A 71,474-nucleotide genomic window follows, 5' to 3' on the forward strand; every position below is an offset into this window, starting at 1 on the left:
AACTGTAGTAGGAAACAAGGCAGAATCTACAAAACAGATGTTGTGTCATCAGCCCTCTGTCTGTTGTTGTTGCTAGTTGCGAAGTCGTGTCCGACCCATCGTGATCCCATGGACGTTCCTCCAGGCCTTCCTGTCATCTCCCATCCTCCAGAGTCCATTGAAGCTCATGCCGACTGCTTCAGTGACTCCATCCAGCCACCTCCTTCTCTGTCGTCCCCTTCTTCTTCTTTTGCCCTCCATCGTTCCCAGCATGAGGCTCTTCTCCAGGGAGTCCTTCTTCCTTCTCATTTGGTGGCCAAAGTCTTTGAGCTTCCTCTTCAGGATCTGGCCTTCTAAAGAGCAGCCAGGGTGGATCTCCTCTAGGACTGACCGGTTGGATGGCCTTGCAGTCCAAGGGACTCAATGCAGGAGTCTTCTCCAGCACCAAAGTTCAAAGGCCTCCATTCTTTGGCGCTCAGCCTTCCTTATGGTCCAACCTTCACAGCCATCCATTGCAATGTCAAAAACCTGTTGTATTTTACCCCAACTGCTGTTTTAGAAGACTTTTCAAAGAGAGCCTAATGTTTTGAGCAGAACATTTCAATCCATCGGAGTGGAGGGGACCTTGGAGGTCTTCTAGTCCAGCCCCCCTGCTCAAGCTCGTGCTTTCAGACAAGTGACTGTCCAGTCTAGAAAGAGCCATTTCAAAATGAGATGGGTGGCAAATAATTTTTATCAGTCAATCAATCAATCAATCAATCCATGGTTGGTTTCAAGTTTGAAACCCTTGAGATATTGGAGCACCATCAACGAGTTTGGACAAAACAAATGGGTTTGGTTTCAGCTTTGAAACAAAATTCTCAAAGCTCAGGAGTTTCATTTTTTACCACTGGGAAAAAGTCCATCTTATACAGGTAGGTCTCAACTTACAACTTTGGTGACTGTTCAAAGTTATGACATTGAAAAAAAAAAGAGAGGGGGCCATTTTTTCACAGGACCTTTGCAGAATCCTCATGATCACGGGGTGAAAATTCATCTGCTTAGCAACTGATTCATATTTATGACGGCTGCGGTGTCCTGGGGTCGTGTGCTCCCCTTTTGCCACTTTCCAGCAAGCAGAGTCAACGGCTACTAACTTATCAACTTCAGTGATTCCCTTAACAACGGGGGCAAGAAAGGTCGCAAAATGGGGCAAAATTCACTTAGCAACAGAAATTTTGGGCTCGATTGTAGGTTGCGGACTTAAGTGTAGAATTTGCACACCTTTACTAAGAATCCCCAGCCACCACTACAATTTAGTGTGTCTTTTCCCGGACAAATGGCCAGCTGTGGACGGCTCTTGGCAGAAAGAATTCAGCCTGATGAGTTATGTTTCAGCAACCTCCCTGTTGAATTCTCTGGATTGATGGTGCTTCCTTTCACATGTCCCTCCGGAACCCAAAAAATATCTGCCACAGCCTTCCAAGAGCTACGGCAACATTTCCACCTGCTGGGCGTGGAGAATAATTAGTCAGCTGGCCTAAGATAAAGATCAAATGAAGAGAATACCACATCCTTTTAAGGAAAATAAACAAACATTGAAAACATGAGGTTTAGGGAAATAAACATAAACGGTGTCTTTAGGTTGGAATCTAGTTTGCAAAGGAATGCAAGCAATAGATGAAGGGGTTCTGGCAATCCATTTGAGAAAACTGGGACATAGCAATAGCAATAGGAGTTAGCCTTATATACCACTTCATAGGGCTTTCAGCCCTCTCTAAGCGGTTTACAGAGTCAGCATGTTGCCCCCACAGTCTGGGTCCTCATTTCACCCACCTCGGAAGGATGGAAGGCTGAGTCAACCCTGAGCCGGTGAGATTAGAACCGTTGAACTGCAGTTAACAGTCAGCTGTAGTGGCCTTCAGTACTGCACCCTAACCACTGCGCCACCTCGGACATGGTGGCTCAACGGTTAAAGACACTGAGCTGGTTAGCAATAGCACTTAGACTTATATACCGCTTCATAGTGCTCTTACAGCCCTCTCCAAGCCAGATAAGGTCTGTGACCATAAATCCTCCCTTGAAAGACTTAGCTGGATGCGAATGAGCAGAATTCACAGTCAATTAATAAAAGGGTTTTTTGTCGGGACCAGGAGTTTGTTTCAGGCTCTTGGGAAGCCTCAGTCAAAACATTATTTCAGGAAAAAAAACTCTGTTTTAGAACTTCTCAAGAACTTTGAGACAACAAGACCTTGCTGGCTTACATTGAGGAATAAGCCGATAGCTTTGAGAACTGTGAATACGATAACATTAAAGTAATAACAGTGGTTTGTTCTCGCCTTCTAGCATTGATATGCCTACCTAAAAAAAATGAAAGCTCTGGTTTGTTTTCAAGGCAATCATTCTGACTAAAAGGACATGTTTCTCACTCATCTCCTACAAATAAGATGGGATTTATAGACCAAGGCTTAACACCGGCATTAATCAAAATGAAACTTTTTTTTTTTTTGGGAGTTTGGTCATTATTCAAAACGTTTCTCAAAATCCACGGTGAACATTACTCAACCTGTGGTTCATTATAAGCCTATCTAACTATTGACTGTTCAAGCTGTGCAGATTGTTCGCCTAAAATATATTGTTTTCTTTTCCTTGATGAGTTGACAAGTTTATTAAGAGGTGCCACACTTTATAAATCAAGCCAATCTTCAACATTCATCCAAAGCCGGGTCTCAAGAATGCCTGGAGAAGTTCTTTTTTCCAGAAACCTGGCTCAGGACAGAGATATGTAGACTGGAGGTTTCAACTGAAATGGCCAGGAAGTTTGGAAGAAGGAAAAATACATACATTTTCAAGCCCAACTAGGATGAGATGTTTTTTCATCCAATGAATGAGCAGGGGATTTGAACTGGATGACCACAAGAGTATTTCATATCTTACACTTCTAGAAAACAAATATACAGAGAAGTATAGAATAGAAATAGAATAGAAAATAATAGAACAGAACAGAATAGGAATAGAATAACAGAGTTGGAAGGGACTTTAAAGGTCTTCTAGTCCAACCCCCTGCTTAGGTAGGAAAACCTACACCACTTCAGACAAATGGTTATCCAACATCTTCTTAAAAACCTCCAGTATTGGAGCATTCATAACTTCTGGAGACAACTTGTTCCACTGATTAATTGTTTTGACTGTCAGGAAATTTCTCCTTAGTTCTAGGTTGCTTCTCTCCTTGATTAGTTTCCCTCCATTGCTTCTTGTCCTACCCTCAGGTGCCTTGGAGAATAGTTTGACTCCCTCTTTTTTGTGGCAACCCCTGAGATATTGGAGCACTGCTATCATGTCACACCTAGTCCTTCTTTTCATTAAACTGGACATACCCAGTTCCTGCAACCGTCCTTCATATGTTTTAGCCTCCAGTCCCCTAATCCTCTTTCTTGCTCTTCTCTGCCCCCTTTCTAGAGTCTCCGCATCTTTTCTACATCGTGGCAACCAAAACTGGATGCCGTATTCCACGTGTGGCCTTACCAAGGCATTATAAAGTGGTATTAAAACTCCACGTGATCCTGATTCTAGCTCTTTGTTTATGCAGCCTAGAACTGTGTTGGCTTTTTTGGCAGCTGCTGCACACGGCTGGTTCTGCTGCTGGCAATATGATTGTCAAGAAAAAACCTCACATAATCATAAAGAAAACAACCACGATTTCTGGATATAAAGAATTCTTAGACATTCCAGGGGTTTCTTATCTACTTGACAAAACCTAGGATCAATACTTCAATAGAGTTGAACTGTGGGGGGGTCCCTGGTGCTTGGTGGTTTCCTTGCAGGCGTTTCATGACCCACCTGGGTAACATCATCAGTGCTAGAAGGGAGAGAGGTTTGCTCTCTGTTTATACATGGAGTCTTGCCGTCATCACCTTTGTCTTTGTCCAAAATGTGCTTTTTCAAGAGGCAACTGCATTCCATTTGTTTTTCCTTGAAGACATTTCATTTCTCATCCAAGAAGCTTTTTCAAATTCTGACTGAAATGTGGAGAATGGAAGGATTCATATTCCTTGCGTATAAATCCCCCCATTCTACACCGTTCAATCGGAACTGAAGAAGCTGCTTGGGATGAGAAGCAAAATGTCTTCAAGGAAAAACAAAGGAAGTCCAGGTGCCATTCAAAAAAAGCACCTTTATAACGACCACAACCTGGATGGCCGAGAATCTCCATAGTCATCTTTCTCTTCCTTTTCTACCAATAAAGGGTAATATTTGTAGCTCAGGGTTGGACGGAGGGGTCCTTGGTGCTCTCTGAGCTTGGTGGTTTTCTTGCAGACGTTTCAAGATCCAACTAGGCAACATCATCAGTGCTAGAAGGGAGTGGGCTTTGCAAGGAGGAGGAAGAGGACTACGGGGTCCTTGGTGCTCTCTGAGCTTGATGGTTTTCTTGCAGACATTTCATGGCCCAACTAGGTAACATCATCAGTGCTAGAAGGCAGTGTGGTTTGCGAGGAGGAGGAGGAGGAGTTGGAGGAGTTGGAGGAGGAGGAGGAGGAGGGCTGAAGGGTCCTTGGTGCTCTCTGAACTTGGTGGTTTTCTTGCAGATGTTTCAAGATCCAACTAGGTAACATCATCAGTGCTAGAAGGGAGTGAGGTTTGCAAGGAGGAGGAGGAGGAGGAGTTGGAGGAGGAGGAGGAGGAGGAGGAGGGGGGGGCTGAAGGGTCCTTGGTGCTCTCTGAGCTTGATGGTTTTCTTGCAGACATTTCATGGCCCAACTAGGTAACATCATCAGTGCTAGAAGGCAGTGTGGTTTGCGAGGAGGAGGAGGATGATCAGACTGTGGGGTTCCTTGGTGCTCTCAGAGCTTGGTGGTTTTCTTGCAGACGTTCCATGACCCAAAAGTAAATAACATCATTGCTGGCATGTTTAGCTTTGTGCAACGAAATGTATTGAGCACTGAGCGTTCTTGAACTATCAGGAAGCTTGAAGCTTTCAGGCGGTTCTTCTGGGACAGAGCTTAGCCTCCAACCCTCGGATGAAAGTTTAGGTAAAGAAACCTTGATATTTGAGAAATCAATAAATTAAAGTGCCAGGCATTGTGGGAGGCGTTGACCCTGAAAATGAAAATACCTCTGAAAATTCAGGAAGGATTATGGCTGCCTTTCGAAAGGTCTCTGCAAGTCTCTGGGAACACGGTTCTCGTTGCTTCTGTATCATGGTCCACCCCGTATTTTTATTGTTGTTGCTTTAAAAGGGACCCAGGGAGGCATCGAGTCTGTCCTTAGGCCCTTTGAAGCTCCAAGGGTGTAAATGATGATAATTCATGGGCCTGTTCTCCCCCCACACTTTAAACATTTATATTAGGCCTTGAAATATTTATAAATTTGTCACGGAGAGTATTTATGCTACCTTGCAGTTTGTGCACTTGGGGGGCAGCGGGAATGACGGAGGGGAATTTTGGCGAAACAAAATAAATAATATATTGTGCGTTTACCGCTGGGTGTAAATGTTTTATTAAACCGCACAATTCATCCAGGGATGGACACAGCATGGAAAGGATAAAATTCTAAAAGAGGCAAAGGGGGTAGGAGGAAGCAGAGCTTCTAAGAAGATCTTGGAGCACCAGTGAGGGTTTTTGGATGAGGGGGGTTGCTAAGGAATGTGAGAGAAAAATTGGGTCTAGCAGTTCGAAAGCAAGTAAGAAATGCAAGTAGAAAAATAGGGACCACCTTTGGTGGGAAGGGAACAGCGTTCCGTGCGCCTTCGGCATTGAGTCATGCCGGCCACATGACCACAGACACGTCTTCGGACAGCGCTGGCTCTTCGGCTCTGAAACTGAGACGAGCAGTGCCCCCTTGAGTCAGGAACGACCAGCACTTACATGCAAACCTTTATCTTTTACCTTAAATTATACATCAACTCAGTGGTAGGTTATAAACAAGCATCCCTAAAGCACAAATATATGTGCTGTTTGCATGTTTATAACAATTTACATGGTTAGGACAAGGCATATTTTCCCCCAAATGGACGTGAAATTAACAACTTAACCTTGTGACACTCGGCGTTGGCAAGATTGATTTGGCCAGTGTTTCTGATTTGCAGTCCACATCTATTTCGAGAGGAGGTCCGTACAGCCAGCAATCTTATTTATTAAAGCTTCACGAAATGCCAATAAGATGTATATGTTACAAATCTTTCCCCTCTGAATGTTTATGTGCCCCTTCAGACGGATGCCAAAGGAGGCGTTTGTCAGGGCACCCCTACCCAAATTTATATTCAATGGTCTGTGGTGAAATCAGCTATCGGTCCAGAATGCAGGATAACTTAAATTGCTGGCATCTTTGCAGTGCAAAATGTCTACAGCTATTTCTCTTTGCCTTCAATCTTTCCCTGGAGGATTAAGTGAAGGATGCCGTATTTTGCATCCCAAGTCCAGGATATTCTAATTTTCGCTTTTTTATGGTTTTGATGATTTCCCTTGGCTTTCCCAGGCGGCTTAACCCCTCCTCATTTCTGAGCTACTTAATTAAGGCTGCATTAATCTAGGTCAGTGTTTCTCAACCTTGGCGACTTTAAGTCCTGTGGACTTCAACTCCCAGAATCCCCCAGCCAGCATAGCTGGCTGGGGGATTCTGGGAGTTGAAGTCCGCAGGACTTAAAGTCGCCAAGGTTGAGAAACACTGATCTAGGTGATCATAAATTGGGAGCAGAGAAGGTAAGTTTCCTGCATTTACCTAAAAGTCAACCTTTTTGCTGGATTTATTGCTATAAAGTTCTTCTTCTTTAGAAAGAGAAGCAAAAATGACAAGATACCCAATGACCGACCAGCCTCCCACCATGTTACGAGAGGATGCAACTAGTGGGAAAACGGAATATCGAATCAAGCCATCTCAATTAGCAATGGCCATGCAGCAAAGCTATCCCATTTATCTGCTGAGCAGATGAGGGAATAAGCCCCTAAAATGAAGCAGCGAAATAAAAAAAATTGCATCCCAAATGCAACGTGAAAATAAAACTTTAATGAAACGACGGCGGGAGGGGGGGGAAAAAAACCAACATTGCGTGAACACACCAGATGCCATCGCTTTTCGAGTAAATTTTCCACTTGCTCGAAAATTCATGGCAAAATCAATCATATTTTGAAGCTATTATTTCCAGTCCAAGTGTATTATTCATAAGCCAATAGATTGGTCTAAAGGTCACAGTTTTGCAGAAAGTCTTTTAATTCCCAGAGTTCCTAGGTATAAATTTTTATGGGGAGAGAATCAAGTCAGGTGTGCAAAGAATACCAAGGAAGACTTAACAGTGGCATTAAAAAAAATGCTCAGAGGCAGAATAATAGTGGCGTTTCAAAGGATGACTTCATATGTCCGTTTCAATCAATACACCCGTATTCCAAAAGTCCAAAGGCATCTTCGCCTTTGGTGAAATGTTAGCAGGTGACGAAGGATTCTGTTCCAAACCATCATTGGTGGAAAACGTTGAATCTTTAGCAGAGATAGTAAATGTTTCGCAGCTTTTACACAGTTCTGCCCAATGGACAATTGACTGACTAAGGGCTTTTGTGGTAATAGCATACTTAAGCATATTTTTGGAGTCTGCAAGCTGAGATTTATTATAAATTATTCTCTAGGCCGGATCTCTATAGCCTTGTTTACCAAAACTGGAATTAAATCATGGCTTAGTGGAATATGTTAACACAATACTTTTCCCTTATTGATTAAAGCAACTTGAATATTTCCTTCCTTCTTTCCCCCCTCCCTCCATCTTTCCATTTCTTCCTTCCCTCCCTCCCTCCTTCCCTCCCTCCTTTCTTTCTTCCTCCCTCCCTCTATCCCTCCCACCATCCATTTCTTCCTTCCCTCCTTCCTTCCTCTCCCTCCCTTTCCATTTCTTCCTTCCTTTCCTTTTTGCTTCCTTCATTCCTTCCTCCCTTCTTTCTTCCCTCCCTCCCCCTCCCCCTGTCCCTCACACCCCCATTTCTTCCTTCCTTCTTTCCTTCCTTCCCTCAGTCTTTCCATTTCTTCCTTCCCTCCTTCCTTCCTCTCCCTCCCTTTCAATTTCTTCCTTCCTTTCCTTTTTGCTTCCTTCTTTCCTTCCTTCCCTCAGTCTTTCCATTTCTTCCTTCCCTCCTTCCTTCCTCTCCCTCCCTTTCCATTTCTTCCTTCCTTTCCTTTTTGCTTCCTTCGTTCCTTCCTCCCTTCTTTCTTCCCTCTCTCCCCGTCCCTCACACCCCCATTTCTTCCTTCCTTCTTCTCCCTCCTTCCATCTTTCCATTTCTTCCTTCCCTCCTTCCTTTCTTATTCTCCCTCCCTTTCCATTTCTTCCTTTCCTTCCTTTCCCTTTCTTTTCTTCCTTCCTTCCTTCCTTCCTTTTTCTTATCAAAATACTTTCCAAAGAGGGCATGTGTCATCAAACAGATAGTACTGCTGCACCTCCCAGGACAAAACGTGACCTTGCCATTCCTATCTCCCATGTGTTAAAGCGCGGGCATCTTTCACAGTCTCCTTTCCATCTTTTCCGTGGAGCGTGCAACCCTCCCCTCCTCCTCCTCCTCCCCCTCCCCAGCTGTCTAATTTTATAGCCCACTTCCAGCAAGGTGATTGCAGTAAATAATGGCGCAAGGGCAGAATCGATATGCCCACCAGGCAAAGGAGTTGGCATTCGTTTTCAGTCATGCGAGATGTATATCTTCCCTGTCATAATTCTCTTGTACTCAACAGCTCTGCGGCTCCCAAAGGTTAGGCGCCTCCATCTTCCGGCTATCATTTCAGCACACAAAAAAAGGGATGACTCCTCTTAAAAGCAGGGACTGTCATGTCAACAGCTTGCTTTAAAAAAAAAAAAAAAAAAGGAATGACTTTCTCGTGGTCATTCTTGACGAAGGAACGCTCAGCTCCTGATCATGAGAGGACGCAGTCGGTGTTGGTTTCCTTTTGCAACAGGGCGGAAAGCTTTTCCCCATTTCCTCCTTCTGGGTGCTTTTTCAAAAGGCAACTGGACTCTGTTTTCCCTTGAAGGCATTTTGCTTCTCGTCCAAGAAGCTTCTTCAGTTCCGGCTCAATGGTGGAGTGTTGTGGCCCAGCAGGAGCCGTTGGAGCTGCCACCAGACTCCGACAGCGAATGGCCCTATGAATCGGCCCTGGAGGATGTGGAGGACCCTGGACAGGGTTCCGACTCCGAGCAGGGTGCAGAGAGACTGGTTGGCCAACAGGAGGCGCCTGAGCCTTAGACCAGTGGGGAAGGAGACAAGGGAGAGTGATCCGGACGCAAGTAGTGAGTTGTTCCTGGATGCACGCCATCGAAGAGCTAATAGGCGTCAGGAACAATTACGCAATTACAGGAGGTGATTGCACTCAGCTGGTGGTCATTAGGCTCCTCTCCAGACTATAAAAGGACTGCTTGTGCACACGCCCCTTTTGCAGAAGTCAACGCATTAACTAATGTTGGAGAACAGTATTGTGAGCTTGGCAAGCTGGATTGCTGCCAAGGCTTGTCTGTGCTGGTTTGCTACCAAGGCTTGTCTGTCTATTAGTAAATTCCGTAAGGTATTTTTGGCTTGGAGTGCTTTGGTGTGGAACGAGAGGGGTCAGAACAGTGGAGGGTGGAAGGACTTATATTCCTTGCAGGCAGCTGGTCATTCGCTTTCTCCCTGAGAGTCGCCGGAGCCCCTTGGAGGTTTATCTGTGCTCTCAGGGTGACCTGAACAGTGCAGATGGGTGTGGAACCTTCTCAATGACTCTCAGAAAGAGCACTAACGACCAGAGGACTGCAAGGAATATAAATGTTTTCCATTCTCCACTATTCAGTCAGAACTGAACCCTCAGTCTTTCCATTTCTTCCTTCCCTCCTTCCTTCCTCTCCCTCCCTTTCCATTTCTTGAAGAAGCTTCTTGGATGAGAAGCGAAACGCCTTCAAGGGAAAATAAAAGTCCGGTTGAGTTTTGAAAAAGCACCTTCGGGACAACCAGACCTGGGTGACTGAGAACCTCCATAGGCAATTCTCCTGGTAATATATTATATTGTGGTTCAGTCTCGACTACACCTCTGGATCTCTCACCATGGATGAACTCAGCCGAAATTTGTTCAGGACGCCATGCTAGGAGGAGACTGTGAAGTTGGGAGGAACCGGACTTCCGGTCAGCTCCAGAGTTGAAGGTGGGGCTTCCGGTTACGACCTTTGTGTGTTTAAGGTTGCCGACCCCTGTCCTACATGATGGTCCATTCTAAAACAGAAGGCTGGAATGCCTGTCCTTCCTCAGTTGTGCCTGGCAGGCTTTTAATGTATTATCTGGGCATCCCTGGCTGCAGCCGGCTGCTCTACGGCGGGAGCTAATGGACCACAGCTGACAAAGTCAACATCCCTGGGGGTTTCGCCCAGGAGAATGTGCCTCGGCCTGAAGCGCCCCTGTCAACCCGGCACACGATTTCCACCCATGGCATTGATGCCACTTGACAGAGAGTCAAGGGCCTTGCCACGTACGCTCAACTCCTGTGTCTTTCAGACAGCACTTCTAGTCACTCAACCAGCACGCCTCTTCTTCTTTGCCAGGAGCAGAAACCGTGGCCTTCCTCCCTCTTCAACTTATCTCTTATAGAGAAGGAGAGAAACAACCTAGAAGGAAGGAGAATTTCCCTGACGACAACAACAATTACCAATAGCAATAGCAGTTAGACTTATATACTGCTTTCACCCCGTGATCATGAGGATTCTGGAAAGGTCCTGTGAAAAAATGGCCCTGTCCCTTTTTTCCAATGTCATAACTTTGAACAGTCACCAAAGTTGTAAGTCGAGACCTACCTGTATAAGATGGACTTTTTCCCAGTGGTAAAAAATGAAACTCCTGAGCGTTGAGAATTGTGTTTCAAAGCTGAAACCAAACCCATTTGTTTTGTCCAAACTCGTTGAAGGTGCTCCAATATCTCAAGGGTTTCAAACTTGAAACCAACCATGGATTGATTGATTGATTGATTGATAAAAATTATTTGCCACCCATCTCATTTTGAAATGGCTCTTTCTAGACTGGACAGTCACTTGCCTGAAAGCAGAAGCTTGAGCAGGGGGCTGGACTAGAAGACCTCCAAGGTCCCCTCCACTCCGATGGATTGAAATGTTCTACGCAAAACATTAGGCTCTCTTTGAAAACTCTTCTAAAACAGCAGTTGGGGTAAAATACAACAGGTTTTTGACATTGCAATGGATGGCTGTGAAGGTTGGACCATAAGGAAGGCTGAGCACCAAAGAATGGAGGCCTTTATAGCAATAGCAATAGCAGTTAGACTTATATACCGCTTCATAGGGCTTTCAGCCCTCTCTAAGCGGTTTACAGAGTCAGCATATCGCCCCCACAGTCTGGGTCTTCATTTCACCCACCTCGGAAGGATGGAAGGCTGAGTCAACCCTGAGCTGGTGAGATTTGAACCGCTGAACTAGCAATAGCAGTTAGACTTATATACCGCTTCATAGGGCTTTCAGCCCTCTCTAAGCGGTTTACAGAGTCAGCATATCGCCCCCAACAACAATCCGGGTCCTCATTTTACCCACCTCGGAAGGATGGAAGGCTGAGTCAACCCTGAGCCGGTGAGATTTGAACTGCCGAACTGCCGAACTGCCGAACTGCAGTCAGCTGAAGTAGCCTGCAGTGCTGCATTTAACCACTGCGCCACCTCGGCCCTTTAACCAGCGAAAATTTCATCAATGGGTTCTCTGCTCGTTTGCTGGGTGGGCGTGGCCATGTTCGGCGTGGCCTAGTCAGCCTCCTGCACCACGGCGGGGCGGGATGTTTTCACCTTCCCCAGGCTCTGGCGGCTTTCCTCGAGCTTCTGGGAGGGTGAAAATTGCCTCCCCCAGACTCCGGAGGCAGGACACAAGCCCATTCCCAGCCTTCCAGGAGGAGGCCCATTTTTCCCCTCCCGGAGCCTCCTGCACTAACCACACATCCAAAATTGGTCGTGTGGAGACTCCTGGGGGGGTTGGGGGCATGGTGGGGGGGGCCAGCCAGGGGTGGGATTTGGGAGGTCCTCCAAACTGGCCATAATGTTAGCTATGGGTTCTTCCGAACCCGGCTGAGCCCGTAGCAGCCCACCCCTGAGTGGAACGGCTTGCCTCCAGAAGTTGTGGTTGCTCCATCACTGGAGGTCTTCAAGAAGAGGTTGGACAACCATTTGCCTGGAATGGTAGAGGGTCTCCTGCTTGAGCAGGGGGTTGGACTAGAAGACCTCCAAGGTCCCTTCCGGCTCTATTCTGATTGATCGAAATGGTATAAGGTCCTCCGGCTTGAGCAGTGGGTTGGATGAGAAGACCTCCAAGGTCCCCTCCAACTTACTCTGAGTCAGTTGGCAGCAGCTTACCTCTTTCTACCACGGAACATTCTTTCTTCTCCCAGGGAAGCTATACACCTCCTTAGCTGCCACATTATGAGCTTTCCCAAATGGAAAAGTCGTCGAAAAATCTGCTCTTGAAGCACTAAGATCTCCACTGCAGAGTGGAATTTTGGTGACAATTGCTGATAAACGTTTGGCCAAGATTTGCCTTCCACATTTCCAAGCATTTTCTTCCTGTGTGAAAGGAACTTTCTGTGTCTCTATGGGTAGTCAACTTCTGAACACCATTGTCTCCAAAACTTCTGTTGCAAAGTTGAGATATTTGTTAAGTGACTTTTACATCCCATTTTCCCATCTTAAGAGATTCTTTGCTTGCGTTGCTTTATTAATAATAATAATAGTAATAATAATAAATAAAATTTATATGCCTCCCAATCCCGAAGGACTCCGGGCGGCTTACAAAAAAGAGGAAAAAGAAAAAAGAAACATAACAAACACATAACAGAAAAAAAAACGGTTTAAAATCGCAACACCACATACATTCATTCTAATCGGGGCTGGACCTCAACAGTGAGGTCAACAGCCCCAGGCCTGCCGGAACAGCCAGGTTTTAACAGCCTTCCTGAAGGCCATGAGAGTGGGCAAGGTCCGGATCTCTGGGGGGAGCTGATTCCAAAGGGCCGGAGCAGCCACAGAGAAGGCCCTCCTCCGGGGTCCCGCCAGCCGACACTGTCGGACTGACAGCATCTGAAGGAGGCCCAATCTGTGGGATCTTACTGGCCGCTGGGAGGAATGTGGCAGTAGACGGTCTCGAAGGTACTCTGGCCCTAAGCCATGTAGGGCTTTAAAGGTAATAACCAACACCTTGAATTGCGTCCTGAGACCAATTGGTAGCCAGTGCAGCTCGCGGAGGACAGGTGTTAATGTGGATGTACCTCGGTGCACCCAATATCGCTCGCGCGGCCGCATTCTGGACTAACTGCAGTCTCCGAACGCTTTTCAAGGGTAGCCCCATGTAGAGCGCACGGATGGCTCTTTGGCAGTTTTTCAATTGGGGTATTGTTCATTTGATTGTTGGTCTGAAGTTAACCTTGGCTGTCCAATCTCTTCTTCAAAACCTCATGGTTCCGCAACTTCTGAAGGCAAGTCATCACACTGGTTGATTGTTCTCGCCGTCATGAAATTCCTCTTTAGTTCTAGGTTGCCTTCTCTCCTTGATTAATTCTGTTGCTTCTTGTCCTGGTTTGGAGAATAGATTGACCCCCCCCCCTCTCCTCTTCTTTGTGACCCTCAAATATTGGAAGGCTGCTATCACGTCACCCTTCCATAATTCAGATATGAGCCAGGGGTACAGCAACAGAGCACAGTTGACGTGTCATACTACAGCACAATCCTTCCTTAAAGAGGCCCTCTTGAAATTAATGTTTCATATCGATGCAAAGCAAAATAATTACATTGAAATAAGCATTACTATGGCAACAAATAATCCCCTTTTCTGTATTTTGAAAGGGCTCCTCCATTGATTTCTCCTCTCATTTTCGCTTGGGTGTGAAGCTGTCTCGGGGAATCATAAAGCTAAGAGGGAAATACGTGGAGCCATTAAGTATCGTTCTGGGCTCCTTTGCTTACAGCAGAAGCTCAATTTACTTGTGGAGTGCGAGAGTTTCCAAGCCAACAGGAAACTTGCATGATCTTCTCTGGCTCCTTCTTATCCTAGCAGTCCTTGGGGAGAGAAGATCTGGGAGGTCTACTTGTCCTCAACCAAGCACTTTGGCACTGGAAATTTTGAATGGAATGAATGAGCTGGAAAGGACCTTGGAGGCCTTCTAGTCCAGCCCCCCCGGCTCAAGCAGGAGAACTTATACTATTTCAGATAAGGGACTCGCTAGTTTCTTCTTAAAAATATCTAGTGATGGGGCACCTACGATTTCTGGAGGCAAGCTGCCCTTATTGCTAGAAAGTTTCTCCTTAATTCCAGGTTGCTTGATTAGTTTCCAACCATTATTTCTTGTCCGATCCTCTGGTGCTTTGGAGAACAATTTGATGCCCTCTTCTTTGGGGCAGCCCCTCAAATACTGGAATACTGCTATCCTGTCCCCCCCCTCAATCCTTTTCCTCAGACTAACCAGACCCCAATCCTGCAGCCGTTCTTCGTATGTTTTTTGTCTCCAGGTCTCTGGCGTCATGTCAAGATTGCTGTAGGCTCTCTCGAGTCAAGCGGTTCCCCCACATTGTTAGGAAAACCAATGAAGGAATCAGAATTGAGCTGGAAGGGACCTTGGAGGTCTTCTAGTCCAGCCCCACTGGCTCAAGCAGGAGACCCAATACAATTTGAGAACAAGCGGCTGTCCAGTCTCTTCTTAAAAAAAAAAAACTTCCAGTGATGGAGCACCCACAATTTCTGAAGGGAAGGCATTTCTACCGGTTAATGGTTCTCACTGTCGGGACATTTCTTCCTTAATTCCACGTTGCTTCTCTCCTTGATTAGTTCCCACCCGTTGCTTCTTGCTTTTGCCTTCTGGCGCTTTGGCAAAGAGGTTGGCACCTCTCCTCTTCTTTCCAGAGCTGCCCCTCAAATATCTTTGAAGGAGGAAATAATTGGCCACACTCAGAGACCATCTATCATGCGGGCTTCCCAGCCACGGTTTATGACGACAAGTGCTCTTTTGAGAGAGGACAAGCTGAAATGGATCTGGAAGGGTGTGTGGGAGGAATCCGAATAAATCAATAACCTTTGGGAAGCAAGGGGAAACGCTAGTTTCCTTGGCCTTCTTAGAAAGTTGATGGAATCATTCTGTTCAGTGAATCCAGAAGTGTTTTCTGGAGATGTTGCACTCCCTGGAATAAGTGAACACAGATGTTCACTGACTGTTATCTAAGGCTAGAGAATCTTCCTTCCAATTACTGTAGGATAAGGAGTTTGTTTGTTTGTTTTTGTTTTTATCCCGTGGCACACTCACAGATATGACTTAGCCATATCTCAGCTGGGGGGGGTTTTTCATGCATGGATGCAAACATCAGCAGATATACTCCAGCAAGTAAGGAAGAAATCACTTTTAGCAGAGAGAGAAGGCATGCATAGCAACTCGGGGGTAACTACGTCGGAGAATTCAAATGGGACCGGCAGTTCCAGGCAAAATGAAATTTTAAATAGCGCAGAGGAAAACTCTCGCACTTAGAAAACGATCAGAAATCTATAAGAGGCTCTCTAAAATGCCATTTTGCAAATTGCCTGTTGCTCCCGTAATTGTCTGGCTTGGGAAGGGGAAAAAAAATAAATTAATTAAATAAATCCGCCAACTTGTTCCAGCTTTTTTTTCTCTCTTCTGACTGCAGTTTTGGCTCTTGTGAACATTAGGGGAATTTTTATGATTTGAAGGATGGGCTTTATGAAGATCAGCTCACTCACCCTTTCCGTCTTCGGTTAATAACTGTTATTTCTTTTGTAGATTAAACTTGCAGCTTTTGTCCTTTAATTAATTAAAAGTGGCACAGATCTGTTGGGTTTGTTTGACATTTTATTCCTCTTCGGCTTCCTAAGAAAGAGGCATTTTAAGAAGACAAGGGAAGGATGCTTCCTTCCCTTAGAACAAGAGGACCTCGCCTTCTCTTGGGGACCCTGCAAGGATCCACAGAAAGGGTAGACTTCTTAAAAGTGGACACCAATGGGATATTGGATCATGACCCTTCAGGGAAAGGAAAGAGAGAGCTAATGGTGCAGATGAAAGAAAAATTCTGAATCATAAACTTTTAGCTGTCCCAAGCTCTTCCGGACAGGAAGGAGAGGGAGAGAGGGAAGGAAGGAGAGGAGAGGGAGGGAGAAAGGGAGGAAAAGGAAGGAAGGAAGGAAGGAAGGAAGGAAGGGGGAAAGAAGGAAGGAAAGAAAGATGGAAGGAAGGAGGAAGGAAGGAAGGGGGAAAGAAGGAAGGAAAAGAAAGATGGAAGGAAGAAGGAAAGAAGGAAGAAGGGAGGGAGGGGAGGAAGGAATGGATGGAGAATGAATGAATGAATGAAGGAAGGAAGGAAGGAAGGAAGGAAGGAAGGAAGGAAGGAAGGAAGGAAAGATTCATATGTAGATGGGAAAATTTGACAATCAGCTGAAAGGATGCCAAGATTTCTTTTGCAACGTTGTTCCTGGGATCTGTTGGAGCTGTTTTCTCAGCTTAGGTGAAGGAAGGGAGGGAGGAAAAAGGAAAGAAGGAAGATGGAAAGAAGGAAGGAAGGAAGGAAGGAAGGAAGGAAGGAAGGAAGGAAGGAGAGAAAATGAGATGTAGATGGGGAAATTTGACAATCAGCTGAAAGGATGCCAAGATTTCTTTTGCAACGTTGTTCCTGGGATCTGTTGGAGCTGTTTTCTCAGCTTAGGTGAAGGAAGGGAGGGAGGAAAAAGGAAAGAAGGAAGATGGAAAGAAGGAAGGAAGGAAGGAAGGAAGGAAGGAAGGAAGGAAGGAAGGAAGGAAGGAGAGAAAATGAGATGTAGATGGGGAAATTTGACAATCAGCCGAAAGGATGCCGAGATTTCTTTTGCAATGTTGTTGCTGTTGGAGCCATTTTCCCAGCTTAGGAATCGCAGGCCCTGATGCTCCTACCCCCAAAATGCTTATGTGGTATTTAAAACAGATCAAATGCCTTTACCTAAATGAGAATTTCCCTTCTTTTTTTCCTTCCTTCCTTGCTTTCACCGAGCAGGGATCTGAAGGGGGTGTTTATGCTTAATACTTAAATTGCTTTTTATCTCTGTGCTACTTAATGCCGTTTCTACGCTCTTCCAAGGCGCTGTCATTCTATACGATAGGAATTTCTTTTAATTAGCTGCGGTATTTAAAGCGCTTTCTTTCCGTCTTTATATCTTTCATTATAACCACTTAGGACATTTGGATATTGCAGAAAAAGAAAAAAAAATATTTCCGATATGGCTGAACGGAGAAAACGCCGCTTGCTGCATTTCAGAATTTCACAGCCGGCTGTTGGTGGGAAAACCCCAAGTCCTGGTTGCAAACAGGGATGGATGGCTGTGTATTTTTATGTATTTGTTTTGGAAACAGCTAAGGGCCAAGACTTTGAAAATGCCCCTGGGTGCACAGACAGCAGTTCCCAATATCTGCACTTCTGCAAGTGTCGAGAGAATATGCCCTGCCATTCAAAAAGCAGATCCAGGAAGACGGATCAATCTTCCCATTTAAAAAACAACCGCAGAGTTCCCAGAAGCTTAGTTTAAAACTGGCTCCTCCAAAGTGAAATACAGATATCACTGTTGACGTGTAGAAAACATTACAGGCAGGCCAGATTAATGTACAGAAACCACAAAGATGCTGGGGTGAGGTGGGGACAGATAGTTTAATTTCTGGGTTTTTTTTAATGACCTATTTTGATATGGGAGATAGTGGGGAAAATCTTGGGCTATAAAACAGATACAGGATGTGGTGGCCTCACCTCGTGTCACAAATGCAGGAAGTAGAAAAGGAGGAAATTTATTAATTTAAATTTTAAAAAAAATAAAAAAGGAAGGAGGGGGGGGGGACAGGATGGGTTGAGATGGGAGGGGAGGTGGGGGAAGCAAAGGGGGGGGAGACAGGATTGGGATTGGATGAGATGGGAGGGGAGGTTAGGGGAAGGGACCGGAGTGGAGGGGAGGGGAAGGAAGGAGAGAAGGAAGGATGGAAGGGGAGAGAAGGAGAGCGGTGGAGTGGAGAGGAGACAGGATGGGAGGGGATCAGAGGGGAGGGGAGGCAAGCGGAGCGGAGGGGAAGGGGGGAGAGGAGGAGACAGGAGGGGAGGGGAGGAGGGGAGGGTTGTGAGTGTGAAAAATCACCATGTCATTTTTTTCTATGAGCATTGTAAATTTGAACAGTCACTAAATGTGCTACCATAAGTATGGAAGTCTATGGGGAGGGGGCGTATAATTGACAGTTGAACAAAACATGATAGCAATAGCAATAGCAGTTAGACTTATATACCGCTTCATAGGGCTTTCAGCCCTCTCTAAGCGGTTTACAGAGTCAGCATATCGCCCCCAACAACAATCCGGGTCCTCATTTTACCCACCTCGGAAGGATGGAAGGCTGAGTCAACCCTGAGCCGGTGAGATTTGAACCGCCGAACTGCAGATAGCAGTCAGCTGAAGTGGCCTGCAGTACTGCACCCTAACCACTGCGCCACCTTGGCTCAATGATCCATGTTTCCAAGGACTGAGGTGCCACCTATGCAAATCCCCTCATAATACATCAGGCAAGTTAAGAGAATCCTTCTTGTCCCGCATTAAAATTGCCTTTCTCTGAAGAGACGGGGGGGGGAGGGAGGGAGGGACGGGACATTTACTACGCTTTGTAAAAGGTTATTAGAGACACCAGACAGACGCACTCAAAGAAAATAAATTAGAAACCAGAATGAAAAGGAACATCAAAGGGCTGGCGGCGCCATCTTCAAGGAATGCAATATTAAAAGGCCCCTTTCTTTCTTAGAATTTCTACTTGCCCTGTGATCCCGAGAGGAGGGAGAAGACCATCTAAAGGGAAACAAATGATTTTTCAAGCCAATTATGCCAGATGGATTCAACCCTTTGTCACCTTTAATTTTCCACTCTCTCTTTAAAAAAAACAGAATATAATGAACATTAACCATTTGCACCAACTTCCTCCTGAACTTTGTACGGTAAAATCATTTAGGGAGGAGGAGGAGGAGGAAGAGAAGAGGAGGGAGGAGGGGGAGGAGATGAAGAGGAGGAAGAGGAGGGAGGAAGAGAAGAGGAAGGAGGGGGAGGAGGAAGAGGAAGAGGAGGAAGAGGGAGGAGGAGAAAGAGAAGAGGAGGGAGGAGGAAGAGGAGGAAGAAGGAGGAGAAGGAGGAAGAGAAGAGGAGGGAGGAGGGGGAGGAGGAGGAGATGAAGAGGAGGAAGAGGAGGGAGGAAGAGAAGAGGAAGGAGGGGGAGGAGGAAGAGGAAGAGGAGGAAGAGGGAGGAGGAGAAAGAGAAGAGGAGGGAGGAGGAAGAGGAGGAAGAAGGAGGGGGAGGAAGAAGAGGAGGGAGGAGGGGGAGGAGGAGGAGATGAAGAGGAGGAAGAGGAGGGAGGAAGAGAAGAGGAAGGAGGGGGAGGAGGAAGAGGAAGAGGAGGAAGAGGGAGGAGGAGAAACAGAAGAGGAGGGAGGAGGAAGAGGAGGAAGAAGGAGGGGGAGGAGGAAGAGGAGGTATTCAATTCAATGTTTTCAATTTATTGAGTTTGTATGCCGCCCTATTCCCGAGAGACTCAGGAACATTCCTTTCTCAGAGAGTCAAGGACGCCTAACTCTGCACCTGGTGTGGCGTGACTGGGAGGCATCTCCAGTTGTGGATGGTGCCTGATTGGGCCATGGGATGGACATGTGTGTGCAGGAGGAAGGGACTTTGACTTTCTTTTGGGTGGGGAAAACCTGGAGCCTTTCGGATTCGGCTTTTCCCAGATGTGCCAATATGACGTCTCTAATAAAATGGAACTTTGAGGAACCTCGAGCCTCGGAGTCGTCATTTATTGGGGGTGTCACTTGGAACCCTGACAGGTAGTCCCTGACTTACAACAGTTCCTTTAGTGACCGAAGTTACCACGGCACTGAAAAAAGCAACCAATGACCATTCTTCACACTTATGACCACTGCAGCATCGCCGGGGTTGGAAACGTCATAAAAAAATGGGCACATTTTATCCTCTGCGGTGGCTGTGCGTCAAAGGAAAAAAAATATTGGACAATGACAATTACTTAGAAAAGATGATAAGGAAACGTGCAGATTTCAAACCTGAATTGTTATTATTATAATATAATAATAGAAAACTTGATCAGAAAAGTATGAATTTATCTTTACATGTCTTAACAACAGCGAGGGTCGTTTTCGCACAATACTGGAGAAATGAAGATCTGGCGCAAGAATGAGGAAATAATCGAGAAGACACGAGACTGTGCAGAAATGGATAGACTGACATTGAAAATCAAACAGAAAGAGGACATAGAATACTATCAAACATGGGATTTATTTTATCAATGGTTGGAAAAAAGGGATGGAGATGAAGAATCTAATTTGTATGGTTAAGCAATTTGCATACCCAGACAAGATGATGTTTATAAAGCACTAAGAAATGCAGGTTAGCCAAAATGTTCCCTGAGTTATCTCCATTGTGTTGGAAATGTGGAAGAAAGGATGGCACATTCTACCATATTTGGTGGTCCTGTACTGAGGCCACGAAATACTGGAAAAGGATTAAAAAAATGGCTAAAAGAGGTTACCGGGGCAAGCATGGAATGGAGACCTGAGAACCTTCTACTAAGCATTAAACCAGAAAACATGAGCAGTTCAATATGGCATTTGAGCCTACATATATAATTGTGGCCGCAAGAATAACTTATGCACAATTTTGGAAATCCACTACCATACCGTCGGAAGAGGCTATAATTAAAAAGATCTACGAATGTGCAGAAATGGACAGAATGACGGGTTGGCTGAGGGACAAAGGAGAAACGGAACATTATCTTAGCTGGAACTTATGGTATATGTGGGCGACAAGGAGAACAGCAGGGACTTAAAATGGGGAAAGTTAAAAGTGAACATGGGTATTGTAATAGATCCCTGAACTTTGCAATGAGAAGATGTGGCTTAGAGACCTAACAATGAGGAAGGAAAGAAAAAAGTTGGGCTGTGAATGACTGTCACCGGGGGGAGGGGGGGTGTATGTTTAAAATTGTATTTGTATGTTTTACTCTTAAAAAAATGTATAACTAATAAAGATTACTTTTTAAAAAAAGAAAGAAATGCATTTAATGCAAAATCAATTTGAAAAACACACCAGAGAAATCCGACTGCACAAGGAATCCGCTGGTTTCGTTCTTCGTTTTGCAGTTCCTTGCAGCTATCTAGAAACTTGGGTTACCCTCCTCCAAGTGGCCAAGCCATCCATTACTGGAGAACCAAATCAACGGAGTTTGTCTTTTGCAAAAGACAAATGGAAAATGACTACGAAAACCAGACCGTTCGTCTGGGGGGGAAAAAATTAAGTCTCTCGCATCGAACTCTGGGGTTGTTGGTTTTTTTTGCTGGCATTGCTTCTTCGTGGACAAAATGCTGACGAGGGACACAACCTGTAGGATCAGCAAAAACAAACCTGAATCCCAAATAACCCAGAGGAACACGAGATCAGACTCGTAACGCATCTGCATTCCCCCACCTACCCGAAAATTGCAAACCCAAGCAACTTCTGGTGTCCTCCCAGATGTGTGGGGTTTTTTTTTTCTGTCTCTCTCTGGGGTTGTGGAAAGATAAAATGTCAACGCCACTCAGCCCTTTGTGACATCCAAGTTCTTTAAATAGAAACCTGGATCCATTCTTCTTCTTCTTCTTCTTCTTCTTCTTCTTCTTCTTCTTCTTCTTCTTCTTCTTCTTCTTCTTCTTCTTCTTCTTCTTCTTCTTTTTCTCCTCCTCCTCTTCCTCCTCCTCCTCCTCTTCTTTTTCTTCTTCTTCTTCTTCTTCTTCTTCTTCTTCTTCTTCTTCTTCTTCTTCTTCTTCTTCTTCTTTTCTCTCCTCCTCCTCCTCCTCCTCCTTCCATATCCATCATTGGACATTGGTGATCATGTTGGCCATCCTATTTTTATCAACAGCCGCACGAAAAAAGTGTTGCTGAGTTTTGTCCAAACTGGTCCCTTAGATTTTGAAGCCATCATGATGTTCTTCTTCTTCTGCCTGGATCTCTTTTGCCTTCAATCTTTCCCAGGAGGATTAAGTGAAGGATGCCGTATTTTTCCGGGTGTCTCATCCCATGTCCAAAATATTCTTTCTCTTTTTTTCATGGTTTTGAAATAATGCATACTGGCTGCATATAAATACAGTGTGTGTGTGTGTGTGTGTGTGTGTGTGTGTGTGTGTGTGTGTGTGTGTGTGTGTAGTCAGATCATTAATCTAGCTGTGAAATCACTTTGGGCTCTGCTGTCATCCTTTTCTTCTCACTTGAATTAATTTCAGATTTGCTTTTTTTATTATGCCCTGTCTTAGATTCTTTTTTTCCTCATTAATTTCTTCACCTATGAAATCCTTCTGAACACCCTTATAGGATTATTAATATAATATTACTAGCCGATAACCCGCCGTTGCCCGGGTATTTATTTGTAGGGGGGAAAATGTCCGGACCAAACGTGATTCCTAATGTTGGATTTTCCCCACTTACCAGAGGGAGCCCCCTGGTGGAGTACTGTGAAGCCGTTACCATGGCAACTCCACTGCAGCTGCACAGTAGGAGCCATTTTAAGGCAGTACAGTAGAAGCCATTGTAAGGCACAACAGGCTGTATCTTAACAGAACACACATCCCGAGGGGTGTTAGGAGTGTCTTACCCCCCACAGTATTTTTTTCCAGAGACTAAGTTCGGTTGAAATTGCTTGAGGCATTCCAGAGTTATGCTGGAACATACACACCAGTGGTGGGATTCAGCCAGTCCGCACCTATTCGGGAGAACCGGTTGTTAACTTTCTAAGCAGTTCAGAGAACCGGTTGTTGGAAGAAATCTCATTTTGTTTTTTTTCCCACTTGACAGGGCTAATCCTGTAAGGAAGGCAGGAAGGAAACATTCTGGTGTTGTTTCTAGCCTAATCTTATTTGCTCTGATTACAGAAACTGCCTCTCTGGTTAACCCTTATGACATTGTCACAGCTAAGGCAAAGCGCCCATCGACATGAGTGACATTGAGTTCGCCATGCCCACGCAGTCACATGATCACTGCGCCATGCCTACCCAGCTGGTCATTAGGGCAGAGAACCGGTTGTTAAATAATTTGAATCCCACCACTGATAGACACACAAACAGAGACACACAGAGACACTGCCATTTTTATATATATATAGAAGATTATTAGTATACTTCTAATATAATATGATAGACACATGCTGAATCTTAAGATCCCGAAATAGTCCTGGTTATCCCTTTTTCCTCCAAGAAGCTCCCATCTGTTCATACTTGTCCCTCAACCTTATCTTATCCTCCTACCTTGAGATAAATCGCATCAGGTAGGACCGGTCCAAATTTGGCCAAGGTGTCTCAAGACCTTCGGTCTCCTTCATCCAATCTATATTTCTCATAGATGTATCCGAGCTGCAAAAGGTAGAAGAGAAACAACTGAGGTGAAAGAGAAAGATGAACGGAAGCAAGCAGTTTCCATTGAAATTGTTTTTACAAGGAGGAGGGGAAGAACCCACTGTCAACGCCTCCCCCCCCCAAAAAAAATCACAAGATGTTTTTGTTAACCCATCTGGATCGACACAATTAAGTTATTCGAAGTTACGGACTTGGTGAAAAGTTTTGTTTTTTTTAAAAAAAAGGCGATGGGTTTGCATCACTGGCTTAAATGCAATATACATACATACATACATACGTGTGTGTGTGTGTGTGTGTGTGTGTGTTATTTGTGCTGATAAATAAATAATTTTTATTTATCAGCACAAATAAAAAACACAAATATAACAAAGGCAACAGTAAAAATATTGGGTTTCTGTCGTGATGGACTCTTGTGACGAGCTGATTGACAGATGATGGAAGCAGTTAGCTTCCTCCCATAATTGGGGCTTACCAGGGGTTGTAAAAGAAATCTAATATATATATATACATACATACATACATACACACACACATATACATATATATATATATATATATATATATATTGTTGTATTTCTGCTGATAAATAAATAAAGGGAGACTAGTATAGATCTATTTCAAGCTATTTAGCTCTCATCAGCTAGCCATACCCTTACTGGGATTTGAACCTATTTATCAGCACAAATAAAAAACACAAATATAACAAAGGCAACAGTAAAAATATTGGGTTTCTGTCGTGATGGACTCTTGTGACGAGCCGAAGGACAGATGATGGAAGTATTGATCTTCCTCCCATATTTGGGCATACCATGGGTTGTAAAAGAAATCTAATATATATATATACATACATACATACATACATACACACACACGTATACGTATACGTATACGTATACGTATACGTATACGTATACATATACATATACATATACATATACATATACATATACATATACATATACATATACATATACATATACATATATATATATATATATATATATATATATATATATACACACACACACACACACATACATACATACACACACACACACACACACACACACATACATACATACATACATACATCAGATGCAGTAGGAAATTAAGCAAGTTGATGTCAAGGAAATGTTGTCCAAAAAGAAAAAGGAAAGGAGAGGTTTTCCACCTTGGATTTACTGAATTTCTGGTGATTCTCAACTACTATAAAGAAAGTCGAAGGGATCGTTTACAATGGTTATAGCACCTCCATGTGGCTCGCTAACGAATCCATCAGCTTAAAAGAGAAAGAGGCAGGAAAGATGTCTCAGCAATAAATTGGATAAACAGTTTTAAGTTTAGCCCTTTGGGGATCCCCTCCTCGCCTCTTCTTTTTCACAACAAAACTTAAAAGGGTTGAAGAAGATTGGGGGGAGTGGGAGGAAATGCAGCGATTCTGTGGTTTTTATCGCAGGAGCGGAAGGATTTAGCACAATCGCATCTGCGGAGCCTCCCCCCCACCCCACCCCCAGCAACCATGAGAAAATCCACCTTGTATTAATAACTATATAAAACATTGTTTTTTTAAAGTAGCAGGAAGTAGCCGGATCTGAAAAGTGGTGGTATGTTTTGATTATAGGAAAAATTACTTCAACAGAAGATTTCCTGCTTTATAAATCAGTTTGCTTCCTGGTTGTCCCAAAGGTGGGTTTTTTTTTTTCAAGAGGCAACTGGACTTTCTGGATTTTTTTTCTTTGAAGGGGTTTCGCTTCTCATCCAAGAAGCTTCCTCAGCTTCTCTCAGAAGCTTCTTCAGATTCTCTCAGAACTGAAGAAGCTTCTTGGGTGAGAAGCAAAACATCTTCAAAGAAAAAACAGAAAGTCTTGAAAAAGCACCTTTGAGATAACCATGGATGGCAGAGAATCTCCATAGATAGCTGATTTGATTTGATTTTTTATTATATTTATATGCCGCCCTTTTCCCCCGACGGGGACTCAGGGCGGCTCACAATTCAAATCAGGGAAGGGGGGGGTACAGACAAAAAATAAAAGACGAAACATAACAATACATAATTTAAAAACACCCAACAGTCATACCATTCGAGTCGGGGGCAACAGCTCTTTAGCCCCATATCTGCTTTCGGGTGTGCTAATTTTCTACCTGCTCAAAGATTTTACTTAAGGGAACATTTTTAAAGTGTGAGCTTCTACCTGCAGATTAAGATTAGACAGTCTGAGCTCTTCCGGTTATTGAGTGGTTTATGTTTTTTTTTTTTTAATTCTGCTGTTTCCTCAGAATCAAGATTCAGATGTGATTTCCTTCTGAATAAACACACACCAAACTTGAAAGTTTGAACACAAAATCTCACGCAAAGACCGAGAGAAAGGAAGGGGGAATAATTAGCTCATCCATCACTATTTTCAGGGGGGGAATGAAAGTCCCATCAACAGAGCAAAGGGCTGGTAAAAAAAAAAATCTTCCAGTGTTTTCTTATCAAGTCACCAGGAACCTAAATAGGAAAATGAGGTCTCATCCTTTCTGTGTTCCCCTTGTTTATTTGCACCTTCTTAGAGGAAAGAAATTAAGCATGAAATTAACTAATCATGTTGCTTCCGCGCTCCATATAAATCACCACTGTCACCCACTGTCCTTGATGTCCAAACCAAGATGAAGGCTGGTGAGTGGAAGGAAGTCCCGTGTCCTTCAAAATGGGGAGCGTCTCTCTGGGTTGCCACAGGTCCATGCCTGATGTGCTTGAAGGAACCTCTGGTGAAGGTGACATCAAGAGGCTTGCCACATCAATGGTTTTGAGATAGTGTGACGACCTCTCGCGGTTTCTACTTGTCCAACAAGAACTAGTGGAATTGGCATGTTGCAGAGCCCTTCAATTAAACAAACGCCATCTTTGGGGATCCAAAGAAGCATGCGCTCCCTCAATCCCTGAGATGCAACCATGTCATGGGAACATCAAAACCCAGTCATTTTTGGCTAATCCACCAAGAAAAAGAAAGGAAAGCTCAAATTACTCAAGGAGCTGCTGATTCTACAGAGGAATTATTGAGTCTGTCATCTGCACCTCCGTAACTGTCTGGTTTGGCTCTGCAATCCAACAAGACAGGCACAGACTTCAACGGATAATTAGAACTGCAGAAAAAACAATGGCTACCAACCTGCCTTCCATCGAGGACCTGCACACTGCACGAGTCAAAAAGAGGCCTGTGAAAATATCTACAGACCCCTCGCATCCTGGACATAAATTGTTTCAACTCCTACCCTCAAAACGAGACTATAGGACACTGCACACCAGAACAACTAGACACAAGGACAGTTTTTCCCTGAACGCCATCACTCTGCTAAACAATTAATTCCCACAACACAATGTCAATAATTTTACCAAGAATGTATTACTATTATTTTTCTCTTCCTTCCTAGTATCTATCTCCCCCGACTTATGACTATAACCATGTTGCTTGTATCTTTCAATTTATATTGTTTTCATTGTATCCTAGTATGATTTGATAGCTTATTAGTAACCTTGATTATCACTAAGTGTTGCATCTTTTTATTCTTGATGAATGTATTTTTATTGTCCTTATGTACACTGAGAACATATGCACCAAAGTAGCAATAGCAATTAGACTTATATACCGCTTCATAGGGCTTTCAGCCCTCTCTAAGCGGTTTACAGAGTCAGCATATTGCCCCCAACAACAATCCGGGTCCTCATTTCACCCACCTCGGAAGGATGGAAGGCTGAGTCAACCCTGAGCCAGTGAGATTTGAACCGCCGAACTGCAGTCAGCTGAAGTAGCCTGCAGTGCTGCATTTAACCACTGCGCCACCTCGGCTCTTAAGTCCTTATGTACACTGAGAACATTTGTGCATATGCCCCCTCGATCCCTGAGATGCAAATTCATATGCACAAATTCCTTGTGTGACCAACCACACTTGGCCAATAAAGAATTCTATTCTATTCTTTTTTAAAAAAAAAATCTAGAGAGGAAGCACGGAAGAAAACCTTAGACTGGACCGCAGACAGATGGACTTCTTGTCATCTGGTTCCAGATTTCTTGGGCTTAGCTGGACAGAGGAAACCAGGATGTCCACTTTCCACCACAAATGGCATGCTCTACAACGTTCACCCAACTTTGCTTCCCTGTTTTAGATGAAGCTTCTTGGATTTTTCGCGAGGTCCCCTCAAGAGCCGAGGTGGCGCGGTGGTTAAATGCAGCACTGCAGGCTACTTCAGCTGACTGCTAGATCAGCAGTTCAGCGGTTCAAATCTCACCGGCTCAGGGTTGACTCAGCCTTCCATCCTTCCGAGGTGGGTAAAATGAGGACCCGGATTGTTGTTGGGGGCAAGAGGCTGACTCTGTAAACTGCTTATAGAGGGCTGAAAGCCCTATGAAGTGGTATATAAGTCTAACTGCTATTGCTATTGCTATTGCTCTATCTATCTATCTATCTATCTATCTATCTATCATCCATCTATCTATCTATCATCCATCTATCTATCTATCTATCTATCCGAGGTGGCGCAGTGGTTAGGGTGCAGTATTGCAGGCCACTTCAGCTGACTTTTATCTGCAGTTCGGCAGTTCTAATCTCACCGGCTCAGGGTTGACTCAGCCTTCCATCCTTCCGAGGTGGGTAAAATGAGGACCCAGATTGTTGTTGGGGGCAATATGCTGACTCTGTAAACCGCTTAGAGAGGGCTGAAAGCCCTAGGAAGCGGTATATAAGTCTCACTGCTATTGCTATTGCTTAGTTTGAAACAAATAAATGACAGAAGCTCATTTTAGCCCAACCGAAAAAGAAAGAGCTTCAAAGCTATTGAGAAGAGAATGTCATGCAAAAGGATTCCCATAACTTCCACCAGTGCTGAACGCAATTATCTCGGGAAACTCATGGCCATCGAAGAAAGCAATAAAAGTCCCATGCGAAGTTCTTTGGAGAGCATGGTGTATGTCTTCATTTAAGTTAAGAGCATTTGTGGAAAGAAGCGCCGTGGCTTCCTGTGGCTTCTTCCCAAAAGTCACAATAAAGCATGGGAACTGCCTTTCTTTGCATAGCGTGGCTAATAGAGAGAGATAAGCCTTGTTGGCACAGGATACTTCAAGCCAAGTCAATAATCCAATAAATATTTTTGTGTTAAGCGTGCGCGCGCGTGAGTGTGTGTGTGGGTGTGGGTGAAGGGCAGAGCATCTGAGCCTCTTATGGAGAAAAATTAACAGAAGTTTAGGCATGAGAGAGAAGTTCGTGCCGATTTTTGTCTCCTTAACAAATTTGTTCTTGGGCAATAAAGACAATTGTCTACCATAAATCCATTAATATTATTGTCATCTTTATTAGTATATTTTTACCATGGGAGACATGATGTTATTCTTTCTAATCTCAAAGATGAGGTTTAATAGGATCATTCCAAACACGTCCCCGCTGGTAGCTGTTTTATTACATTTGTAGCAGATGATGCAATACTCAATTATCTTCCTCACTATTGCTACTCCGGGCTCTTCTCTAGGACCCAAAATCACACTTACTGGAATAAGCTGATTTTATGACTCATATTATCTTTGGCGGAGCTTAAAAGACATTCACAACCGTAGCCTTTACTACCACAGTTCACAGGTGCACCGTGAATAATTTGTCTAAGCCCTTAAAAAGGAGGAATGTTACAATTAATTAGTAGAATAACTCCATGGAGTTATTTTGGCTACCATGGGTAGCTTAAGAAGAAAAAAATTAACTCGCTGTGTTCTGAAATCTTACCAAACTGACAGCTTTCGTGACACAGATGAGAAGAATCTGTTTTAAACTTTCTTATGACCTCGATTTTTATGATAAGGGAGGGAGGGAGGGAGGAAGAAAGGAAGGAAAGAAGAAAGGAGAGACAGGGAGGGAGGGAGGAATTTCTCTTCACATTGCTTAAGCATTCATTGGCCAAGATTCTGTATGCAGTTATAGCAATAGCAATAGCAGTTAGACTTATATACCGCTTATATACCGAGGTGGCGCAGTGGTTAAATGCAGCACTGCAGGCTACTTCAGCTGACTGCAGTTCAGCAGTTCGGCTGTTCAAATCTCACCGGCTCAGGGTTGACTCAGCCTTCCATCCTTCCGAGGTGGGTAAAATGAGGACCCGGATTGTTGGGGGCAATATGCTGACTCTGTAAACCGCTTAGAGAGGGCTGAAAGCCCTATGAAGCGGTATATAAGTCTAACTGCTATTCATGGGGCTTTCAGCCCTCTCTAAGCGGTTTACAGAGTCAGCATATTGCCCCCAACAATCCGGGTCCTCATGGCGGGAAGAAGGGAGGGAGGAAGGAAGAAAGGAAGGAGAGAAAGGGAGGGAAAAGAGAGAAAAGAGGGAAGAAGGAAGGAAGGAAGGAAGGAAGGAAGGAGAGAAAGGGAGGGAGGAGAGAGAAGGGAGGGAGGAATCTATCTTCACATCACTTAAGCATTCATTGGCCAAGATTCCGTATGTAGTTATGGTGGAAAAGGAAGGAAAGGAGGAAGGGAGGGAGGGAGGGAGGGGAGAGAAGGGAGGGAGGGAGGAATCTGTCTTCACGTCGCTTAAACATTCATTGGCCAAGATTCTGTATACAGTTATAGCGGAGAAGGGAGGGAGGGAGGGAGGAGAAGGGGAAGAGAACTAATGACTTGCAGTGTGAAAGAACTTCATTTCATAAAAAATATCTTTAAGCAGAGAAAGCACGCTTGGTCTCCTCCAAATCAGATTTATCTACCAAGCCTATTTCTGTGGCTTCCTACGATTGTTTTTAGGTCTTCTCCTGCAGGCCCAACGGGCGTTGGAAAAGAGCTTATCTATTTATTAGAATGAGCGAAAGAAACAAAGTTTGATAAATTATGCACTGCTATCTGGCTGGATAAAAATAAAAAGCTAGGCATTTTTTCACGGCTAGAAGGCACCTGGGTTTCCCGCTAACTCCAGGGATGGAGGCACCATGGAGGCTTTTAATGCTGTCACTGGAAACGGATTGCAATTCAGGGTGGTTAAGTGGACACCTTTTCCGGAAGGACTACAGCTGTACAACCCCATCCCTTCATTTGTAAATCATTTTGCTTTTCTTAAGGACTTCTGGCTGGCCCGCTTGAGTTTCTCACCAGCCTTTTGTCAATATCTCCTACCGGTTTTGTTCTCAGTGTCACAAGACTTCTTGACCTTGTTACGGTCCTTTCTCCTCCCAGGCACTCGGGTTCTTAATCAAGTGGTGTCCTGCCATCGATTTTCTGGCAGCTTCAATGCATGCCACAGATTTCGTAAAAATGAGCAGAAATAGCTCATTTTTGCCAATCCTTTGAGATACTCCAGATCAGGAGATATGAGTTATGAATGCTAATGATAAGGCTGTGGTTTCCTGCAACTGAACATGACTTTATCCTAAAAACTAGCTGGATAACCGTGCTCCACTACGACACTACATGATCGGGCTTGATAAATCGACACTTATAGCTTGAAAATTAATGAGTAGTTATGATCGGCCTCCCTTCTCCCCTTCTCTTCCTCAGGCTTGCCCCACGGAGGCCTCGCCTATCTTTTCCCCTTCTCTCCCTCAATCCAACTCCTTAGCATCAGAGTGTTTTTTTTCAGATGGGAAGGGGCAGTAGAATGTCTAAACTGCCAGCCTGCAGGCCAGATGAGTCACGCGCTGGCCACGCCCATGCCCAAGTGGCAGTTGGAACAGAGATCTTTTTAGGTGGGGAGGGAGAGTAGAATGTCTAACTCCTCAGCATCAGAGCGTGTTAACAAAAATATAAGAAATACTAATGATCTGATGGTCATTTTGAAAAAAATCCTTTCTTAGCGAGCACCAAGAGGAACATATGTGCCAAATATCAAGTTTGTAGGCTTTACGGTTCTGGAGATTTCGTGATGAGTGAGTGGTATTTCGCTTTTATATATATAGATGAAAATAATCTGAGATCCGATATATGTGTGTGTGTGTGTGTGTGTGTGTATATATATATATATATATATTAATCACAACCCCTGGTATGCCCAAATATGGGAGAAAGCCTACTGTTTCCATTCTCGGCTCGTCACAAGAAACCATCCAGACGGAAACCCAATATTTTTACTGTTGCCTTTGTTACATTTGTGTTGTATTTGTGCTTTATTTATTTATCAGCACAAATACAACACAAATGCATTTGTGTGTGTGTGTGTGTGTGTTGCATTTGTGCTGATAAATAAATATTTGGGCATACCAGGGGTTGTGACACAATACGTATGTATGTATAGTGGTATGTATGTATGTATGTATGTATGTATGTATGTATGTATGTATGTATGTATGTATGTATTTATTTATTTATTTATTTGCTATTCCTATTTTGGACTCGGATTTCTCTTTTGACATTGCTATCTTGGCTGTGGCTCTTCTTCCTGCTCCTCGAGTTTGTTCTCGTAGCCCATTTCTCCAAGTTGCAGGGAGTTTCCATTTGAGCTTCAGTAGAAGGAAGAAAAAGACACAATCCCTTTGGCAGAGAACATCCAGTAAAGAAGCCACCGCAGACAATGAAATTCATTTTAAGATGGTTCACCGTCCAAAGTCATTTCTTGAGATGGGCAGCCGTGCCAATGAATAAATAAAGTTGGCCAAATCTCAGCTAAGAATATATTTTGAAATGGGACGCTTTTCTTTCTCCTCCCCGCCCGCTTTCCCCTGGATCCAGGAGACGTCATTATCATTCCTTTGAAGAGTAAATTCAAGTGATGTGATAACATTATTGTGAGCAAAATCAAGCTACCAGGAAAACCTGACTTGTTTCCTTTGAAGAAAAACTTGAAATGGGATTTGACTGCAATATTTCAGCCAGATACAATTAAAGTAATGTCATAAATATAGATATGTAAAAATCCAACCTCATTGCTAACAGAATATGATAACAAAAGAAATGACGGTTGCAACAGGACGCAGCTAAGAATGAAGTGCTGCACAATATATTCATATATATTGTATATACAAAGATTAACTAAGGGAGAGAGGGGGGGGAGAGAGAGAGAGAGAGAGATGGATGGATGGATGGATGGATGGATGGATGGATGGATAAGATACGACCAGTCATGGAAGGAAGGAAGAAAGGAGGGAGGGAGGGAGGGACGGAGGAAGGGTGGAAGGAAGGAAAAACAAAGGAAGAGAGGAAGGAAAAAATGAATGAATGAATGAATATATGAAGGAAGGAAATACAGAGCAATGGGGAGAGAGGGGGAGGGGGGAGAGAGGGAGGGATAAGCTATGAGCAGTCACAGAAGGAAGGAAGGAAGGAAGGAAGGAAGGAAGGAAGGAAGGAAGGAAGGAAGGAAGGAAGGAAGGAAAAATGACAGAACAAAGGAAGAAAGATAGGAAAGAAAGAGGGAAAGAAGGAAGGAAAAGAAGGGAGGAAAAGAAGGAAGGAAATACAGAGCAAAGTCCTCATAAAAGAGGACTTTTAATTTGTTTGCTAATAAAAGCCACTGCAAGAACTTCTGATTTGCACCTACTATGGACTAACACCACTTCCCTTCTCCAAAATTAACACTAATTCTGCTTTGGTGTTTGTGTGCATTTTGTGTGCATTTGCTAGCTTGGTAAGCAACCTGCGATGCATCTTGGGTGGAAACAAAACTCCCCCCCCCCTTTTTCCAAACAAGGAGCCTTCTAACTTCCTACCTTTTGGGGATTTTTTAAAGTTTTCTTGAGTGGCAACTTGTCCGACAGAGTCATCTTGTGGTCCAACGTAGCATTACATTCCGTGGCTCACACGCCTTTGCACACCACACCGTCATTCCCGTTTTTCACTCCTGCCGGAAAGCAAAATTCCACTCAGAAGCTGTTTGTGTGTGTGTGTGTGTGTGTGTGTGTGTGTGTGTGTGTGTGCAAAAGTCCTGTTGCCATCCTCCCCTAGCATGCAACCGTTAAAACCCAAATGGGTTTTTTTTCTTATTCTTCTCTTTCTTCCTAGTGTCCATCTCTCCCCACTTATGACTGTAACCATGTTGCTTGTAACTTTACAATTTACATTGTTTTATTTGTTTCCTGGTATGATTTGATTGCTTATTAGTAACTTATGACTATCACTAAGAGTTGTGTCTTATGATTCTTGATGAATGTATTCTGTTTTGTTTTTCTTCGTGTGCATTGAAAGCATCTGCACCAAAGACCAATTCCTTGTGTCTCCAATCACACTTGGCCGATAAATAATTCTATTCTATTCTACTCTATTCTGTTCTCTCCTACATTCGTTCTGTTGTTTTATTCTATTCTATTCTTCCCTACTCTACTCCATTCCATTCCATCTCCTATCCTATCTTATTCCACTCTTCTCTCTTCCATTCCATCCCATCTCCTATTCTAGTCTAGTCTATCCTCTTCTATTCTATTCTACTCTATTCTGTTCTATTCTCTCCTACATTCGTTCTGTTTTTATTCTATTCTATTCTTCCCTACTCTACTCTATTCCATTCCATCTCCTATCCTATCTTATTCTACTCTTCTCTATTCCATTCCATCCCATCTCCTATTCTAGTCTAGTCTATCCTCTTCTATTCTATTCTATTGTTCCATAAGTCCAGCCGTTCAAACCACAAGACCGATAGGTGAAAACCATCAATTGATCGATTATCATTGGACTTATATGGCTGCCCAACTTCTAAAAGTGATTCTGGGTGACTTACAATTGAGGCATTAAAAACAATAGAAGTAAAACATGAATAAAAGGACCAAGGAACCCCCATTTCCCCCCCCATCCCCAATTAAATGATAACAAGATCACCAGGGTATTATTTGTCTTAATATTGTCTATATTATGGTTCTTCGCATCGTCGGCCAGGTATTTAGACTGGATTTGATATTTTTGTCCACCTATCAAATCATTTCCAAGGATCTGATGTGGATGCTTGAGGATTATTAATGCAATTATTTGAAGACTATTAATAGAATTAATAATTTATTTGGCGTGGGTAGATGTTGAGGAGTTGCAATGAAGGCTTTGGGGAAGATATTTCAGATATTATGATGCCTTCCAAGAGCTGCCAAAATCAGAACGTGCAGGTTATCCTTGACTTACAACAGTTCATTTAATGACCATTCAAAGTTACAGCAGCACTGGAAAAAGCGACTGATGACTGTTTTTCACACTTATGACCATTGCAGCATAACAATAGGCACAGGATTTACATTTGGATGCTTGGCAGCTGACTCGTATTTATGACGATCGCAGTGTTCCAGGGTTACGTGATCCCCTTTTGCGACCTTCTGGCTGGGAAAGCAGATTCGCTTAACCAAAGTATTACTAATTTAAGAATCACAGTGATTCACTTAACCACTGCGGCAAGAAAGGTTGCAAAGCAGGGCAAAACTAAATTTTTTCGCTTAGCAACGGAAACGTGAGGGTTCATTTGTGGTCATAAGTCGAGTACAATCCACGGCACTGCATGAAGATTCGGTGGAAGTCAAAAGTTGGACAGTGAGGAAGCTGTTTTAAGACTACTGGATTTTAAAAAGACCTTTTCAACTTACCAATAAGCACAGGATGCTCAACACTTTTATTCCCAAATTTTATTCAGATTTCAGCTTTAAGCCGCAGAGAAGGGGACGAAAAAGCGGCCAGTGTGATTGCATTAGAGCAAAAAATGCCTCTATTTGCACAGCTGGGCTTTTTATTATTTGATAATATTTGGTAAATCTATATTTGGAAGAAACACTTGGGCTTCGTTAGATTGCAAATTGTGTTAGAATCTGCAAAAGCCGCACATCCGGACCACCACGTCCATTTATCTCCTTGTGGAAACAACCTCCGCGCTTCTTTACTTCGCCCCTCAACCAACCCGCCGCCTCTCTCCTCCAGCAAAACTGCCGGCCATTTCCGGCCTCTTCTCCCCTTTTATAGTACACAGGGACTCCCGCCTCCTTCGGCTCGCCATTGGTCCGCCCGCTCATTCCCCGGGTTTCCATTGGAAGAGAGGTTGTGAGCGAAACGAGCGGCGTCGCCGTTAAGAAGAAACATCGAGAGGACGAGGCGGAGGCGGAGCCTCATCCGTTCCGAACGCGCGTGCGTGAAAGAGAGAGAGAGAGAGAGAGAGAGAGAGAGAGAGAGAGAGAGGAGGCGGCGCCCGACCTCTCCCCTCCCATGCAAAAAACCGCGCGGGATCTCGCGCCAACTCCCAACAACCCGCTCTCGGTTCGGCGGGAGTTCTCGCGCGATCAGAAAAAAAAAAGGGAGGGAGGGAGGGAGGGAGGGAGGGGGAAAAACGAGAGAAAGCGAAAAAGGGAAGCGACGAGGAGAAAAATAAAAGGGCGCTCAAAAAAAAGCCCAGTCCCGCCGGCCGCGCAGGCGCAGTGCGGGCCGCGTGCGCAGACAACGCGCGCACCACGCAGGCTCCCTCGCGCGCGCTCTGTTTCCCCTCAGTCGCTCACTCCTCCCCCTCCCCTCCGCGGCCCCTCCCACCACCCGGCCGCTTCTTCTCCCGCCGCCGCCGCCGTGTCCGCCGCCGCCTGAGGGAAGCCGGGAAAAAGGGGGAGAAAAAAAGGGCGGGGGGGAGGCAGAGGAGGAGCGGAGCCTCCCGCCGCCGCCGCGTCACGTGACGCCGCCAGGCTTTTAATGTTTACATTTGAGGCGGGCGGCCCGCGGCGCCGCCCCTCCCCCACGCTCCTCCGTCGTCGTCGCCTCCTCCTCCTCCTCAGCGGTCGCCTCAGCGGCCTCCCGCTCCGCCCGCCCGCCGCTGCCCGCCTCCTCCTGCTCCCCCCGGCGGCCGTTTCGCCTCCCCTCGCGCCTTCGGGGCCACGCCGCCCGCCGCCGCCATCACGACGAGCCGTGAGGAGAGGGCTCAGAAGGAGCCGCCGCCGCCGCCGCCTCCGCTCGGCCTAGAGCGCCCGCGACGACGCCGGCCCGCGCCCGCGCCCGGACGGGGAGCCGAGGCCGCCGCCGCCGCCGCCGCCGCCCTCCTCCTCCTGCCCCCCAAGGCCGCCGGCGGCAGCGCCACGGGACGCTTGGCCCGCGGAGGGGGGGCAGCCGCCGCCGCCGCCCTGGCCATGGAGGAGCTGGTGGTGGAGGTGCGCGGCTCCAACGGGGCCTTCTACAAGGTGAGGCCGGCGGGGGTGGGAGAGGGGGCTGGACAGGCCCCAGAAGGGCGCTGAGGGAGGGAAGGGAGCGGGGAAGTCATCCCTTCACCTGAGCCCTTCCGGCCATCCTTCCCCGAAAAGCGGCCTCACCTCACACGAGAACCGCCCGGCCCGAAGTCGAAAGTTGCGCCTTTTCGAGCCGGCCCTTCCTTTCCTTTGGGCGGGGGGGGGGGCGATGGGGGAGGGGAAGGAGGGATGGGGGAGGTCGCTGGGAGGGAGCGGAGGGGGGTGGAAGAGTCCAAGGTCTCTGAGGAAAACCCCTCCGAAAGAGGCAACAGGGGATCCCCCTTTCACCCAGCCCAGACTTTGGGTTTCTCCGGGCTTTCCTTCTCCCGTCTTCATTGTCGCCTTAGGTCCCAAAGGGAAAAGGGTTTGGGGGGGGGAAGCCCCCGAAGGGTCTCGGGGACATACACAGCCCTCCCCCTCCTTTTCACTTTGGAGAAGTGCTGCACGAGGGGGAGCCAGAGGTGTCTCTCTTGATCCTCTCTTGAAAAGGATGGAGCTTTGGCTTCCAAGAAGAGAGCTTATACAGGGGTGTGTGGTTGTGTGTTTCTGTGTGTAGGCAATTTATGCATGCATTTGCATATATATATATATATATATATATATATATATATATATATATATATATATATATATATATATATATATATATATATATATATATATGTCTATAAACACTATACATAGATATGCATATGTATGTATATATGTATATGTATGTATATATATATATATATACACACACACATATATACATACGTATACATATACATACATACATGCATATATATATATATATATATATATATATATATATATATATATACACATACACACACACACACACACACACACACACACACACACACACACACACACACACATATATATATATATATATATATATATATTCAGGATATGTACATCTGCATCTACACATGCATATATGCACATGCTGATAAAGGAGGAGAACCTTGTGGCTTAGTGGTTAACACAACTGCTTAATATGTAATACAGCACAGGTTCAAATCCCAGTAAGGGTATGGTTAGCTGATGAGAGCTAAATAGCTTGAAATAGATCTATACTAGTCTCCCTTTATTTATTTATCAGCACAAATGCAACACACACACACACACACACACATAATCTACACACGCACCTACACACACACACATATATATATATTTGTGTGAACAATGTGTGTGTATATATATATTTGTGTGTATGCATACACACATGCATTATATATATAGGTATATACATGGATATGCATATACCCACATGCATTTTATACATAGAATAGAAGAGACCCTGGCGGTCTTCTAGTACAGCCCCCTGCTTAGGCAGGAAAACTTATACCATTTCACATACCTATGTATGTATGCACATGCACAAATATAAGCATCTATATATAAGCACACATGTATACATGTATAAATAAAATACATATTTACTATGTCCATAATGAAAGTGAATGCATTGCTCCCACTCTTGGTTCCCAAGTTGTTGGGCTGGAATTTTCAAATTGTGGGGGTTTTTTTCCAAGATAAATCACTTTGATTTTTGCAGGTAGACGGGGAGGGTGTTGGGGAACCCCCCCCCCTTTCCAGGGTCCTGCCTTGAACACAAGTATACAGCATCTTGATGGAGATGAAAAGAGGGGGGTGGGGTCGTCTGGAGGGAGGTTGCAGGTTGAGAAAACCCTTGGGAAGATCCATCTGAAGCATCTAAATTGAATGAATAGTGATAATTATAATAATGAATAAAATAAATGAAATACCCTAGTCATCCAGATCTGTTCCTTTGAGAGGGGCAGCAGTGTAAATTTAAATAAATAAATAAATTACATTCTATCAAGAACAGGGGAAACTGTGTGATGGTCCATCTGAATTGCTTTCAGTTAGTTGAAACTTCATACCTTTTTAAAAAGGATCACCGAAGCCAAACTTACTTTTAGTTATGTGCCCTCAAGTCTGTATTGAGTCTTATCAACCACGTCTAGCTTATTTTCTGCTGAGGCAGGTAAGCCTCATCAAGTTTTTAAAAAGGCTCTGGCATTGGATTCTAATGTGCATACTTTTGTACTGATTTTTCACAAATTTTGATCATTTTTTTCACTTATTCTCCCATACTTTAACATAAGATGTAAAGCTCCAAGTATCTTTAGTTGCTCATTAAGCAGGCTTAAGTCATAGGGTTAAGATATAAGAAAAAAGGAAATAAATTTGACCAGTCCAAGTATAATTTGCAGATTAAATCAATAATGGAAACTATCATAAGCATATTTTATCAATTCATCTAATAAGCAAATAATTATGTTAACAAAGAAATGAATGCATGAATAAAGCATCATTTATGGTGTGTGCATGCATTCATGCATAGAAGTTCAAGATAATCTTGATTTGTTCTTTCAGAAATATGATGAAGTTTAATTTTAAACCTGCTAGATTTGTGCATACTTTACAACATCAAGTTGCAGTATTGAAAATAGTTTTCTACTCCTAGTATAACTGAAACATAAAGAACAGCTCCTTCTGTAGTATGCATTTGTTACTTGGGCATTGCATGGTATTTCTATCCTTATAGTATCTTGGTAACCTTGTTTTCAGACTTGGCTCTAAATTTGCAATAACTATCTTTTTTAATGGTTTATTTTATTTTTAGGCTTCAGAGTTTAACATCTGACCTAACAAGCAGTTCAGATTAAAATTGCATCACCCTACTGAATTTTCCATTAAAACAGAGGTTCTCAAACTTTGTGATGCCACCAGAGGGTTATATAGGCAAAGCGAGAAAGTCCGGAACAAGTTTTGACAACATTCCCACTGTCCTTGTAAGGTTTATAAGTGTGATCTGCCAACACTCAGCTGCTTGAAATCTCCCTGGGGGTCCTAATCCAGAGTTTGAGAATCCCTGAATGAAATAAAGAGAAATCAGTTCTGTTTCGGTTTGCATGTAACTCTGTTCACATGTATCAAGACAGCTGTGTTTTGTTAACAAGACAGTGAATCCTATCAGACTAAACAGCTGATGACTTTCTTTGTTTCTACTGCTTAGGTTTCCACAACTAAATTTTGTGCTGGAGCGGCTAGTTTGATTATATATTTTTGTGACAGATTTAAATGCAATACTCTTACCCCATGTACATCAATAGACTAACATCAGTGGATCTTAATTTTCAGGTTAATACATTTAATGTCAGGGTTTGAAAAAAATGCCAGCATAGCCAAGTATGTGTATCCTTACCACAAAAAGATATGCGTGTACGTTCAGCATTGTAATTTGTAGTAACTACCATTAAACTTAGTGTGGCTTTGTACCCTGAAGCAGCAGAAGAATTTTAGTACAAAGAGAATAGCATAGCAGTATTTTACTTTTTAAGAAGTACATTGAAACCGTTTTGTCTCATATTATAGCTCCCTGTGTGAATTTTGTATTGTTGTTTTTTTACCCAGCCAGTGTGAAATCAGGATGTGATAGTTGCCTCATTGCAAAACCTACACTTCCACTATGGCAGTCTAGTACTTTTGAAGAAAAATATATTAGGGCTATTTCATCAAAATCTTTTGCCTTGTGATTTAAACTTGGCTCAAAATGTAGTGCATTTGAGTGTATTTTTTCTCTAGCACCTCACAGTCCAATTTCAATCTTCGCTTGCTTATGATGACCTTAGTTCTATGACCTACAGCAGGCCTAGATTTTCAGCCTAGAGTAACAGCTGGTACATCCATGTCCATGACATATATGTTTTTTGACACCTTTAATCTATCCCATAAGTAGCCGGTTGGTTTATATGGATGGATCGCTCCTCCCCCCCATCTTGCTTTGCCAATATAGTATATTTAGAATGAATATTTAAAGTGGCCCTCTTGTGGTTAGAGAGGTATCAATAATAGATTGATATATCATTTGTGATTAAATCTAATTTCTTTGTTTCAGGCATTTGTGAAAGATGTCCATGAAGATTCAATAACTGTTGCATTTGAGAATAAGTAAGTATTATTCTGGAATTGACCTTACAAAGATTTAGCCATTTAAAAGTGTGATGCTGAGCAAATTTAGGTTTTGAATATGTCAGTCTTGCACATTTATATTTTTTCCTCCTGAATCAGGTTGCTTGATAAATAAATCCTTTCTTTGATTCTTGGAAGCAATCTGGTCAGGGCAGTGTTGAGAATAAATGCATAATTATTTCCTTTTTACCCTCTCCATCCTGGTGGAGTCATCTTGATGAGCTGCATACATTGAAAATCTCCTCTCTTTGTAGCCATTTTCCATTAACGTTGTGCCTACCAAAACTTGCCTAAGCTTCTGTATCTTAGTTACTCGCAGGGTGAGCAACCTACCTTCATGTTATATTTATATCCCAAAGAATAACCAGAAAGTTTCACATGGGGTGAAAGTGCAGTGAGCAGCAGTTCTTTTTCGAGAGAGCTGACTTCAGTACTTGCGCTGTAAATCCTTATATTGTTAAAACACTGTCCCAATCTTAATAATAAACTCAGGTTGCAACTTAGTTCTTATTTGGAAAAGATACTCTGGTTTATTTTATTTTTGTAACAATATATTTCACCATTTCTCTGCTGGGCACTGGAAAAGTACAATCCTCCCCCGTTGCAAGTCCCATTTTTATTTGTGCTAAGCACAAAGGACTGCATGGGGTTCTACATTCTTTCCCCACCTTCTGACTCACTTAACTATATGGAGTTCCATACACTCGCTTATATGCCATTGTTTATCAGCTGTGATTACTGAGGAAGTGCTTTAAATCCATGGCTGACCTAGCTGTGTGTTTATTCAGTTTCCCCCAGTTACCTGTGCTTAGTCCCTGGGAAATAATTTTAGATTGTCCATCTTTCATGAATTGGCGTACTTTTTTTGTTTTGTTTTGTTTTGTTTTACTCACACCTGTTACTTTTTAATAGCTTAGGGTTTTTTATTGTGTATTTTAGCTGGCAGCCAGAGAGACAGATTCCATTCCACGATGTCAGGTTCCCTCCACCTACAGGGTACAATAAAGATATAAATGAAAGTGATGAAGTTGAGGTAAGACCCATTTTAATCTTACATTTTGGACATGGGTGAAACAGCAATAAGATTTGCCTTTCAGGAAAAAATATTTGCAATAGTCTTGAGGTGCTTCTTTCTGTTTCTTTTTTCTCAAACATTTTCTTGGATGCTCTTGTTCAATCACAGGGGACAAATATTTAGCATTAGATAATGTTTTGGACTCAGACACATCATCACAACTTAAGAGCAGAGTGTGGCACTGGCTACACAAAAAGTTGCACCTGAATCATGCAGCCTAAATAGGTGTGGTGCCAATATTAAGGCCCCTTAATTTAATTATACTTTAGTTTCCTCTAATGGCAATGGATGGGATGGGCTAGCATGTTTAATAAGTAAGCTTGAAATTCTTACACAAGAATACGATTCTCTAGAATAAATGTAAAGGTACTTTAAAAGATTCCTTTTTTAAAAAAGAGAGAAATTCCAGTTGAAGTTCTTTATTGTAACAGTCTGTATATTTTTGTATCCAGACATGATTGCAAGAAAATCAAAGGGTTGGAGATTCTTCCTCCTCTCCCCTCAGTTTCTCTGAGGTCTGGCCAGGTTCTCTTTTACAGCATGCATGGACTTAATACTTGTACTAACTATTGCCATTGGCAATTTCTATACAACTCACATCCTGAGTTGGCCAAGCACTTCTTAGTGAGTGAAGTTCTCCTTGATCTCATGAGGAGCCTCACAAGAATGCTTCTTAAATATTATTTCTTCTACTGGCTTTACTCAGAAAGCAGAGATTATGCTGAGCATGGAGAAATTGTGGGAAATTGATAGAAATAGAATAGAATAGAAGAGTTGGAAGGCATCTTGGAGGTCTTCTAGTCCAATCCTCTGCTTAGGCAGGAAACCCTAAACCACTTCAGACAGATGGTAATCCAACATCTTCTTAAAAGCTTCCAATGTTGGAGCATTCACAACTTCTAGAGGCAAGTTGTTCCACTGGTTAATTGTTCTAACTGTCAAGAAATTTGTCCTTAGTTCTAAGTTGCTTCTCTCCTTCATTAGTTTCCACCCATTGGTGGAATGGGTGAATTCTGTATTGAACAGGGATTTCTTCGTTGTTCACATTTTGTACCCAGTTTAGAAAACCCATTTAGTTTGTGTACATTAAACGAATCTGAAACTTGTGCAAATCCTTCAAGCTTCTAGTGGACAAAATCATTTGAACTTTAACATTTGATTTGGAAAATTGCAATGCAAGTATTCTGCATATATTACCATCTCATTTTTTTTACTGAATATTTGGAGGTTGGACTGCCAGTCCTAACAATTTCACTTTCTCCATGTGTTTTCATTGAGCATAAGTAAAGAAAAGAAGTTTAATATACCTACTGACATGGTTTTGAAGTGGCCCAGTGTTAAAAATCAGAGTAAACGTACAACTATATGGAAGGCTTTATAAGGCTTGGATAGCAATAGGAAAGTGCCAGCTTCCATTTCTGCCATGTACGATTGGCCAATAGAAAAACAACTTGCCAGATTAAGATTGTTCCAAGTTAGTCAAAGGGTGTTTTTCCCTGTTAAAATGAACCGCAAGCATTGTGGATTCAAGGAGCAATTTAAAGAAGATTAAAACCTGTTGCCACTCTACGCACCCCTTTTCTGTTTATTAATTTTTCATTTATTTCCTGCTTTCTGAAGAGCTTGGGGTGATGTACTTGGGTGTCCCTCCTCATTTTAGCTTCACAATCCTGGGAAGATCTGTTTGGCCTAAGGAAAATTGAATAGCCAAAAACCAAGTGAACGCCATGGTCGTGTGATCTGAACCAACACTTGATCGCACCAGCGGTTTATTGAGATCTGAGCCTGGGAAATGTAACAAATCAGGATTATTGCTGGATGTTTCATTTTAAAACCAATGTTATAGTGTGATGATGGCATTAGGATTGCACTGTGCTATTTCTCCACCAGGTGACAACATGTTATTGTGTAACAATGCAATGTTTTATACTGTGATTTCATTTAGGTTTATTCCAGGGCTAACGAAAAGGAACCATGTTGCTGGTGGCTGGCTAAAGTGAGAATGATAAAGGGTGAGGTAGGAATATATATATATATATACATATTTAATATTTTGCTCTTCTTCCAAGCATCTCTGTTTTAAATTGCTGTGGGTTTCTCTTTTAGTTTTACTAGATTCTAAATGTATAGTTAAATCTTCAGTTTAAGAAACGTTTAGTTTAGTAGACTTTGGATGCAATGGGGAAATCTTTCTGTATGCTCTGTGCATCTGTATCTGTAAAATCCGTTTCCCCTTTTTTATGTATGTGAAATGCAGGAAATATATGTGCCTCTATTCCCATTTGCCATTTCATATATGGGTAAAATTCCGTTTGGATTTAATGGAGTAGCGGCTTTCATAAATCTTTCTTTCATTAGTCAATTAAATCAGGGTTTTACTGTAACAAATATTGAAATGAAAAGTAAGCAGTGGGGCCTTCAAATATGAAATGTAATCTTCAAAACATCACTACCTACTTATACAGTGTCTTGGACAATTTGTTCTTTTCCATTAGTTTTATGTAATAGAATATGCTGCTTGTGATGCTACCTACAATGAAATTGTCACAATTGAGCGTTTGAGATCTGTCAATCCTAACAAACCTGCAACCAAGGATACATTTCATAAGATTAAGCTTGATGTACCTGAAGATTTAAGGCAGATGTAAGTGCAACGTTATTCTGTGTATATTCTTAAGATGGATATTTCATTCCCCCCCCCCAATAAGATACTTACGAACTATTTAGTTCTTTTCAGTGCATTACAACTTTGCATTTAATTAAAATATTTTAAAGATGGATGTTTTTAAGTGAAAAAGAAGAATTAAGCTGCAATTTAATTGCTATGTAGTTACATGAATGAAACCAAATGAAAATATATAAATATAAACGTTAATTCCCAGAAGCAGTTTGTGAATCATTTCTGTGTGATTCAGTTTGAAATGGGTCACAGTAGGGCCACCATGACCTTCTAAACTATATGGGATTGTATTTGTTATTGTTGAGGTTCTGTGGACAAAGTAACAGCACAATCTCTAATCATGGGTCTAAATTGTTGTTTTAGGTGTGCTAAAGAATCTGCACACAAAGATTTCAAAAAGGCAGTTGGGGCATTTTCTGTAACAAATGATCCTGAGGCCCATCAACTTATCATTTTGGTAAGTTCCTTTTAGATAGATGGAGTTGAATTCTAATGTTCTGCTTTGCAATAACATTAATCAAGATTTTTTTCCCCCTCTTTAATTCTTTAGTCTATTAATGAAGTAACAACAAAACGTGCAAATATGTTAATTGATATGCACTTTCGAAGTCTTCGAACCAAATTATCCTTGATAATGAGAAATGAAGAAGCAAGCAAACAACTGGAGGTAAAAGTTGCAATCATTTTTAATAGATGTAGCCACCTTGCTGCCAAAACAAAGAAACTTGACGTTTCACAGTTAACATAAACATCAGCAAATCATTCTGTGAGGCAACCTTCTCTGAGATGTTCTGAATCATCCCACAGTTCTGGATGATGGGATGTGCTTTCCATTTGGGGAAGTTAGAGTTTTTCATGCCGATATACTGTTTTAATCTGCAGGTATGTTATTTTGTTTATCAGGAAGTGTTCTAGAAAACTAGCTCTAGCTTGAATAACGATCTTACTTCCATCGTTATCTTCACTGTTACCCTAACTTTTCAGGTGAATTTATAAATTTTCCTTAACGTGGGTGTTTTATCAAGAACCAACATTCCTAGATTTCTGAACAATAATCACACTGGCTAGGCAATTTTGGAGATTAAATCCACATATCTGGTGGGCGCCTATATTAGGGAAGGTGTTTCTGTCCAAGAATCCATATAATTTCACCCCCAGGTGAATATTTGAGATAAATTCAGTGCATGTAGTGAAAGTATCAGTTGTGAACAATGATTATACTAATCAGTGTCATTTGATGTAATTGCTTGGTAGTTGCTAAGAAATTCCCAAATAATAAGAGAGAACACCCTATGCCAGTGGTAGTCAACCTGGTCCCTACTGCCCACTAGTGGGCGTTCCAGCTTTCATGGTGGGCAGTGGGGGGGTTTGCTGTAACTCTGCTTTATAAATATTATAAAGTAAAGTTACTTCCCTACTTTATAAATCACCATTACTGTGGAACCGGTGGGGGGTTAGAAAATTTTACTACTAACAAGAGATACAAAAGTGGGCGGTAGGTATAAAAAGGTTGACTACCCCCTGCCCTATGCTCTAGCTTCTTTTTTTTTTTTTTTTTAAGTGACTCCTTGTGCCTTCATATCAAAGTTTTATGTGCAATCCGGAATGTTTTCCTTTTCCTTCCAGAGCTCAAGGCAGCTTGCTTCAAGATTTCACGAGCAGTTTGTTGTACGTGAAGATCTGATGGGCCTGGCAATTGGCACTCACGGAGCTAACATCCAGCAAGCCCGGAAGGTACCAGGGGTGACAGCAATTGATCTTGATGAAGACACTTGTACATTCCATATTTATGGGGAGGTGAGTTGCATTTCCGAAGCTCCTTTCATTGAAATATCCCCAACTCTGAGCCACTGCAGTGTTTCAAAACACACGTACATTTTCCGTAGGATCAAGATGCAGTGAAGAAGGCCAGAAGTTACCTTGAATTTGCTGAAGATGTCATCCAGGTCCCAAGAAACTTAGTAGGTAAGTCAGTCAGAAGGTGTGTTTGAAACCTGATTATTTTAGAACTAAAGACGGGAGGAGAGTTTCGCAGTATGGTTAATCTTAACTTTTTTTCTAACATAAATAGCAATTCTGATCATTTGGGCTCACTTAAAATGAAGCTTAATAGGACTGTTTTAAAACTGATGTACAATAATGTGTCAAACTGGCTATAAGGAACTGTTGAGCCAGGATCATTGCTATTCTGTCTCATATCCTGCAAGTCTGAATTTAATAATCCTTTTTTCTAATGAATTACCGTACTTCACAAAATAAGTTTATTTTCAATCCTGAAAACAAGGATTTGATTTGAATGTCATCCTTGTTTCATAACACCAATTGAGTAAAGCCTTTTGACAAGTGAAGTGACTGCGGTAATTGGACACAGATTTCTCCTTGCAATATTGACACTGGAGGTTATTGTCAGACTTAATTAAATCTCATCTTAATGTGCATATCTAGTAATTGGTTTCAATCCATTTTAATAAATATTTCCTGCAATCTCTGCATGTAGGAAAACAAATTTTCAAATTTGAGTCCTTTTTCAAATAAAGACTCAAATGTTTTTAAAGATGCCTATCAAAGGGACATAAGCATCTGATGTCCTTCTGACAACAGGCTTTTTTTATTGATACAGAAATGAAATATTTAAGCATTTGTGGAAGTAACTTTTGGCAGAAGTAACTTGTCCCTTTTTTCCGTAATGTTTCTGATCGGAAGAAATATTTTCCCGTGTTCTTTTTTATAGGAAAGGTTATAGGAAAAAATGGAAAACTCATTCAAGAGATAGTGGATAAATCTGGAGTTGTGAGAGTGCGAATTGAGGCTGAAAATGATAAAAATATTCCACAGGAAGAGGTAAGGGGCATTTGTAATATTGCACGTTTGATGCAGAAAAGCACATTTTCCATAACCGTCAACATTTTTATTGTAACCCAGTTCAGGGAGCTGCTTAATTGTTTTGCCTTTTGTAATATTAGCTAAGTAGCTAGACCTCTTGGATCTTTGTAAAGGAGCTAAACTGATTCTGTTCCTCAAAATGTTAAGCCACATTCTCTAATATTCAGATGTGCCACTTCAAAAAGTCCGTCCATTGTCTCATCATGTGCATTATGCATAAAACCTTTTTATTTCCGGATTGGAGGTTTTATTGCAGTTTGTCATAGATCAGTGCAGAGTTGTGTATTAGTATAAATTAAAATCTAGGCTGGATTTCTTAGGAGATAATTTCTCCGCCACATCCTGAGGACCATATATTGCCCTGTTCCGAGGTCTGATGAAGTGAAGAAGAACCGCATTTGCATGCTTACTTAAAACATTGCCATTAAATGTTTAATGAGATTACAGGTAGTCCTCAACCTACGACCACAATTGAGCCTGAAATTTATGTTGCTTAGTGAGAAATTTGTGGTGAGTTTTGTCTCACTTTATGACTTTTTCTTGCCACGTTTGTTAAGTGAATCACTCCAGTTGTTAAATTAGTAACACAGTAGTTAAGTGAATCTGGCTTCCCCATTGACTTGGCTTGTCAGAAGGCCACAAAAGAGTATCACTGAAACCGTCATAAATACGAGTCAGTGTTGCCAAGAGGTGGAGTGTAAGCCACATGACCGTGGAGATGCTGCAGCGATCACAAATGTGAAAAATGGTCCTAAGTCACTTTTTTTCAGTGCTGTTGTAACTTTACTAAGTTACTGAAGGACCTGTTGTAAGTCAGGGGCTGCCTGTGCATTGAGTGCTGGTTCCTAGAGTGGCGCGGATGGTGTCCTGCAAGCCATTTGATTCTAGGTTTGCTTTCTAGGGAATGGTCCCGTTTGTCTTCGTGGGAACCAAGGACAGTATCACAAACGCCACCGTTCTTTTGGATTACCACCTCAATTATTTAAAGGTGAGCGTTCCACTGGCTTACCTGGCTTCCAGGTGTTACATAACTTCATTTAACCCTTTCGTTATTTCTACTAGAGTGGTGCGGTGGCCTAGAGGCGGAGCTCTCTGTGAGTTCGATCCCAGGTAGAGGCAGATATTTCTCTCTCTCGGCACCATGAGAATATATTATCTGCTGAACAAAGCTCCACACTGGCATAAGGAAGGGCGTCCGGCCATTAAAACGCTCTGCTTAGCTCCATTCCGTTGCCCAGACTCCACCCACCAAGGGATTATGGGGTTGTTAAATGACGACGATTCTTTTCTATTAATCCTCACCGTTTGTGTTCATTCCGAAATGAATTCCTGTGCCTTCAAAGCGAAGCAAGGCTCCCGGCAACCCTTAGAATAACCGCAGCTTCTGGCCAATGGCCTCTTTTCCTCCCCAGGAAGTGGATCAGCTCCGCCTGGAGAGGTTGCAGATTGACGAACAGCTTCGACAGATCGGGGCCACATCAAGGCCACCGCCTAATCGCCCTGATAAAGAGAAGGTGTACATGGCTGACGACGGTCCCGGTCTCGGAAGGGGCGGCCGGCCTTACAGGAACCGAGGCCACAGCAGGCGTGGCCCAGGCTATGCTTCAGGTGGGTAGCTTGCAAGACTTTGTTCTGGAGAGGCCTGAAGTTCTGGAATTCTTAAAAACGGGGAGGCTGAGCCGATCTGAAGACGCCACTGAGCGATAAAAGATGGAAAGTGATTTCTGCGGCTCCTTCCATGCTTGCTACCTTGGCGCATTTAATTTCGATTTATCCCAAATATCCCGTGAATCTTTGCTACCCCATACTTGAGAGACCGCCTACTGCCAATTACCTCCACACGACCTATTAGATCTCACCGGTTAGGCCTCCTCCGAGTCCCATCTGCCGGTCAATGCCGACTGGCAACTATGCGGAGGAGAGCCTTCTCGGTGGCAGCTCCGACCCTGTGGAACGATCTCCCCGTGGAGATTCGTACCCTCACCACCCTCCAGACCTTCCGCACAGCCCTTAAAATCTGGCTATCCCGTCAGGCCTGGGGCTAAAGACTGTAACCCACCCGAATAGTATGAATGTTGTGTTTTAATTATGTATTTGTCTTATATGTTAAAAGTTTGTCTCCCCCCCCCTTTTTTTAAGTTGTAAGCCGCCCTGAGTCCCCCCCAGGGAAAAGGGCGGCATATAAATAAACTTTAAATCTAAATCTGGTGGCTTTCAACCGAAGCAATAAAAATATCCAGGTAGTGCCAAAACTTTCAAACGCAACACTTCAGTCGTAACAATACCATATTTTTTTCCCCCCCACTGTAAAATGATTACAACAGGAAACTGGTTTCGGCTGGTAGTTGCTTTGGGGTGGTTTTTCTAAAACCTCATAAAAAAATGGCCTGTGGTATGTCTTGGTTTTTTCAAACTCTTCGATAGGCACTAACTCTGAAGCATCCAATGCTTCTGAAACAGAGTCTGATCACAGGGACGAGCTTAGCGACTGGTCCTTAGCCCCAGCGGAAGAAGAGCGGGACAGCTACCTGCGCAGAGGGGATGGGCGAAGGCGCGGAGGAGGCGCGCGTGGCCAAGGCGGAAGAGGCCGGGGAGGGTTCAAAGGTAAGATCTCCAGCCCAGGTGGGGTTCGCATCGACCTTGTGGGATCTCTCTGAAATAGACACCTGCTCACTCTAAGATCCCCAGCAGCGTTTTAATAGAAGAGCAGCCCTTTTAAACAGGGTGATGCAGGAGAGCATAGAATCCTCAGTCAGACCAGGCAGGTCTTGTCGGGAAAGGGAAGGGTGGTGACAAGACGAATTGTAAAGCAGATGGAGCACGTTCAGTCAATCAGAATAGAGCTGGAAGGGGCCTTGGAGGTCTTCTAGTCCAGCCCCCTGCTCAAGCTGGAGACCCTATACCTTTTCAGACATGTGGCTGCCCAGTCTCTTCCTAAAAGCCTCCAGGGATGGAGCAGCCACAACTTCTGTTCCACTGGTTAATTGCGCTCACAGTTAGGAAGTTTCTCCTTAATTCCAGCTTGCTTCTCTCTCTGATCAGTTTCCCACCATAGTTTCTTGTCCTGCCCATTTTGAAAAATAAGTTGGCCGTCTCCTCTTTGTGGCAGCCCCTCAACTACTTTAGAGCCGAGGTGGCACAGTGGTTAGAGTGCAGCACTGCAGGCTACTTCAGCTGACTGTTATCTGCAGTTCGGCTGTTCAAATCTCACCGGCTCAGGGTTGACTCAGCCTTCCATCCTTCCGAGGTGGGTGAAATGAGGACCCAGACTCTGGGGGCGATATGCTGACTCTGTAAACCGCTTAGAGAGGACCGAGAGCCCCATGAAGCGGTATATAAGTCTAACTGCTATTGCTACTGCTATTGCTACTTCAGCTGACTGCTAGTTCAGCGGTTCAAATCTCACCGGCTCAAGGTTGACTCAGCCTTCCATCCTTCCGAGGTGGGTAAAATGAGGACCCGGATTGTTGTTGGGGGCGATATGCTGATTCTGTAAACCGCTTAGAGAGGGCTGAAAGCTCTATGAAGCGGTATATAAGTCTAACTGCTATTGCTATTGCTACTGGAATGGTGCTATCCTGTCAACTCCAGTGCTTCTTTTCTCTAGACTAGCCAGACTCACAATCTGCAGCCGTTCTTCATACGGTTTAGTCTCCAGGCCTTTGTTCATCTTAGCTGCTCTTCTCTGATTAAGATTGGAAGGCCGAATTGCTGCTGCTCCTACATTTTTACTTTGGTCCTGTAAAATGTCCAGAAATATCGTTGAGGCTTCCTGAGGAGAGTCCACATTTCGGTAGAATGTTTGCTTACCTAATAGCCATGATTAACAACATAACAATTCTTTCTCGGGCTCCTATCCTTCATGAGATGATCTCAGTGGGAATGGATCGCTCGCAAATTATGAATGAAAGGCAGCATTTAGAATGAGGCGTTAATAACACTTACAGGCTGACATGCAGTTAAGTTTTTCCCGGGCAGCTTTAAATGTAACATAGCGATGAAAAGGGAGGAAAGAAATCCATAGCTAATAGTAATATTTGTATTAGCTTATATACTACCTTCTTTCCCCCAAAATAAGACCCAACTGGAAAATAAGCCCTAGCATGATTTTTCAGGATGCTTATTATGTAATTCCTACCCCAAAAATAAGGCCCAGTTTAAGATCATCAACCAGACGGATGCATTCAGTACCGTATTTTCCCGAAAACAAACAGAAAATAAGCCCCTATTAGGGCAAAAATTAAGACCCAGTCATCTTTTCGGGGAATCACGGCACAATAGCGCCCGAAGGATATTGTTCAAATGGCCAAGAAAAAGAAAAACGCAGATAAAGATGGAGAGGCAGCCTCAATCTCTTTAACAAAGTCACTTTCCTAAAGTCCAAATTTGACGTGCAGGAAACGAGGACCAGTCAAGGACAGACAACCGTCAGCGCAATTCAAGAGATGCTAAAGGGAGAACAGATGGCTCACTCCAGGTAAGCTTTTGTCTCTTTACTGACACCTAAATGGAACTTGCTTACCTGTGTGGCACTGGGCTCCCTACATCAGCCTTTAGTTGCCTAGTTTACTATGATTCTGTCCGTGTTCTTAATTTGCCCGCTTTCCCAGAAGGTTAAAGGGAATATTTTAGAATGCAGGTAGTCCTCGAATTACGACCCCCACTTGAGCCCAAAATTTATTGCCAGTAAGTGTGACATTTGTTAAGTGAGTTTTGCCCCCTTGGTACGGCTTGTCTTGTTCGCGGTGGTTAAGTGAATCTGGCTTCCCCATTGGCTGCTTGTCAGAAAGTTGCAAAAGGGATCACGTGGCCTCAGAACACTAAAACTGTCGTCAATGGCCTGTTGACAAGCGTCTGGATTTTAATCACGTGGCCGTGGGGATGCTGGGAAGGTCGTAAGTGTGAAAAATGGTTGTAAGTCAACTTTTTCCAGTGCCGTTGTAACTGAACGGTCATTAAACAAACTGTCGTAAATCGAGGACTGCCTGTATTCAAGAGCCAAGGTGGCGCAGTGGTTAAATGCAGCACTGCAGGCTACTGCTAGATCAGCAGGTCAGCGGTTCAAATCTCACCGGCTCAGGGTTGACTCAGCCTTCCATCCTTCCGAGGTGGGTAAAATGAGGACCCAGATTGTTGGGGGCAATATGCTGACTCTCTGTAAACCGCTTAGAGAGGGCTGAAAGGCCTATGAAGCGGTATATAAGTCTACTGCTATTGCTATTGTATTCTGGGCGAAGGGGATCAGTTGGAAGTCCTACAGATTCAGATAAAGCCAGCCCATAAAAGTTATTTTAAAGATAACTTCTCATGTTCATATTGAGGAAAATAATAACTTAATGCAGTGTTTCTCAACCTTGGCCACTTGAAGATGTCCGGATTTCAACTCCCAGAATTCCCCAGCCAGCATTTGGGGAATTCTGGGAGTTGAAGTCCGGACATCTTCAAGTTGCCAAGGTTGAGAAACACTGACTTAATGTGTATCGTATATACATTATATTGTGTATGACACACAGTGTATTAAATCTAGCAACTTGGCTATAAAATGCAACCTGACAACATTCAAATGGCCTCTTAACAAATATATATTTTCCCCAGAATCTGCTTTACTTGGAAGAGGAGAAAACTGTTGTTGTTGTTGTTGTCGTTGTTGTTAATTTTTAAGTCCTCTCCGGCGTCTCTCGGTGGGCGCCCCCTAGTGGCTCCGAGTGGGGTATGCTTTTATGTAACTATAACTTATTTCAGATCAGAATTGACTGCAATAATGAAAGGAGTGTCCACACTAAAACCTTACAGAATACCTCCAGCGAAGCTAGCCGGCTGCGGACGGGTAAGGACCGTAACCAGAAGAAAGAGAAACCGGACAGCGGAGAAAGTCAGCAACCGTTGGTGAATGGCGTGCCCTAAAACTGCATAGCTCGAGAAGTCGTATTTCCTAAAACTGTTCCAGTAAATCTTATTCCACATTAGAGAAACTTCGTTAGGCCAAAGACAAAAATAGTAGGCAAGAGGGCGGCAGGGCATGAAATATTAAAAAAAAAAAAAACACAAAAACCACAAAAATAAAAAGTTCTGTTAGCCTTTTTTTAACATCAGCAGTATGCAGTTTTCTTTTTCTTTTTCAAAACGAGACATTATACTTGCATTAAAATACCTTGAACTTCTGGAGAAAAAAAAACAAAATGCTTTCAAGTACATATTGCACTTCAAACAATGAAAGAATTCCTTTTGTTTGTTTAAAAAAAAAATACTGAACTGTGCATTGGTATTTCTGTTCAGTTGTACCATTTTAACGCATCTGGTCAAAATCACTGCTAAATTTCAATTTTCAGAATAAATAGTGTTTGCGGTAATCAAATTGGGCTTCTGTTTTCAATCTATTAAAACCTCCTCCTCACTTTAAATAAATAAGTAAAATTGACGCTATGCTTATACGTCCTGTGTCAGTTCACACACACTTTTCGGTTCACCTTCCTCTCCCCCTCCCCCCCCAAAAAATATTTCGGTGAACCCGGATTTTCTGTGTAACGTAACTAAATTGTCATTTTCATTAGCAAAAAAAAAAAAAAAGTTGTATGGTATGTGCCTTTTTTATATCTTGGCAGGTAGGAATATTCTCTTTGGAAGCAGAAATCAGGGAAGATTTTGTTGGAAATGCTGAACTCTTGTTTTAACGTTCAGGTGTTAAGACCCTGCTCAGGGCGCAGGAATCCTCCTTTTAAGAGCTTGGCTCCAGGTCTCCACAGGTACCTGCCCCCTCCTCCTCTCCCCCCACCCACCTCAGGGCCCCCAGCTTCTCTGGGTTGAGCAGGGAGACCTGAACTGGGTCACCTCACCTGGAAGAGCCCACGGTGGGTTCCCACCTGTAATCCTCTTCAGGCGGAAACATCTGAATAGGAACTTTAAGTGTACAATATCTATGTAGCAAAACCTCTCCAACAGTTAGTACTTTATTAAAAAGAAATGCATGCTTTCCATAATTTTTTCCCCCGCGTCAACATCGTTAGGCTCTTTATAAGATAGAAACCTATTTTGCACTGAAGATAATGGCAGATCATGTTACTGAAGTGGTGGCTTTCCCCCCCCCTCCCCCCTTCATTTGTTGGTTTACGTTTCCCCTCTTTTTAGTCAGGACAGGGGTTTGGGGTTGTTTGTTTTTTTAAAATAAATGCATACTCCCAATTGTGACAATGCAGTTAATGGTTACCAAGGGAACAGACCAGAACTTGTTCATAATGTGTTCCAGCTCTGTGGCCAGAGGACCAATTTAAAAAAGAATAAGGGTTTTTTGTTGTTGTTGTTGTCGTCTTCATTGTCGTTGTTCACTTCCCCTACAGTTTTGATATTTGAATTCAGATGAGATAGGAAGATGATGGTGTTTTATGCGGCTCTTCGTAAAATTCAGGGATATACTGTACTTTTGACAGCATTGGATACAGATCAATTTTTAAGGTCTCGTTCACCAGTAGTTTAAAAACTTGTAATCGGAGTTGGTGTAAGGTTCAGTTGTCCGTAATTGGGGAGGAGGCATGCTTTCTATTTCCGATCATGAATGAAATTTTACATGCAAAAAATAAAACACAGTAGGATATTTCATTTTGAGCTATTCTGTTTTTATTAAAATTGAACTCCGGTGGGAGTGTTGCTGATTGTGTACAGAATTGTACAAACTGCAGCCCCAGTCTGTGTTTGGTTTTTGTTCGTTTCTTCTGTGCTTTTTCATTTTACCTATTTTTTTTTAACTTTGCGTACAAGCAAGCATATAAAAATGGCAACAAACTGCACACAACTTAACAAATATTTTTTTTTAAAAAAAAGTCTTAAATATTGCCAAACATTAAATGTTGATTTCTAATTATTTATTTTGGGGGAATGTATAGTATTTGAAAACTGAAATTGGTACCTTGCACACATCATCTGTAAGCTGTTTGGTTTAAAATACTGTAGATAATTAACCAAGGTAGAATGACCTTGTAATGTAACTGCTCTTGGGCAATATTCTCTGTACATATTAGCTACAACAGATTGGATTTTATGTTGACATTTGTTTGGTTATAGTGCAATATATTTTGTATGCAAGCAGTTTCAATAAAGTTGGATCTTCCTCTGCTAATGGATGTTGATGCAATCTTTATAAATGATTGCTTTAAACAAATCAACTTGAAGCAGGAACCTGTTTTTTTTTTTTTCTTTCTTGTGTTGAAATTGGAAACATTGTTTATTCCAGAAGTGTGAAAACTGAAATATTTTCAATTTCAAGAACGGGGCTACTGGTCAAAACGTACATGTTTGCTATTATATGCACTAATTTTACACTCGAGACTGACTTCAGTAAGGTGCTAACTAGATTTGACTTAACTAAAACTGTTAACAGATTAATCACCATTTTCAAATGACATTTTTGCAGTATTTTTGTGCTTTAAATGTGTATCCCTTTCAATTAAAAGAAAATTTGCTGTTTTTAAGTATTGGTACATTTTAAAAACAAATTGTAAATCCAAATGTAAGACTCATTTTGAGAATCATGCGTGTTACAAAGGTTTGAAAGTGCAGCAAATGTCTGATGTTTGGGCTCACTTCCTTAATGGTAACCTCACATACGGTCTAATAAATTACAATTATTTTGAAAACAAAAAAAAAATAAAAGTTTTTTTTAAAGATTGAAAGATATCTTTGAATGGCCACAAGATTCAAGCAAAGTACAAATCAGACATCTCACTTTTCCAGGCACACAACTGAATTGGCTGGTTTGATTGCTTCTTTCCACTAGCACTAGAGAAAAGATCATTGTGAGGAGAGAGAAAAAGTAAGGGGTGACCATATTGTGATTGTGCTAATTTGTTCAAATTCGGAACACCATCAGTAAGCATATTCTACACCAAAATAAGATCACCATGCATTGTGTTGGCGACTGCTGATTTCTAGTAGTCTCTACAACTAATAGAATGGATATAAATAGTATCTATAGCCATTTCCTACTCCGTCGAGTATTACCCAACAGATATATAAAGGCTGCCTGTAATAGTGGCTTAGCATTGTTTGAATGATGCTCTAAGATGGAACCAGTGAAGAAGTGGTGTCTTATCTCCTTGCTTAAAATTTTTGCAGCGGAGAAGAAATCCATGCAAATTCAGGGTCTCCCTCCCTCCTCTAAGCATCTCCCGTTAGGAATTTTGACAGGTGTTCTGAATTGTTTGTTATACTTGACACCCAAAGGGAGTTTTTAGAATTGCCGTTTCATTCTGTTGTACATCGATGGAGATTCTCAATTATCCAGGTCATGGTTGTCCCAAAGGTATTTTTCCAAAAAGGCAACTGGTTCTTCCTTGGGATTTTCTCAAAACGACCCAAGAAAGTCCCAATTGCCTTTTGGAAAAAAACACCTTTTGGGACAACCGTTTTATTGTACCTCTTTAAGGTATTTCAGTTGTTCCTTTTAACTTAGTTTGGACTTCTTTTCCTTCGTATTTACATCGTCTTCTGCGGACTGAACGCCTAATTGGTGTTTCCTTCCAGAACGAAGGGTGCTAACCCTAAGGGACCAAACGAATTCCCTCGTCGTTCTCCCTAGCTCTCCCTTGCCTTCCAGATATTACTACTAGAATACTTAGAATCCTACTTAGAATTTCTGATCAGCGGAAATTGTGCTCTGGCCCATTCAGAACTGGGCTTCAGCTTGTCCCAAGTCTTCCTATGACAACCCAACACTTTCAGCCCCTCCTTTCCCAGGGAGCAAGTCACAATAGGGAGAGGGCTGAAAGCCCTATGAAGCGGTATATAAGTCTAACTGCTATTGCTATTGCTATCCCCATAGTGACGGATCCCCCATAGCTGCCCTATGCATCTTTATGATAAGTGTTGGCTTTTAAAAGGGTGGTCTGAGTTAAGGTAGGCCTTTGTTCTTCATTCCATTGCTAACTTTGTACCTTGGAGAATACAGGACAGTCGTAACTGATGAGGGCCAAAGTCCCCCACCGCACGTTTAATATGACCTGGCATTGCAACTCTGTCTTGTAGGAATTGTAGAACCTTCAAGTTACCTAGAAACTACTCAAGGCTCTATAATAGATTAGAATAGCAGAGTTGGAAGGGACCTTGGAGGTCTTCTAGTCCAGCCCCCTGCTTAGGCAGGAAACCTACACCACTTCAAACAAATGGCTATCCAATATCTTCTTAAAGACTTCTAGTGTTGGAGCATTCACAACTTCTGGAGGCAAGATGTTCCACTGATTAATTGTTCTCACTGTTAGGAAATTCCTCCTCAGTTCTAAGTTGCTTCACTCCTTGATTAGTTTCCACCCACTGCTTCTTGTTCTACCCTCAGGTGCCTTGGAGAATAGCTTGACTCCCTCTTCTTTGTGGCAGCCTCTGAGATATTGGAACACTGCTATCATGTCACCCCTAGTCCTTCTTTTCATTAAACTAGACATACCCAGTTCCTGTTGGGGAATTGATAGGATGGCTACCCAACTCAATCTGTCGCAGAACAGGAAAACAAGAAATTGATTCTTTGGTTCAAGAATCCCAGTTCCTTTGTGGTACTAAAAATCTAATTCCTATTGACTACTTTTATTTCCTAATGAGTGTTTATGGGCTTGCGGGTGGGATGGGGGTTGTTTTGCTGTCGTTTCAGGAATGATACCAATAATGAGGTTTGTGCTCCAGCTTTTAGCCAAATATTTGTGCGTATTATTTCATTCAGTCGATCCAAGTGAGTATTACAAGGCAGACTTTGTAAGCGTAACTTAATGAAGAATTTGGTCACCCGTTGCTTCCCTGAAGCCTCTCCGTCTATGAGGCCCCCAATTTAATCCCAGAGTCCTTCAACGAAGCTGGAATTTTGCAGAGCTGCTGAAAAATAAGGACCTGTCTCCTCTACCTTTAAAAAATTGCACAGTATTCTGGTATGTTGTGTACCAGCATAGTTAAATTGTGGCTTAAAAGGGATGGCGAGAGAGATCTTGAACATATTTCCATTCCCTGTACTGACCCTTCTCTGTTCTGCTTAACTTTAATAACTTTGTCCATAACTTTAAAAAGAAAAAGACACAAAACTGGTTGTCTTTGGCAGGAATTATGTCTCAAAAGTTTTGAGTATGATTGGTCACGTGCCTCTGGCTGCCATCTTAACTTTTATGACCCCTCTAGTCCCCACAACATACCATAAAATGCATAAATGCAGATTTCCTTCTAGGCAAGTCCTTAAATCTGGTCAAAGCAAACTTGAAACAGATCAAAAAATCAATATTTGTAACTCCAAATCCCTCCATATTAATAAATTCAGTATTGTGATTCATATCAAATCTCATAGCAACCATATTGTCATAGAATTGGCGCTTACAGTAATTTGTGCTGCAAAGTCTGGATTCAGATCATCTACTATTACTTTACACCGTGGTTTTCACAAAAGGTTCACACCGCGCACAAATCTAAACACACTTACAGGACTTGCCTATGAACTCCCATCTTGTTTTGTTCATATCTTTAGTCAAGTCAGCAAAAATGGAAACCTTGGTGGATAAAGTCATTAGATTAGAATATAATATCTAGTTTAAGGGCAAATAGGACTCTCAAAGTACGATTTAGACAAATTGGCCACATGGCACATGCTTTCTTAAACTCCCAATTCTTCAGGTTTTTCATTGCCAGCGCCAGAAGATCGAAATGAATCCTACATGGTTCCTACTGAGCCAAGGACAAAAGCAGAAATCATTTCTCAAAAGGTGGAGAACTTCTTCAATCCTCTGAGTAAGTGCACCTTGAGATATTGCCTCGAGGTTACTCCTTCGCCAAACTCCTGGGTTTGTTACTCTGAAACGTGTGCTGAAAGATACTGTTCTGGCTTCCCAAGAGCATGAAGCAAACTCCTGGCCCCGACAAGAACCCCTTTTATTAATTTTCTGTGAATTCCTCTCATTCACATCCAGTAAAGTCTTTTGAGGGAGGATTTAGGGTCACAGACCTTATCTGGCTTGGAGAGCTGCCAGGCCGAGATCTTCAAAACTCGGCAAGGAGCCTCTGAAAGTCACGAAATAATTAAGCGAACTAATTGTCTCCTGCAAACTCCACTCCCCTTTCGCTCCTCTTTTACTTCTGGGAGGGGCCATTCATCATCCACCTGTGACCTTACTTCCAAGTTGACCCCTGTTCTTTAGCTGTTCCCTTCGTCTGGCAGTTCTGCACATGCGCACACTGGGAACAGGCTCCAGCTGTTCTTCTGCCTCACTGATGTCCGACTCTGAAGGCAGCTGATAACTGGCACATGGCTCTGGTCCCCTCTCTGCCTCCGACACAGAGCCCTCCTCAGAGCCTTCCCCAGACTCCAGGACTGGCCCAGGTTCCTCCCCAACCTCCTCACTGTCCGAATCTGCTGCCAATTCCTCTGGCCACTGGCGGGCCACAACAGATACACAAGAGACCATTTGTGTACAGAGAATTGAGGTTTCGGAGCAGAAAATAAATGAGACTGATCTATCAGAATTTGCTCTCCCCCTTACTTCTCTCTTGGCCTCTGTTGAACAAAAAGCACTTCTCCCTGAATGCCAAGTTTCCAAGCTCAACAAGTTTGAAGTGTGTTTTGGAGCCTGGCTGAAGATCTCCCTTTCTTCCTTCTTCCTCCCAGCCAACTTGGTTAAGACTGCTGAGAAGATGCTCCTTGAGACTGCATAGATAACTCTGGGAAGGGAACATCCACGGTGGCAAAAGCCAATAGAAGGCCGCCAATGAATGGCTTCTGCTCCCCTGGGATGTTCTAAAGTGAGAATGAATTCAGATCTCATTCTCCTACAATTTTGGCAAGGGAAATTCATTGGAGCCAGCAATGGGTAGCTTTGCCAAGTGAGAATTAATTCAGCCTTTCCCCGTAGAGATAGAACTATGCAGCTGTGATTCTTATTTGGCGTCCAGTTATCGGGGCCCAAAATTACACAAATGGTTCCTTCACTTCTCGGAAGGGTCTCCTTCTCCGTGGCATTCTGCTACTCCAACTCAGCTTGTTCAAGGATAGGTTTTTCCAAAACATGTCCTTAACAATTCCAGTTTTGCTCCGTTCTCTTCCCATGTAAAGCCAAACAGAGGAATAATTCCCCACATATTTTTGAGGAAATATGGGTTTACGGGAGGCTAATATAGAACAGCGTAGAGCATAGAGGGACGCAGTGGCTCAGTGGCTAAGACGCTGAGCTTGTCGATCAGAAAGATCAGCAGTTTGGCAGTTAAAAATCCCTAACGCTGCGTAACGGAGTGAGCTCCCGTGACTTGTCCCAGCTTCTGCCAACCTAGCAGTTCGAAAGCAGGTAAAAAATGCAAGTAGAAAAACAGGAACCAACTTTGGTGGGAAGGGAACAGAGTTCCATGCGCCATCAGTGTTGAGTCATGCCGGCCACATAACCACGGAGAGGTCTTCGGACAGCGCTACCTCTTCGGCTTTGAAAGAGAGATGAGCACCGCCCCCTAGAGTCTGGAACGAGGGGAAACCTTTACCTTTATATATAACATTGTCTGGGTTGGATGTGAGAGAGATTCAAACCTTAGAACTTTTTGTTGTCTTTCTGAAAAAGCTTGCTGGCCCAGAGGAAATCAGAAAGCCGTGGCTTGCAAAGCTGGAGAGCACGTCAACCAGACATTGTGCCTAGAACACAAATGTTGTGTTTCTTCCAGAAAATTTATTCAATTAGACTGCTATACTCCATTTGAAGACCGTAAGTGGTGTTTTATCCCATGTATCCTTTTTAATAACTTTATCTCCTCTGTAGGGATAGGGGAGCCACACATTCAAATTATTGTTTAAAGAAGGACTTAACGAATCCGAATGTTATACTGCTAACTTTAATAAATTTCAAGGTGGGGTATAGAACGCCTTGCATAGTTACAGGGCAAATACTTGTACTCAATTATATTTTATATTATATTTTGTCCCTGTCATCCCCCTAGTTTAACAAAAACACCCAACCTTGTAGCTGAGATCATCTATATCAGGAGTGTCCAGCTTTGGACTTCTGCATCATGATGTCCAACTTTGGCAAATTTAAGAGCTGTGTGGACTTAAAACCCCAGAATCCCAAAATAAGGATATGGAACAATCGTGGTTCTTAAGGACTGTTTGTAACTTTCTTAAGTGGAAATTCAGTTGACCTCTTAGGACCATGAATATGAAGCCAAGTGAATTTGAGATTAGTTTATCCTTCTTAGTTTTCTGTTGAAATAGCTAGCATAGAATTGCATCAAGACTTATAGCCATTCATTTTGTGACCATTCAAAATGAACAAAGGCACTGAAAAAAGTGACTTATGACCATTTTTCACATTTATGACCGTCCCAGCATTCCCATGGCAGGGGTGAAATGCTCTTGAAGTCTGCTGCTGGTTAGCTTTGCTACCGGTTTGCTTTGTGCGCCCATGCGCACTTCTCACGCATGCGCACTGGATTAAGAAGCCTTTTCTGAGCCTGCAAAAATAAGTAGAACCGTGAGGGGAGGAGGGAACAGCTGCACCATGCAATTTAGATTCCTTAGAAAGCAGGACTTCCTTCTTTCTAGTGAATATAAATCGTGCGGCACAGCTGATTGTGGCGCCGCTGATCGTGGGAACTTTTAAAAAACTTTTTAAACATTTTTTTTTTTACTACTGGTTCAGAACTGAGGTGCTGGGCAACTATTTATGATGATTAGAGCATCCCAGGTTACCTAATCATTACTTGGGACCTCGATAGGCTGTTAGGATCTCCACTTGGTGTGTTTTCCTCTCTATTATCCTCCCTCGGTGCCTCCCAAAAATTACTAAAAACTGTTTGTTCTCTGAGACCTTGAGACAGAGCAGTTGTAAAGCAACTTCCAACTTGGTTGAAAGATCAGCTGTGCCCTCTTTCATATACAATATATTGTGGCTTTTGTCTCTCTCTCATATGCACACCACCCAGTCATTAAAAAGCTTTATTAAATAAATCCAATGCCTCACTCTTTTTGGAACCCAAGACTGAGGATCTTCAAGTACAGCTAAGAAATGTGGTGGCGTAGCGGTTAGAAAGCAGTATTGCAGGCTGATTCCGCCGACTGTCAGCAGTTCAACCCTGATGGGATTCAAGGTTGACTCGGCCTTCTATCCTTCTGAGGTCGGCTAAATGAGGGCCCTGATTCTTGGGGGCAACAGGCTGACTCTGTCAACTGCTTAAAGAGTCATAAAGCACCATGAAGCGGTATATAAGTCTTAAACTTATATACCGCTTAAGAGCCGAGGTGGCGCAGTGGTTAGAGTGCTCTCCTGCAGCCACTTCAGCTGACTGTGATCTGCAGTTCGGCTGTTCAAATCTCACCGGCTCAAAGGTTGACTCAGCCTTCCATCCTTCCGAGGTGGGTAAAATGAGGACCCAGACTGTTGTTGGGGGCGATATGCTGACTCTGTAAACCGCTTAGAGAGGGCTGAAAGCCCTATGAAGCGGTATATAAGTCTAACTGCTATTGCTATTGCTATTAAACGCTATTGCTATTTCGTGACCTGTTTATTTTCAAAGGCCTCTCCACCTTGCCTAAAGTTTACTGTTTATGCCATGTTTATGTTGATCAAACCACAATAGGCCCTCAACGGATTTTGAGAATATTTGCTGTCGGCATTGGAGGCACGCTGGCTGTTATCTGTATTCCATTCTGCTGTTTCATAGTAGAGAGAAGGTAAGAGAAGGAGGGAAGAGGTATCGTAGCAAAACTTTCCCAAACTCTTCAACCGTCCCACAAGCCACAATTCCCTGCAAAAAAGGTATTCGAAGGTAAGAAACCTTCATGAAAAAGGGAAGGTTCTCCAGGCAACTGCATTTCCTTGTTTTGTTTTGTTTTTCCTTTGAAAACATGTTGCTTCTTCATCCAAGAAGCTTCTTCAGTTCTGAAGGAGCTTCTTGGATGAGAAGCGAAATGTTTGCAAAACAACAACAACAACAATGCAATCCAGTAGCCCTTTGAGGACTTCCTTGTGAAGAGTCAGCCGTTCTTCCCTAACCCAGTGTCCTCCTCGCTGATTGGGACCACGCCCTGCAAAGTTTACATCTTTGTTCTCTCTGGTGTTGCAGCCCGTGTGCCAATCCTTTGCGTCGAGCCCCCAAAGAGGAGGACACCGAAGAAGGAAGTGAGGACAGCGAGGAGAGCAGCGATAGCTAATCCGCGGAATGAATCCCAAAGGATGTTAGAGGGATGTTATGGAAGATAACTAAATGTTCATCGTGATATGCCTAAACTGCGCGGCGTTCTTGATTGATTTCTGAAGATGGGGATGTGTCAACTGTATACTTTCAGAGCTGAGACAATAACGGTGTTGTTCTCTCCCAGCTCCCCAAACACGAGAAATCCTCTGAAGTAAACCCAAAGATTCCTTTATTTGGAGCGCCGGCAGCCCCGCTAAAAAGTTTCTCTCTCACCGCAGGCTAACAATTCCGTCCGACAGAGAGATGAATAGTTGTCTGCCATATCTATTCATCTCTGCCCCTGCCTTTTATTCCCAGAGCTTCGCTAGCAGTGGTGGCTCTTCCGTCCCAAGGACCAGCCCATAGATTTCCACTGCTCTCCTCTCCTCTGCCTTCTCTGCACATCCGTGCATCAGGCACTGGACTCAGCTGTTCCTCCTCTTCCTCATCAGCCACCTCCAGATTTGGGGGCTGTTGAGTCTCCATCTGAGGGCTGACTGACAGTCCAGGCTCTGCCTCTGTCTCTCTGTGCAAGCTCCATTCCCTCTTCCCCCTCGGAGCTCTCAGATTGCCTTGATGCTGACCCCCACACTGCCGCTGCCTCTAATTTGGCTGCTGGAGAGGCCGACAGGCCATAACAGGTGTTGTCTAATCCAATGAGCTAAAGAAGCTTGGATGAGAAGCAAAACATCTTCAAATAAAAACCAGAAAGTCCAGTTTGTCTCTTGCAAGCCCAACCACAATGATACCCAAATTAAGGAAGGTGTAACCCGAATCCTAACTCTAAACCTGAGGTTCAAACATGGCATTCAGACGGCGCATTAATCATAATGTGGTTTATTTGGCTTCGGCTGGATGTACTGTGGTTCGCAAACCACAGGTTGTGATGTTTGAAGCTCACAAGTTGCAGGAGCTTTTTGAACCAATCGTGACCTCATGGAGGTGCGAACTCCCTAATTTTTATAACCTTGTACTTAAGTTGCCACGGCGCAAGATGGATGGGTTTTGCCAAACCGCTTCTGTGAAGTTGGGAAGGTTTTCCGGAATGTTTGTATCACAGCCACAAGATGGTGGTATAAGCAAATCATCTTAATCTCCTTGCAACGGCATCGGATGCAGATTCCCTTCTGAGCTTTTAGTTTTGAAATGATTTTCTCTAGGAACTTGGTAGGGCTATGCCTGAAGAGGGCTATGCAGCAAACTCGGATTCTTAAATAGTACCGTGTTTGCCCGAAAATAAGACAGGGTCTTATTTTATTTTGACCCCCGAAATAAGCGCTTGGCCTTATTTTCGGGGAGGTCTTATTATTTTTGAGGTGCAGGAGGCGGCGAGTATGGTCACCTCATGGCTGCTGCTCTGCTGCAATATTTTTGGGGAGGGCTTATTTTAGCACATGCGCTCAAAAGCCCGATTGGGCTTATTATCCGGGGAGGTTTTATTTTCAGGGAAATGGGGTACCTGAAGGATCACAATGACAAAATGTAATCATGTTGAGATATGGGCTAACAGAAGCAGAAATCAAGGGTCTGGAGGCCGAGTCATATGATGAAAGATTAATGGAACTAGTTATGTTTAGCCTAAGAGAGAAGGCTTAAGTGGTGACGTGACAGCTGTCCTTCAGTGCTGAGGGGCTGTTAGAGAGAAGTAGTGGTTGACCTATTCTCCCAAACAGATCAAGAAGCAATGGGTGGAGGCTTATCAAGGAGAAATCCAACTTAGACTTCAGGAGAAATTTCGTGTCAGTGAGAACAAGTAATCAGTGGAACGGCCTGCCCGCAGAAGTTGTGGAGTCCTCCATCACTGGAGGTTTTGAAGAAGAGATTGAACAAACATTTGTCTAGGGTAGAAAAAGGACATCTGCCGTGGATGGGAGGAGGCAAGACTAGAAGGCCTCCAAGGTCCTTTCCAGCTCTATGATTCTATGAAGCCACTTCAAAGCAGCATAAAATCAAGGAAAACCTAGTGTTAGCCAATCCCTAAGAGTCTAATATTCCACCTTAGAGCTTTATTGATCAATGCTAGGTTTACCTGATCCTCTAGTAATGCGATATTAGAAAGGTGAAATGATATGTGTCTATTGATCCTGAAGATCTGATGTTCTTACAACTCATTCTCATGGTTCAAGAACATTACTACTACTGCTGATAATAATAATAACAACAACAACAACAACAATAACTGGAAATTGTGCCAGAAGTTTGGATTTGAGCACAGTTGAGAAGGTTTTAGAGAATGAAAAAGATCTTATGGGACTTCAGAATTCAGACTGACAGGCACTTGGCCTACAATACACCTGACATAACAATAGTTGAAAAGAAAAGGGTTTGGTTCATTGACATTGCAATACCTGGAGATGCACGAATTGAAGATAAACAGCAAGAAAAAAATCACAAAGTACTGGGATTTTCAAATTGAAGTTGAGCGACTGTGGGAAAATAAATCGTGTGTTGTCCCAATTGTAATTGGAGCCCTTGGAGCAATACCCAAAGGGCTACTTCGCTACTTGGAAATTTTAAATTTATCAGACTTGAACATTCTGATTCTACAAAAAACCACCCTACTCGGAACAGCTTCTATCCTCCGACGTTACCTTAACAGTTCCTAGGTTCTTGGTTAGGACTTGAGCTGTTGAGCTACCAACCAACCCCAAAGGCTGTGAATCTCACCAAAGATTAACCACATAATAATATAGTACATTTAAAGAAGGAACTTGGTTGATACCTAGGACACTGGCAGCAACCCGTATCAACCATTAGCACCAGTCAGTGGTATTTGTGATGCATTTTTGAATGTTCAGTTGACTTGAGTTTCATGTTTAATGCATAAAAGTTTATTATAATAACGGTCTCCTTGCTAGTATAAAGGGAGCAGGCATCAAATCCTGACTAAGAAATGAATATGCAAGATGTAAAGCCTGTGAGCACAGAAGTTAATTTGGATATTTGCAAGTAAGAGCTACTTAAGAGTAAGGACATGTTCAAGAGTAGCCATATAAATATCTATTGACTTGCAGCTGTGACTCTGAAAACATTAAAAATCTTCACTTTGCAAAGGATCCAAACTGAAAAACATCTGGCCTCAGAGCTTGACTGTTTTATGTTTGCAAGTTTGGGATCATGATTTCTTATCCATAACCTGGTATTGTTGGTTTAGTTCTGTTCTTTGTTCAGATCGTTCCCTGGAATTACTTCCATCATTAATTTACGGTAAGGCTGATTTTCTACCATGTGTTTCTGGAAAACGCATTTTAGAGAGTTTCTTAGTTTTGTTGTTTGATTCGTCAAACCGAAGGGCTCTACAGGAGGAAAGGGGGCTAGAGCAGTGAATTAGTTCCACAGGTGCTTCCCGTTAAAACTGACAGATCCAGATAAGTGCAACTATTGTCAGAGGCATCCATCTTTCATAGCAAATAAACGCTGTGTTCATAATGATGCATTGAGTATATGTACCGCCTGATTCCCTTGGCTCTGGGTGTTTTACAAATTGTTAAAAAGGTCTAAAAACAAAACTCAAAATGTATAAGAGCGAGATGAAAGAAAGATGGTAGAGAAAACAATCCTAAATGAGGAGGAGGAGGAAGAAGAAAAGAAGGATAAAGGGAGGAGGAGGAGGAGAAGAAGAGGAAGGAGAGGAAGAAAAGAAGGATAAAAGGAGGAGGAGGAGAAGAAGAGGAAGGAGAAGAAGAAGAAGAAGAGCAATATAGCAATAGCACTTAGACTTATATACCGCTTCATAGGGCTTTCAGCCCTCTCTAAGTGGTTTACAGAGTCAGCATATTGCCCCCAACAACAATCCGGGTCCTCATTTTACCCACTTCGGAAGGATGGAAGGCTGAGTCAACCTTGAGCCGGTGAGATTTGAACAGCCAAACTGCAGATAGCAGTCAGCTGAAGTGGCCTGCAGTACTGCATTTTAACCACTGCGCCACCTTGGAAGAGGAAAGAGAAGAAAAAGAAGAAGAAGAAAAGAAGAAGAAGAAGAAGAGGAGGAGGAGGAGGAGAAGAAGAAGAGGAGGAGGAGGAGGAGGAGAAGAAGAAGAAGAAGAAGAAGAAGAAGAAGAAGAAGAAGAAGAAGAAGAAGAAGAAGAAGAAGAAGAAGAAGAAGAAAGAAAGAAGAAGAGCCAGATCTTCAAGACCCTCCAAAACTCCACTTTGGAGTAGCTGGATCTCCAGGAGAACTTGGTTCCACAAGACAGGCATTTGCTAGAGGGAATAAACACTTCCGGGTCCAGCTGGGCAGCTACGATGGGCTACAGGCAGGGGTGTGTTTTTTTTGCCGCCATAGATAGTTGATTTATCAAAAGTAAGATAGTGAAAATTGGAGAACGTATTTCCTGTTTTAACTTTGCGGTCTGAAAAATAATTAAATTCCTAATTCTATTGCTCATTTAAAGCAGGGAGACATCAGCAGCAGCCAGACCGATTGGATATGCCTGTGTTGCATTTGGTTCATTTGGCTGACTTGGGGGAGAGCCAAGATAACGATACGACCTCACCTGAATCCTAAGCGGTGGTGGGATTGGGCAGATGGTTAGTTTAGCAGGTATTCGTAGAGGCTGCTGCGAGATGAGCTCAAGAGATCAACTCTGGGTGACTTGATCCATGTTGCTTCCTTGGCAAGAGCGCAGAGGACTTTTTCCATGGCTCGCTTCCTAAATCCTTTTTTTCTTTTTCAATTTGGCAGTCTAGCCTTCGGCCCTAGGATTCCCTGGTGTTCTTCGAGCCCCACGCAGGTCCAATCCTGTTCGGCTTCTGGACCCCACACAAGGTCAGCTCTTGGCACCTGCTGAAAATCAGCCACGATGTCTCGCATAGAAGACAGAAGAATAGGGTTGGTTGGAAGGGACATTGGAGGTCTTCTAGTTCAACCCTATACCAGTGACATCTAACCTTTTTGCCATCACATGCCAAAAGCAATGCGCTCTGCAATGCATACGTGACACACACACCCCGCGCTCTCCCCCATGTTTGTGCATGTGATACACCACACCCACGTCCCCTTCTGGCCCTCCCTGAAGCCCCCCGGGACCAAAAATGGAGTGTATGGGCTGCCCCACATACTCCTCCATGCCCCCAGTGCTTGCACGCATGTTTCCTAAAAACCAGCTGGCCAGGGGAAGGCGCACGCACATGCACGGTTGAGGTGAATTGGGGCAATGACTCGTGCCCACAGAGAGGCCTCCGCTTGCCATAGGTTCCCCAACACGGTCCTATACCATTCTGGGCTTGATGGGATGGATACAGACCCCATACCCTTTCAGATAAATGGCTGTCCCATATCTTCTTAGGCGGCGCTAGGGATTCGAACCGCCAAACTGCCGACCTTTCTGATCGACAAGCTCAGCGTCTTAGCTGCTGAGCCACCACATCCCCTGTTCAAGTAAGAGACTTTATATCCCATCTGACGTTTAATATGAGTGATTTGAAATGCGAGTCTTCTGCAGATCTTTTGGGTGACTAAACCTGGGATGGTCACAGAGAAGAAGAGGCATCTTCTACTGTTCTGACCCCCCTCATCCCACACCAACACACACTCCAAGCCAAAGATAAGTTACGGCATTTAATTAACGGACAGACAGGTCCTTGGCAGCAAACCGGCACAGACAAGCTTGGGCAGCAATCCAGCACAGATAAGGCTTGGCAGCAATCTAGCCTGCCAAGCTCACAATAATGTTATCCTCGTTGATTCCTGCATTGACTTCTGCAAGAGGGGCGTGTGCACAAAGAGTCTTTTTATAGTCTGAAGAGGAGCCTAATGACCACCAGCTGAGCGCAATTACCTCCTGTAATTGCGTAATTGTTCCTGACGCCTATTAGCTCTTCAATGGCGTGCATCCAGGAACAACTCACTACTGGCGTCTGGATCACTCTCCCTTGTCTCCTCCCCACTGGTCTAAGGCTCAGGAGCCTCCTGTTGGCTAACCAGCCTCTCTGCGCCAAGCTCGGAGTCGGAACCCTATCCAGGGTCCTCCACATCCTCCAGAGCCGACTCATAGGGCCCCCACTGTCGGAGTCTGGTGGCAGCTCCAACGGCTCCTGCTGGGCCACAACATTTTACTATGAAAACACAATACTTACAACACCTAGTCCTGGGAAATTTTTTTTTTCTCTTTTACTGACTCCGTAATCCCTTGCATAGGGGTGGGGATGGGACAACTGAATGGGGCTGAGTGTTTATTGGCCGGATGCCCTTCCTGTTGCCAGTGCTGAGTTATATTCAGCAGATACTGTCTCACGGTGCCCAGAGAGATAAATATCTGCCGCTACCTAGGATCGAACTCACAGCCTCCTGATTGTGAGGTGAGTGCTCCACCTCTAAGCCACCGCACCACTCAACCACACCTATTCCTGGGATGCTCAACTGAACGTCCGAGAGTCAAAATAGTCCGGAAAATACAAAGTTAAGTCAACAACTGAACCTCTGATTGTAGAGTATCAAAGCATTTTCCACACAGCTTGCAAAGGATATTTTTATTTATTTATTTGCACCATCTGCTGTAATTTAAACCTATAGTTAAAGTGTATAAAGGTAGCTTCGTCTATAACTCTTTGGAATCGTCCTTTGTTTTATGGGCTTCTGCCAAGATTCTTACTGTTACTTTAATAGACTCTTTTGTAGTTTAATTTTATCTCTGTATGAAGCTCGGCACTCACTCACAGCTATATTTGCTGATGATATTGCTTCCTTGTGAGACATTAGTTGTTTCGTACGAGCTGGATATACGATTTACTCATTTTTACTCAACTATAAAAGACTTTGGAAAATCCTCAGCCAGATGGGTTATCCAGGCTCCTGAAGGAATAGCAGCGGGATCTGAGGAAACAAATAGAAAGCATGGATCATGCAAACCCTTTGCCCTTCATTGTTTCTAAAGACTTTATAAACATCCCCCTAAAAAAAAAAAATTAATCCTCTTTGCATTTGGTTATTCTATTATGCTGGAGTTCTTTTCCTATGTAGCTCGTCTTGTTATCAGGTAGAAAGGACCTTTTTTGAATGTTATGTTCTGACGTTAAAAAGCATGAAGCAGAGTCTTGGTCCCCTTTTATTTACACGACTGTGAATTCCTTTCATTCACAGTCAGCAAGGCTTAGCAAACAGTCTTTCCAGAGGAATATTTATCCACACGCACCTTATCTCGCTTGGAGAGCTGCCATAAAACCAGTTTCCAAACGCAGGGCAAGGCAAAACTTGGCACAGAGTCTCTTATAGTCACAAAAAGAACTTTCCACTCTTGAAACGACCGAAGGAACAAATTGTTTCCTGCAAAAGCCCCCTCCCGATTCACTCCCCTTTTATTTCCTCTGGGGGGGGATCAATCAAAGATTTACGGGACAATATGAGTGTTAGCAACTGAGACATTGCAATTGTTGGGTTCCACATGCAACTTTGGTTTATGATTCTCAAGTAAGAGTTGAAAACGTACAAGCTTTCAGGCTGTATTAATAGATCCATGACAGGAAAAAAAAATGTTCCTAAAGGTGCACCATTTTCAGAGTACCAAAAAAATAAAGATAAACATATCAAATCTGGATCTTTTCCATTTTCCATTAATGGAATAATAGACTCCCTCATTTCTGTTCAATTCTGCCTGTGACATCTTAAATCCATCTTTATTAGCTTTTGCAGATCCAGCTTTTAAAAAGCTATTGTTTATGGATGTGTTTAGATGCTTAACTGTTGGCGAAAGACAATGTTAATGTTTCTTTGGTAATTGGTTGCTATCCATCTGTTTCGATTTTACTCATAAAGTGATGAGAACCAGACAGTCAGTGAGAAGGATTCTTAATGCAGGTAGATTGTATTTCACATGGTGAAATAGAATAAAATATCTGCCAGGGATTGACTCTGGAGTCTTTGAGGTTCTCTTATCTTGGTGATTTGCTTGCAGATGTTTCCTTACCCAACTAAGTATCATCATCAGTGTCAGTGAATGTGGGGTTTGTTTGTTTATTTATTTATTTATTTGTACGATTTATAGGCCGCCCAATCCCGGAGGACGCCGGGCAGCTTACAACGAAGGGGGGAAAAAAGAAATAATAAAAATGAAAATAAAAACAGGTTAAAATTAACACACATACATTCGTTATGATCGGGGCTGGACCTCAACAATGAGGTCAACAGCCCCAGGCCTGCCGGAATAGCCAGGTTTTTACAGCTTTCTTGAAGGCCATGAGAGTGGGCAA

General features: G+C 43.1%; 1 protein-coding gene and 2 long non-coding RNA genes across 5 annotated transcripts; 2 read left to right on the forward strand and 1 right to left on the reverse strand.

Annotated features, from left to right (window-relative positions):
* Positions 1-23,254: 23,254 nt before the first annotated feature.
* On the reverse strand, positions 23,255-35,280 carry LOC148043221 (uncharacterized). The gene is made up of 3 exons (XR_015698355.1): positions 34,867-35,280; positions 33,019-33,149; positions 23,255-23,359 (listed from the first exon to the last, which is right to left on the reverse strand). It is a non-coding gene; the product is annotated as an uncharacterized LOC148043221 (long non-coding RNA).
* A 629-nt stretch (positions 35,281-35,909) lies between these two features.
* Positions 35,910-55,233, forward strand: FMR1 (fragile X messenger ribonucleoprotein 1). 3 transcript variants are annotated; one of them, XM_087727772.1, is made up of 15 exons: positions 35,910-36,429; positions 40,412-40,464; positions 41,425-41,518; positions 43,506-43,577; positions 44,056-44,204; positions 44,604-44,697; positions 44,791-44,907; positions 45,867-46,037; positions 46,127-46,205; positions 46,972-47,081; positions 48,025-48,111; positions 48,536-48,731; positions 49,584-49,727; positions 51,521-51,600; positions 52,866-55,233. In XM_087727772.1, exons 1-15 carry the CDS (start codon positions 36,379-36,381, stop codon positions 53,025-53,027), a joined length of 1,659 nt encoding a protein of 552 aa, XP_087583898.1. In that variant the 5' UTR covers positions 35,910-36,378; the 3' UTR covers positions 53,028-55,233. The 3 variants fall into 3 exon arrangements, with proteins under 3 accessions (XP_087583898.1, XP_087583899.1, XP_087583900.1); XM_087727773.1 differs by having other exon boundaries at positions 36,044-36,429; positions 49,548-49,727; positions 52,917-55,233; XM_087727774.1 differs by having other exon boundaries at positions 36,059-36,429; positions 49,548-49,727.
* On the forward strand, positions 49,741-51,480 carry LOC148043222 (uncharacterized). The gene is made up of 2 exons (XR_015698356.1): positions 49,741-51,037; positions 51,071-51,480. It is a non-coding gene; the product is annotated as an uncharacterized LOC148043222 (long non-coding RNA).
* Positions 55,234-71,474: the final 16,241 nt, after the last annotated feature.

This window comes from Thamnophis sirtalis, unplaced genomic scaffold (genome assembly GCF_051295495.1).
Source record: "Thamnophis sirtalis isolate CommonGarterSnake01/CBP01778 unplaced genomic scaffold, rThaSir2_p1.2 scaffold_13, whole genome shotgun sequence".
Classification (NCBI taxonomy): domain Eukaryota; kingdom Metazoa; phylum Chordata; class Lepidosauria; order Squamata; family Natricidae; genus Thamnophis; species Thamnophis sirtalis.

Excerpts from the sequence above, each read along its gene's own strand:
- FMR1 (XM_087727774.1), top strand. The coding sequence starts at position 36,379 with ATGGAGGAGCTGGTGGTGGAGGTGCGCGGCTCCAACGGGGCCTTCTAC. Across the intron at positions 44,698-44,790 it reads CCCATCAACTTATCATTTTG|TCTATTAATGAAGTAACAAC; the intron begins GTAAGTTCCTTT and ends TTAATTCTTTAG. Across the intron at positions 47,082-48,024 it reads AAAATATTCCACAGGAAGAG|GGAATGGTCCCGTTTGTCTT; the intron begins GTAAGGGGCATT and ends TTTGCTTTCTAG.